We start from the raw sequence: 72,089 nt of genomic DNA on the forward strand, positions 1-72,089 counted from the left end.
AATCCATGTCACTGACTGAGATTCAATCCCTGTCACTGACTGAGGTTCAATCCCTGTCACTGACTGAGGTTCAATCACTGTCACTGACTGAGATTCAATCCCTGTCACTGACTGAGGGTCAATAACTGTTACTGACCGAGATTCAATCCCTGTCACTGACTGAGGTTCATTACCTGACACTGACTGAAACTCTATTCCTGTCACGAACTGAGATTCAATCCCTGTCACTGACTGAGGTTCAATCCCTGTCACTGACTGAGAATCAATTCCTGTCACTGACTGTGATTCAATAAATGTTTCTGATTGAGGTACAATCCCAGTCACTGACTGAGGTTCAATCCCAGACGCTGATTGAGATTCAAATCCTGTCACTGACTGAGGTTCAATCCAGGTCACTGACTGAGGTTCAATCTCTGTGAATGACTGAGATTCAATGCCTGTCACTGACTGAGATTCAATGCCTATCACTGACTGAGATTCAATCCCAGTCTCTGACTGAGATTCAATCCCTGTCACTGACAGAGGTTTAGTCCCTGAAACTGACTGTGATTCACTAACTGTCACTGTCTCAGGTTCAAACCCTGTCACTGACTGTGTTTCAATCCCTGTCAATGACTGAGATTCAATCCCTGTCACTGACTGAGGCTCAATCCCTGTCACTGACTGAGGTTCAACTCCTGTCACTGACTCAGGCTAAATCCCTGTCATTGACTGAGGTTCAATCCCAGTCACTGACTGAGGGTCAATCCCTGTCAATAGTTGTGATTAAGTCCCTTTCACTGACAGACGTTCAATCACTGTCACTGACTGAGCATCAATCATTGTCACTGACTCAGTTTCAATCCCTGTCACTGACTGAGGCTCAATCCCTGTCACTGACTGTGATTCACTCACTGTCACTGACTGAGGGTAAACAACTGTCACTGTCTGAGGTTCAAACCCTGTCACTGACTGAGGGTCAATCACTGTCACTGACTGAGGTTCAATCCCTGTCACTGACTGAGACTCAATCCCTGTCACTGACTGAGATTCAAACCCTGCCACTGACTGAGGCTTAATCCCTGTCACTATCTGAGGGTCAAACCCTGTCAGTGACTAAGATTCAATCCCTGTCGCTAACTGAGATTCAAACCCTGTCACTGACTGAGGGTCAATCCCTGTCACTGATTGAGATTCAATCACTGTCACTGACTGAGGTTCAATCCCTGTCACTGATTGAGATTCAATTCCTGTCACTGTCTGAGATTCAATCCAAGACACTGATTGAGATTCAAATCCTGTCACTGACACAGGTTCAACCCCTGTCACTGACTGAGGGTCAATCCCTGTCACTGACTAAGTTTCAAACACTGTCACTGACTGAGGTTCAATCCATGTCACTGACTGAGGGTCAATCCATTTCACTGATTGCGATTCAATCCCGGTCACTGACTAAGGTTCAATCCCTGTCGCTGACTAAGATTCAATTCCTGTCACTGATTGAGGCTCAATCCCTGTCACTGACTGAGGTTTAAACCATGTCACTGACTGAGATTCAATCTCTATCACTGACTGCGATTCAATCCCAGTCTCTGACTGTGGTTCAATCCTGTCACGAACTGAGATTCAATCCCTGTCACTATCTGAGGTTCAACTCCTGTCATTGTCGGAGGATCAACCCCTGTCACTGACAGACGTTCAATCTCTGTCTCAGACTGAGCGTCAACCATTGTCACTGACTGAGGTTCAATCCCTGTCACTGACTGAGGTTCAAACCCTGTCACTGACTGAATCTCTATCCCTGTCACTGAGTGAGATTCAATTCCTTTCACTGACTGAGATTCAATCAGTGTCACTGACTGAGGGTCAATCCCTGTCACTGACTGAGGTTCAATCCCTGTCATTGACTGAGTTTCAATCCCTGTCACTGACTGCGATTCAATTCCTGTCACTGACTGAGGTTCAATCCCTGTCACTGATTGAGATTCAATCCCTGTCACTGACTGAGGTTCAATTCCTGTCTCTGACTGAGCGTCAATCCATCTCACTGACTGAGATTCAATTCCTGTCACTGACTGAAATTTAATCCCTGTCACTGACTGAGGGTCAATCCCTGTCACTGACTGAGATTCAATCCCTGTTTCTCCTTTGGCTGAATCACTGTCACTGACTGAGGTTCAATCCCTGTCACTGACTGAGGTTCAATTCCTGTCACTGACTGAGGTTCATTCACTGTCACTGACTGAGGCTCAATCCCTGTCACTGACTGAGCCTCAATCCATGTCACTGACTGAGATTCAATCCCTGTCACTGACTGAGGGTCAACAACTGTTACTGACCGAGATTCAATCCCTGTCACTGACTGAGGTTCATTACCTGTCACTGACTGAAACTCTATTCCTGTCACGAACTGAGATTCAATCCCTGTCACTGACTGAATCTCTATCCCTGTCACTGACTGAGGTTCAATCCCTGTCACTGACTGAGAATCAATTCCTGTCACTGACTGTGATTCAATACATGTTTCTGATTGAGGTACAATCCCAGTCACTGACTGAGGTTCAAATTCAGACGCTGATTGACATTCAAATCCTGTCACTGACTGAGGTTCAATCCAGGTCACTGACTGAGGTTCAATCTCTGTGAATGACTGAGATTCAATGCCTGTCACTGACTGAGATTCAATGCCTATCACTGACTGAGATTCAATCCCAGTCTCTGACTGAGATTCAATCCCTGTCACTGACAGAGGTTTAGTCCCTGAAACTGACTGTGATTCACTCACTGTCACTGTCTCAGGTTCAAACCCTGTCACTGACTGAGTTTCAATCCCTGTCAATGGCTGAGATTCAATCCCTGTCACTGACAGACGTTGAATCCCTGCCACTGACTGAGGCTCAATCCCTATCACTGACTGAGGTTCAACTCCTGTCACTGACTCAGGCTAAATCCCTGTCATTGACTGAGGTTCAATCCCAGTCACTGACTGAGGGTCAATCCCTGTCAATAGTTGTGATTCAATCCCTTTCACTGACAGACGTTCAATCACTGTCACTAACTGAGCATCAATCATTGTCACTGACTCAGGTTCAATCCCTGTCACTGACTGAGGCTCAATCCCTGTCACTGACTGTGATTCAATCCCTGTCACTGACTGCGATTCAATCCCAGTCACTGATTGGGATTGAATCCCTGTCACTGACTGAGGTTTAAAACATGTCACTGACTGTGATTCAATCCCTGCCACTGACTGAGGCTCAATCCCTGTCACTATCTGAGGTCAAACCAGTTCACTGAATGAGGTTCAATACCTGTCACTGACTGAGGATCAATCCCTTTCAATGACAGACTTTCAATCACTGTCACTGACTGAGCGTCAATCATTGTCACTGACACAGGTTCAATCCCTGTCACTGACTGTGAATCACTCACTGTCACTGACTGAGGTTAAACAAATGTCACTGTCTGAGGTTCAAACCCTGTCACTGAATGAGGGTCAATACCTGTCACTGACTGAGGTTAAATCCCTTTCACTGACAGACGTTCAATCCCTGTCACTGACAGACGTTCAATCACTGTCACTAACTGAGGCTCAATCCCTGTCACTGACTGAGGTTCAACTCCTGTCACTGACTCAGGCTAAATCCCTGTCATTGACTGAGGTTCAATCCCAGTCACTGACTGAGGGTCAATCCCTGTCACTGACTGAGATTTAATTCCTGTCACTGACTGAGGGTCAATCCCTGTCACTGACTGAGATTTAATTCCTGTCATTTACTGAGGGTCAATCCCTGTCACTGACTGAGGTTCAATCCCTGTTCATGACTGAGATTCAATCCCTTTCACTGACAGAAGTTGAATCACTGTCACTGACAGAGGCTCAATCCCTGTCACTCATTGAGGTTCAACCCCTGTCACTGACTCAGGGTACATCCCTGTCACTGACTGAGGTTCATTCCTAGTCACTGACTGAGGGTCAATGCCTGTCACTGATTGAGATTTAATCACTGTCACTGACTGTGATTCACTCACTGTTACTGACTGAGGGTAAACAACTGTCACTGACTGAGGTTCAAACCCTGTCACTGACTGAGATTCGATCACTCTCACTGAATGTGATTCAATCCCTGTCACTGACTGCGATTCAATCCCAGTCACTGATTGGGATTGAATCCCTGTCACTGACTGAGGTTTAAAACATGTCACTGACTGTGATTCAATCCCTGCCACTGACTGAGGCTCAATCCCTGTCACTATCTGAGGTCAAATCAGTTCACTGAATGAGGTTCAATACCTGTCACTGACTGAGGTTCAATCCCTTTCAATGACAGACTTTCAATCACTGTCACTGACTGAGCGTCAATCATTGTCACTGACACAGGTTCAATCCCTGTCACTGACTGAGGCTCAATCCCTGTCACTGACTGAGATTCAATCCCAGTCACTGATTGAGATTCAATCCCAGTCACTGATTGAGATTCAATCCCTGCACTGACTGTGAATCACTGACTGTCACTGACTGAGGGTAAACAAATGTCACTGTCTGAGGTTCAAACCCTGTCACTGAATGAGGGTCAATACCTGTCACTGACTGAGGTTAAATCCCTTTCACTGACAGAAGTTCAATCCCTGTCACTGACAGACGTTCAATCACTGTCACTGACAGAGGCTCAATCCCTGTCACTCATTGAGGTTCAACCCCTGTCACTGACTCAGGGTACATCCCTGTCACTGACTGAGGTTCATTCCTAGTCACTGACTGAGGGTCAATGCCTGTCACTGATTGAGATTTAATCACTGTCACTGACTGTGATTCACTCACTGTTACTGACTGAGGGTAAACAACTGTCACTGACTGAGGTTCAAACCCTGTCACTGACTGAGATTCAATCACTCTCACTGAATGTGATTCAATCCCTGTCACTGACTGCGATTCAATCCCAGTCACTGATTGGGATTGAATCCCTGTCACTGACTGAGGTTTAAAACATGTCACTGACTGTGATTCAATCCCTGCCACTGACTGAGGCTCAATCCCTGTCACTATCTGAGGTCAAATCAGTTCACTGAATGAGGTTCAATACCTGTCACTGACTGAGGTTCAATCCCTTTCAATGACAGACTTTCAATCACTGTCACTGACTGAGCGTCAATCATTGTCACTGACACAGGTTCAATCCCTGTCACTGACTGAGGCTCAATCCCTGTCACTGACTGAGATTCAATCCCTGTCACTGACTGAGGTTCAATCCCTGTCACTGACTGAGGTTCAATCACTGTCACTGACTGAGATTCAATCCCTGTCACTGACTGAGGGTCAATAACTGTTACTGACCGAGATTCAATCCCTGTCACTGACTGAGGTTCATTACCTGACACTGACTGAAACTCTATTCCTGTCACGAACTGAGATTCAATCCCTGTCACTGACTGAGGTTCAATCCCTGTCACTGACTGAGAATCAATTCCTGTCACTGACTGTGATTCAATAAATGTTTCTGATTGAGGTACAATCCCAGTCACTGACTGAGGTTCAATCCCAGACGCTGATTGAGATTCAAATCCTGTCACTGACTGAGGTTCAATCCAGGTCACTGACTGAGGTTCAATCTCTGTGAATGACTGAGATTCAATGCCTGTCACTGACTGAGATTCAATGCCTATCACTGACTGAGATTCAATCCCAGTCTCTGACTGAGATTCAATCCCTGTCACTGACAGAGGTTTAGTCCCTGAAACTGACTGTGATTCACTAACTGTCACTGTCTCAGGTTCAAACCCTGTCACTGACTGTGTTTCAATCCCTGTCAATGACTGAGATTCAATCCCTGTCACTGACTGAGGCTCAATCCCTGTCACTGACTGAGGTTCAACTCCTGTCACTGACTCAGGCTAAATCCCTGTCATTGACTGAGGTTCAATCCCAGTCACTGACTGAGGGTCAATCCCTGTCAATAGTTGTGATTAAGTCCCTTTCACTGACAGACGTTCAATCACTGTCACTGACTGAGCATCAATCATTGTCACTGACTCAGTTTCAATCCCTGTCACTGACTGAGGCTCAATCCCTGTCACTGACTGTGATTCACTCACTGTCACTGACTGAGGGTAAACAACTGTCACTGTCTGAGGTTCAAACCCTGTCACTGACTGAGGGTCAATCACTGTCACTGACTGAGGTTCAATCCCTGTCACTGACTGAGACTCAATCCCTGTCACTGACTGAGATTCAAACCCTGCCACTGACTGAGGCTTAATCCCTGTCACTATCTGAGGGTCAAACCCTGTCAGTGACTAAGATTCAATCCCTGTCGCTAACTGAGATTCAAACCCTGTCACTGACTGAGGGTCAATCCCTGTCACTGATTGAGATTCAATCACTGTCACTGACTGAGGTTCAATCCCTGTCACTGATTGAGATTCAATTCCTGTCACTGTCTGAGATTCAATCCAAGACACTGATTGAGATTCAAATCCTGTCACTGACACAGGTTCAACCCCTGTCACTGACTGAGGGTCAATCCCTGTCACTGACTAAGTTTCAAACACTGTCACTGACTGAGGTTCAATCCATGTCACTGACTGAGGGTCAATCCATTTCACTGATTGCGATTCAATCCCGGTCACTGACTAAGGTTCAATCCCTGTCGCTGACTAAGATTCAATTCCTGTCACTGATTGAGGCTCAATCCCTGTCACTGACTGAGGTTTAAACCATGTCACTGACTGAGATTCAATCTCTATCACTGACTGCGATTCAATCCCAGTCTCTGACTGTGGTTCAATCCTGTCACGAACTGAGATTCAATCCCTGTCACTATCTGAGGTTCAACTCCTGTCATTGTCGGAGGATCAACCCCTGTCACTGACAGACGTTCAATCTCTGTCTCAGACTGAGCGTCAACCATTGTCACTGACTGAGGTTCAATCCCTGTCACTGACTGAGGTTCAAACCCTGTCACTGACTGAATCTCTATCCCTGTCACTGAGTGAGATTCAATTCCTTTCACTGACTGAGATTCAATCAGTGTCACTGACTGAGGGTCAATCCCTGTCACTGACTGAGGTTCAATCCCTGTCATTGACTGAGTTTCAATCCCTGTCACTGACTGCGATTCAATTCCTGTCACTGACTGAGGTTCAATCCCTGTCACTGATTGAGATTCAATCCCTGTCACTGACTGAGGTTCAATTCCTGTCTCTGACTGAGCGTCAATCCATCTCACTGACTGAGATTCAATTCCTGTCACTGACTGAAATTTAATCCCTGTCACTGACTGAGGGTCAATCCCTGTCACTGACTGAGATTCAATCCCTGTTTCTCCTTTGGCTGAATCACTGTCACTGACTGAGGTTCAATCCCTGTCACTGACTGAGGTTCAATTCCTGTCACTGACTGAGGTTCATTCACTGTCACTGACTGAGGCTCAATCCCTGTCACTGACTGAGCCTCAATCCATGTCACTGACTGAGATTCAATCCCTGTCACTGACTGAGGGTCAACAACTGTTACTGACCGAGATTCAATCCCTGTCACTGACTGAGGTTCATTACCTGTCACTGACTGAAACTCTATTCCTGTCACGAACTGAGATTCAATCCCTGTCACTGACTGAATCTCTATCCCTGTCACTGACTGAGGTTCAATCCCTGTCACTGACTGAGAATCAATTCCTGTCACTGACTGTGATTCAATACATGTTTCTGATTGAGGTACAATCCCAGTCACTGACTGAGGTTCAAATTCAGACGCTGATTGACATTCAAATCCTGTCACTGACTGAGGTTCAATCCAGGTCACTGACTGAGGTTCAATCTCTGTGAATGACTGAGATTCAATGCCTGTCACTGACTGAGATTCAATGCCTATCACTGACTGAGATTCAATCCCAGTCTCTGACTGAGATTCAATCCCTGTCACTGACAGAGGTTTAGTCCCTGAAACTGACTGTGATTCACTCACTGTCACTGTCTCAGGTTCAAACCCTGTCACTGACTGAGTTTCAATCCCTGTCAATGGCTGAGATTCAATCCCTGTCACTGACAGACGTTGAATCCCTGCCACTGACTGAGGCTCAATCCCTATCACTGACTGAGGTTCAACTCCTGTCACTGACTCAGGCTAAATCCCTGTCATTGACTGAGGTTCAATCCCAGTCACTGACTGAGGGTCAATCCCTGTCAATAGTTGTGATTCAATCCCTTTCACTGACAGACGTTCAATCACTGTCACTAACTGAGCATCAATCATTGTCACTGACTCAGGTTCAATCCCTGTCACTGACTGAGGCTCAATCCCTGTCACTGACTGTGATTCAATCCCTGTCACTGACTGCGATTCAATCCCAGTCACTGATTGGGATTGAATCCCTGTCACTGACTGAGGTTTAAAACATGTCACTGACTGTGATTCAATCCCTGCCACTGACTGAGGCTCAATCCCTGTCACTATCTGAGGTCAAACCAGTTCACTGAATGAGGTTCAATACCTGTCACTGACTGAGGATCAATCCCTTTCAATGACAGACTTTCAATCACTGTCACTGACTGAGCGTCAATCATTGTCACTGACACAGGTTCAATCCCTGTCACTGACTGTGAATCACTCACTGTCACTGACTGAGGGTAAACAAATGTCACTGTCTGAGGTTCAAACCCTGTCACTGAATGAGGGTCAATACCTGTCACTGACTGAGGTTAAATCCCTTTCACTGACAGACGTTCAATCCCTGTCACTGACAGACGTTCAATCACTGTCACTAACTGAGGCTCAATCCCTGTCACTGACTGAGGTTCAACTCCTGTCACTGACTCAGGCTAAATCCCTGTCATTGACTGAGGTTCAATCCCAGTCACTGACTGAGGGTCAATCCCTGTCACTGACTGAGATTTAATTCCTGTCACTGACTGAGGGTCAATCCCTGTCACTGACTGAGATTTAATTCCTGTCATTTACTGAGGGTCAATCCCTGTCACTGACTGAGGTTCAATCCCTGTTCATGACTGAGATTCAATCCCTTTCACTGACAGAAGTTGAATCACTGTCACTGACAGAGGCTCAATCCCTGTCACTCATTGAGGTTCAACCCCTGTCACTGACTCAGGGTACATCCCTGTCACTGACTGAGGTTCATTCCTAGTCACTGACTGAGGGTCAATGCCTGTCACTGATTGAGATTTAATCACTGTCACTGACTGTGATTCACTCACTGTTACTGACTGAGGGTAAACAACTGTCACTGACTGAGGTTCAAACCCTGTCACTGACTGAGATTCAATCACTCTCACTGAATGTGATTCAATCCCTGTCACTGACTGCGATTCAATCCCAGTCACTGATTGGGATTGAATCCCTGTCACTGACTGAGGTTTAAAACATGTCACTGACTGTGATTCAATCCCTGCCACTGACTGAGGCTCAATCCCTGTCACTATCTGAGGTCAAATCAGTTCACTGAATGAGGTTCAATACCTGTCACTGACTGAGGTTCAATCCCTTTCAATGACAGACTTTCAATCACTGTCACTGACTGAGCGTCAATCATTGTCACTGACACAGGTTCAATCCCTGTCACTGACTGAGGCTCAATCCCTGTCACTGACTGAGATTCAATCCCAGTCACTGATTGAGATTCAATCCCAGTCACTGATTGAGATTCAATCCCTGCACTGACTGTGAATCACTGACTGTCACTGACTGAGGGTAAACAAATGTCACTGTCTGAGGTTCAAACCCTGTCACTGAATGAGGGTCAATACCTGTCACTGACTGAGGTTAAATCCCTTTCACTGACAGAAGTTCAATCCCTGTCACTGACAGACGTTCAATCACTGTCACTGACAGAGGCTCAATCCCTGTCACTCATTGAGGTTCAACCCCTGTCACTGACTCAGGGTACATCCCTGTCACTGACTGAGGTTCATTCCTAGTCACTGACTGAGGGTCAATGCCTGTCACTGATTGAGATTTAATCACTGTCACTGACTGTGATTCACTCACTGTTACTGACTGAGGGTAAACAACTGTCACTGACTGAGGTTCAAACCCTGTCACTGACTGAGATTCAATCACTCTCACTGAATGTGATTCAATCCCTGTCACTGACTGCGATTCAATCCCAGTCACTGATTGGGATTGAATCCCTGTCACTGACTGAGGTTTAAAACATGTCACTGACTGTGATTCAATCCCTGCCACTGACTGAGGCTCAATCCCTGTCACTATCTGAGGTCAAATCAGTTCACTGAATGAGGTTCAATACCTGTCACTGACTGAGGTTCAATCCCTTTCAATGACAGACTTTCAATCACTGTCACTGACTGAGCGTCAATCATTGTCACTGACACAGGTTCAATCCCTGTCACTGACTGAGGCTCAATCCCTGTCACTGACTGAGATTCAATCCCAGTCACTGATTGAGATTCAATCCCAGTCACTGATTGAGATTCAATCCCTGCACTGACTGTGAATCACTCACTGTCACTGACTGAGGGTAAACAAATGTCACTGTCTGAGGTTCAAACCCTGTCACTGAATGAGGGTCAATACCTGTCACTGACTGAGGTTAAATCCCTTTCACTGACAGAAGTTCAATCCCTGTCACTGACAGACGTTCAATCACTGTCACTAACTGAGGCTCAATCCCTGTCACTCATTGAGGTTCAACCCCTGTCACTGACTCAGGCTACATCCCTGTCACTGACTGAGGTTCATTCCTAGTCACTGACTGAGGGTCAATGCCTGTCACTGATTGAGATTCAATCACTGTCACTGACTGTGATTCACTCACTGTCACTGACTGAGGGTAAACAACTGTCACTGACTGAGGTTCAAACCCTGTCACTGACTGAGATTCAATCACTCTCACTGACTGAGATTCAATCCCTGTCACTGACTGCGATTCAATCCCTGTCAATGATTGAGATTCAGTCCCTGACACTGACTGAGATTCAATCCCAGTCACTGATTGAGGCTCAAGACCTGTCACTGACTGAGGTTTAAAACATGTCACTGACTGAGAATCAATCCCTGTCTCTGAATGAGGCTCAATCCCTGTCACTGACTGAGGTTCAACTCCTGTCACTGACTCAGGCTAAATCCCTGTTATTGACTGAGGTTCAATCCCAGTCACTGACTGAGGGTCAATCGCTGTCACTGACTGAGATTTAATTCCTGTCACTGACTGATGGTCAATCCCTGTCACGAACTGAGAGTCAAACCCTCTCATTGACTGAGGGTCAATCCCTGTCACTGACTGAGGTTCAATGCCTGTCAATGACTGAGATTCAATCCCTTGCACTGACAGACGTTCAATCACTGTCACTGACTGAGGCTCAATCCCTGTCAGTGATTGAGATTCAATCCCTGTCACTGACTCAGGTTCAATCCCTGTCACTGATTGAGATTCAATTCCTGTCACTGTCTGAGATTCAATCCCAGACACTGATTGAGATTCAAATCCTGTCACTGACTGAGGTTCAACCCCTGTCACTGACTGAGAGTCAATCCCAGTCACTGACTAAGTTTCAAACACTGTCACTGACTGAGGTTCAATCCATGTCACTGACTGAGGGTCAATCCATTTCACTGATTGCGATTCAATCCCGGTCACTGACTAAGGTTCAATCCCTGTCGCTTGCAAAGATTCAATTCCTGTCACTGATTGAGGCTTAATCCCTGTCACTGACTGAGGTTCAATCTCTATCACTAACTGCGATTCAATCCCAGTCTCTGACTGTGGTTCAATCCTGTCACGAACTGAGATTCAATCCCTGTCACTGGCTGAGGTTCAAATCCTGTCACTGTCGGAGGAGCAACCCCTGTAACTGACAGACGTTCAATCCCTGTCTCAGACTGAGCGTCAATCATTGTCACTGACTGAGGTTCAATCCCTGTCACTGACTGAGGTTCAATCCCTGTCACTGACTGAATCTCTATCCCTGTCACTGAGTGAGATTCAATTCCTTTCACTGACTGAGATTCAATCAGTGTCACTGACTGAGGGTCAATCCCTGTCACTGACTGAGGTTCAATCCCTGTCCTTGACTGCGATTCAATTCCTGTCACTGACTTAGGGTCAATCCCTGCCACTGATTGAGATTCAATCCCTGTCACTGACTGAGGTTCAATTCCTGTGTCTGACTGAGAGTCAATCCCTGTCACTGACTGAGATTCAATCCCTGTCTCTCCTGAGGCTGAATCACTGTCACTGACTGAGGTTCAATCCCTGTCACTGACTGAGGTTCAATCCCTGTCACTGACTGAGGTTCAATCCCTGTCACTGACTGAGAGTCAATCCCTGTCACTGACTGAGATTCAATCCCTGTCACTGACTGAAATTTAATCCCTGTCAATGACTGAGGGTCAATCCCTGTCACTGACTGAGGTTCAATCCCTGTCACTGACTGAGGTTCAATCACTGTCACTGACTGAGGCTCAATCCCTGTCACTGACTGAGGCTCAATCCATGTCACTGACTGAGATTCAATCCCTGTCACTGACTGAGGGTCAATAACTGTTACTGACCGAGATTCAATCCCTGTCACTGACTGAGGTTCATTACCTGTCACTGACTGAAACTCTATTCCTGTCACGAACTGAGATTCAATCCCTGTCACTGACTGAATCTCTATCCCTGTCACTGACTGAGGTTCAATCCCTGTCACTGACTGAGAATCAATTCCTGTCACTGACTGTGATTCAATACATGTTTCTGATTGAGGTACAATCCCAGTCACTGACTGAGGTTCAAACCCAGACGCTGATTGAGATTCAAATCCTGTCACTGACTGAGGTTCAATCCAGGTCACTGACTGAGGTTCAATCTCTGTGAATGACTGAGATTCAATTCCTGTCACTGACTGAGATTCAATGCCAATCACTGACTGATATTCAATCCCAGTCTCTGACTGAGATTCAATCCCTGTCACTGACAGAGGTTTAGTCTCTGAAACTGACTGTGATTCACTCACTGTCACTGTCTGAGGTTCAAACCCTGCCACTGACTGAGTTGCAATCCCTGTTAATGACTGAGATTCAATCCCTGTCACTGACAGACGTTCAATCACTGTCACTGACTGAGGCTCAATCCCTGTCACTCACTGAGGTTCAACTCCTGTCACTGACTCAGGCTAAATCCTTGTCATTGACTGAGGTTCAATCCCTGTCACTGACTGAGGGTCAATCCCTGTCAATGATTGTGATCCAATCCCTTTCACTGACAGACTTTCAATCACTGTCACTGACTGAGCATCAATCATTGTCACTGACTCAGGTCCAATCCCTGTCACTGACTGAGGCTCAATCCCTGTCACTGACTGAGATTCACTCACTGTCACTGACTGAGGGTAAACAACTGTCACTGTCTGAGGTTCAAACCCGGTCACTGACTGAGGGTCAATCACTGTCACTGACTGAGGTTCAATCCCTGTCACTGACTGAGGCTCAATCCCTGTCACTGACTGAGATTCAATCCCTGTCACTGACTGCGATTCAATCCCAGTCACTGATTGAGATTGAATCCCTGTCACTGACTGAGGTTTAAAACATGTCACTGACTGAGATTCAATCCCTGCCACTGACTGAGGCTCAATCCCTGTCACTATCTGAGGTCAAACCAGGTCACTGAATGAGGTTCAATACCTGTCACTGACTGAGGTTCAATCCCTTTCAATGTCAGACGTTCAATCACTGTCACTGACTGAGCGTCAATCATTGTCACTGACACAGGTTCAATCCCTGTCACTGACTGAGGCTCAATCCCTGTCACTGACTGAGATTCAATCCCAGTCACTGATTGAGATTCAATCCCTGTCACTGACTGTGATTCACTCACTGTCACTGACTGAGGGTAAACAACTGTCACTGTCTGAGGTTCAAACCCTGTCTCTGAATGAGGGTCAATACCTGTCACTGACTGAGGTTTAATCCCTTTCACTGACAGACGTTCAATCCCTGTCACTGACAGAGGTTTAGTCTCTGAAACTGACTGTGATTCACTCACTGTCACTGTCTGAGGTTCAAACCCTGCCACTGACTGAGTTGCAATCCCTGTTAATGACTGAGATTCAATCCCTGTCACTGACAGACGTTCAATCACTGTCACTGACTGAGGCTCAATCCCTGTCACTCACTGAGGTTCAACTCCTGTCACTGACTCAGGCTAAATCCTTGTCATTGACTGAGGTTCAATCCCTGTCACTGACTGAGGGTCAATCCCTGTCAATGATTGTGATCCAATCCCTTTCACTGACAGACGTTCAATCACTGTCACTGACTGAGCATCAATCATTATCACTGACTCAGGTTCAATCCCTGTCACTGACTGAGGCTCAATCCCTGTCACTGACTGAGATTCACTCACTGTCACTGACTGAGGGTAAACAACTGTCACTGTCTGAGGTTCAAACCCGGTCACTGACTGAGGGTCAATCACTGTCACTGACTGAGGTTCAATCCCTGTCACTGACTGAGGCTCAATCCCTGTCACTGACTGAGATTCAATCCCTGTCACTGACTGCGATTCAATCCCAGTCACTGATTGAGATTGAATCCCTGTCACTGACTGAGGTTTAAAACATGTCACTGACTGAGATTCAATCCCTGCCACTGACTGACGCTCAATCCCTGTCACTATCTGAGGTCAAACCAGGTCACTGAATGAGGTTCAATACCTGTCACTGACTGAGGTTCAATCCCTTTCAATGACAGACGTTCAATCACTGTCACTGACTGAGCGTCAATCATTGTCACTGACACAGGTTCAATCCCTGTCACTGACTGAGGCTCAATCCCTGTCACTGACTGAGATTCAATCCCAGTCACTGATTGAGATTCACTCACTGTCACTGACTGAGGGTAAACAACTGTCACTGTCTGAGGTTCAAACCCTGTCTCTGAATGAGGGTCAATACCTGTCACTGACTGAGGTTTAATCCCTTTCACTGACAGATGTTCAATCCCTGTCACTGACAGACGTTCAATCACTATCACTGACTGAGGTTCAACTCCTGTCACTGACTCAGGCTAAATCCCTGTCATTGACTGAGGTTCAATCCCAGTCACTGACTGAGGGTCAATCCCTGTCACTGACTGAGATTTAATTCCTGTCACTGACTGATGGTCAATCCCTGTTAAGAACTGAGAGTCAAACCCTCTCATTGACTGAGGGTCAATCCCTGTCTCTGACTGAGGTTGAATCCCTGTCAATGACTGAGATTCAATCACTTTCACTGACAGACGTTCAATCACTGTCACTGACAGAGGCTCAATCCCTGTCACTCATTGAAGTTCAACCCCTGACACTGACTCAGGCTAAATCCCTGTCACTGACTGAGGTTCAATCCTAGTCACTGACTGAGGGTCAATGCCTGTCACTGATTAAGATTCAATCACTGTCACTGACTGTGATTCACTCACTGTCAATGACTGAGGGTAAACAACTGTCACTGACTGAGGTTCAAACCCTGTCACTGACTGAGGGTCAATCCCTGTCAATGACTGAGATTCAATCCCTTTCACTGACGGACGTCAATCATTGTCACTGACTGAGATTCAATCTCTCTAACTGACTGAGATTCAATCCCTGTCACTGTCTGAGATTCAATCCCAGACACTGATTGAGATTCAAATCCTGTCACTGACTGAGGTTCAACCCCTGTCACTGACTGAGAGTCAATCCCAGTCACTGACTAAGTTTCAAACACTGTCACTGACTGAGGTTCAATCCATGTCACTGACTGAGGGTCAATCCATTTCACTGATTGCGATTCAATCCCGGTCACTGACTAAGGTTCAATCCCTGTCGCTTGCAAAGATTCAATTCCTGTCACTGATTGAGGCTCAATCCCTGTCACTGACTGAGGTTTAAACCATGTCACTGACTGAGATTCAATCTCTATCACTGACTGCGATTCAATCCCAGTCTCTGACTGTGGTTCAATCCTGTCACGAACTGAGATTCAATCCCTGTCACTGGCTGAGGTTCAAATCCTTTCACTGTCGGAGGAGCAACCCCTGTAACTGACAGACGTTCAATCCCTGTCTCAGACTGAGCGTCAATCATTGTCACTGACTGAGGTTCAATTCCTGTCACTGACTGAATCTCTATCCCTGTCACTGAGTGAGATTCAATTCCTTTCACTGACTGAGATTCAATCAGTGTCACTGACTGAGGGTCAATCCCTGTCACTGACTGAGGTTCAATCCCTGTCCTTGACTGCGATTCAATTCCTGTCACTGACTAAGGGTCAATCCCTGCCACTGATTGAGATTCAATCCCTGTCACTGACTGAGGTTCAATCCCTGTCACTGACTGAGATTCAATCCCTGTCTCTCCTGAGGCTGAATCATTGTCACTGACTGAGGTTCAATCCCTGTCACTGACTGAGGTTCAATCCCTGTCACTGACTGAGAGTCAATCCCTGTCACTGACTGAGATTCAATCCCTGTCACTGACTGAAATTTAATCCCTGTCAATGACTGAGGGTCAATCCCTGTCACTGACTGAGGTTCAATCCCTGTCACTGACTGAGGTTCAATCACTGTCACTGACTGAGGCTCAATCCCTGTCACTGACTGAGGCTCAATCCATGTCACTGACTGAGATTCAATCCCTGTCACTGACTGAGGGTCAATAACTGTTACTGACCGAGATTCAATCCCTGTCACTGACTGAGGTTCATTACCTGTCACTGACTGAAACTCTATTCCTGTCACGAACTGAGATTCAATCCCTGTCACTGACTGAATCTCTATCCCTGTCACTGACTGAGGTTCAATCCCTGTCACTGACTGAGAATCAATTCCTGTCACTGACTGTGATTCAATACATGTTTCTGATTGAGGTACAATCCCAGTCACTGACTGAGGTTCAAACCCAGACGCTGATTGAGATTCAAATCCTGTCACTGACTGAGGTTCAATCCAGGTCACTGACTGAGGTTCAATCTCTGTGAATGACTGAGATTCAATTCCTGTCACTGACTGAGATTCAATGCCAATCACTGACTGATATTCAATCCCAGTCTCTGACTGAGATTCAATCCCTGTCACTGACAGAGGTTTAGTCCCTGAAACTGACTGTGATTCACTCACTGTCACTGTCTGAGGTTCAAACCCTGCCACTGACTGAGTTGCAATCCCTGTTAATGACTGAGATTCAATCCCTGTCACTGACAGACGTTCAATCACTGTCACTGACTGAGGCTCAATCCCTGTCACTCACTGAGGTTCAACTCCTGTCACTGACTCAGGCTAAATCCTTGTCATTGACTGAGGTTCAATCCCTGTCACTGACTGAGGGTCAATCCCTGTCAATGATTGTGATCCAATCCCTTTCACTGACAGACGTTCAATCACTGTCACTGACTGAGCATCAATCATTGTCACTGACTCAGGTTCAATCCCTGTCACTGACTGAGGCTCAATCCCTGTCACTGACTGAGATTCACTCACTGTCACTGACTGAGGGTAAACAACTGTCACTGTCTGAGGTTCAAACCCGGTCACTGACTGAGGGTCAATCACTGTCACTGACTGAGGTTCAATCCCTGTCACTGACTGAGGCTCAATCCCTGTCACTGACTGAGATTCAATCCCTGTCACTGACTGCGATTCAATCCCAGTCACTGATTGAGATTGAATCCCTGTCACTGACTGAGGTTTAAAACATGTCACTGACTGAGATTCAATCCCTGCCACTGACTGACGCTCAATCCCTGTCACTATCTGAGGTCAAACCAGGTCACTGAATGAGGTTCAATACCTGTCACTGACTGAGGTTCAATCCCTTTCAATGACAGACGTTCAATCACTGTCACTGACTGAGCGTCAATCATTGTCACTGACACAGGTTCAGTCCCTGTCACTGACTGAGGCTCAATCCCTGTCACTGACTGAGATTCAATCCCAGTCACTGATTGAGATTCAATCCCTGTCACTGACTGTGATTCACTCACTGTCACTGACTGAGGGTAAACAACTGTCACTGTCTGAGGTTCAAACCCTGACTCTGAATGAGGTTCAATACCTGTCACTGACTGAGGTTTAATCCCTTTCACTGACAGACGTTCAATCCCTGTCACTGACAGACGTTCAATCACTATCACTGACTGAGGTTCAACTCCTGTCACTGACTCAGGCTAAATCCCTGTCATTGACTGAGGTTCAATCCCAGTCACTGACTGAGGGTCAATCCCTGTCACTGACTGAGATTTAATTCCTGTCACTGACTGATGGTCAATCCCTGTCACGAACTGAGAGTCAAACCCTCTCATTGACTGAGGGTCAATCCCTGTCTCTGACTGAGGTTCAATCCCTGTCAATGACTGAGATTCAATCACTTTCACTGACAGACGTTCAATCACTGTCACTGACAGAGGCTCAATCCCTGTCACTCATTGAGGTTCAACCCCTGACACTGACTCAGGCTAAATCCCTGTCACTGACTGAGGTTCAATCCTAGTCACTGACTGAGGGTCAATGCCTGTCACTGATTAAGATTCAATCACTGTCACTGACTGTGATTCACTCACTGTCAATGACTGAGGGTAAACAACTGTCACTGACTGAGGTTCAATCCCTGTCACTGACTGAGGGTCAATCCCTGTCAATGACTGAGATTCAATCCCTTTCACTGACGGACGTCAATCATTGTCACTGACTGAGATTCAATCTCTCTAACTGACTGAGATTCAATCCCTGTCACTGTCTGAGATTCAATCCCAGACACTGATTGAGATTCAAATCCTGTCACTGACTGAGGTTCAACCCCTGTCACTGACTGAGAGTCAATCCCAGTCACTGACTAAGTTTCAAACACTGTCACTGACTGAGGTTCAATCCATGTCACTGACTGAGGGTCAATCCATTTCACTGATTGCGATTCAATCCCGGTCACTGACTAAGGTTCAATCCCTGTCGCTTGCAAAGATTCAATTCCTGTCACTGATTGAGGCTCAATCCCTGTCACTGACTGAGGTTTAAACCATGTCACTGACTGAGATTCAATCTCTATCACTGACTGCGATTCAATCCCAGTCTCTGACTGTGGTTCAATCCTGTCACGAACTGAGATTCAATCCCTGTCACTGGCTGAGGTTCAAATCCTTTCACTGTCGGAGGAGCAACCCCTGTAACTGACAGACGTTCAATCCCTGTCTCAGACTGAGCGTCAATCATTGTCACTGACTGAGGTTCAATTCCTGTCACTGACTGAGGTTCAATCCCTGTCATTGACTGAATCTCAATCCCTGTCACTGAGTGAGATTCAATTCCTTTCACTGACTGAGATTCAATCAGTGTCACTGACTGAGGGTCAATCCCTGTCACTGACTGAGGTTCAATCCCTGTCCTTGACTGCGATTCAATTCCTGTCACTGACTAAGGGTCAATCCCTGCCACTGATTGAGATTCAATCCCTGTCACTGACTGAGGTTCAATCCCTGTCACTGACTGAGATTCAATCCCTGTCTCTCCTGAGGCTGAATCATTGTCACTGACTGAGGTTCAATCCCTGTCACTGACTGAGGTTCAATCCCTGTCACTGACTGAGAGTCAATCCCTGTCACTGACTGAGATTCAATCCCTGTCACTGACTGAAATTTAATCCCTGTCAATGACTGAGGGTCAATCCCTGTCACTGACTGAGGTTCAATCCCTGTCACTGACTGAGGTTCAATCACTGTCACTGACTGAGGCTCAATCCCTGTCACTGACTGAGGCTCAATCCATGTCACTGACTGAGATTCAATCCCTGTCACTGACTGAGGGTCAATAACTGTTACTGACCGAGATTCAATCCCTGTCACTGACTGAGGTTCATTACCTGTCACTGACTGAAACTCTATTCCTGTCACGAACTGAGATTCAATCCCTGTCACTGACTGAATCTCTATCCCTGTCACTGACTGAGGTTCAATCCCTGTCACTGACTGAGAATCAATTCCTGTCACTGACTGTGATTCAATACATGTTTCTGATTGAGGTACAATCCCAGTCACTGACTGAGGTTCAAACCCAGACGCTGATTGAGATTCAAATCCTGTCACTGACTGAGGTTCAATCCAGGTCACTGACTGAGGTTCAATCTCTGTGAATGACTGAGATTCAATTCCTGTCACTGACTGAGATTCAATGCCAATCACTGACTGATATTCAATCCCAGTCTCTGACTGAGATTCAATCCCTGTCACTGACAGAGGTTTAGTCCCTGAAACTGACTGTGATTCACTCACTGTCACTGTCTGAGGTTCAAACCCTGCCACTGACTGAGTTGCAATCCCTGTTAATGACTGAGATTCAATCCCTGTCACTGACAGACGTTCAATCACTGTCACTGACTGAGGCTCAATCCCTGTCACTCACTGAGGTTCAACTCCTGTCACTGACTCAGGCTAAATCCTTGTCATTGACTGAGGTTCAATCCCTGTCACTGACTGAGGGTCAATCCCTGTCAATGATTGTGATCCAATCCCTTTCACTGACAGACGTTCAATCACTGTCACTGACTGAGCATCAATCATTGTCACTGACTCAGGTTCAATCCCTGTCACTGACTGAGGCTCAATCCCTGTCACTGACTGAGATTCACTCACTGTCACTGACTGAGGGTAAACAACTGTCACTGTCTGAGGTTCAAACCCGGTCACTGACTGAGGGTCAATCACTGTCACTGACTGAGGATCAATCCCTGTCACTGACTGAGGCTCAATCCCTGTCACTGACTGGGATTCAATCCCTGTCACTGACTGCGATTCAATCCCAGTCACTGATTGAGATTGAATCCCTGTCACTGACTGAGGTTTAAAACATGTCACTGACTGAGATTCAATCCCTGCCACTGACTGACGCTCAATCCCTGTCACTATCTGAGGTCAAACCAGGTCACTGAATGAGGTTCAATACCTGTCACTGACTGAGGTTCAATCCCTTTCAATGACAGACGTTCAATCACTGTCACTGACTGAGCGTCAATCATTGTCACTGACACAGGTTCAGTCCCTGTCACTGACTGAGGCTCAATCCCTGTCACTGACTGAGATTCAATCCCAGTCACTGATTGAGATTCAATCCCTGTCACTGACTGTGATTCACTCACTGTCACTGACTGAGGGTAAACAACTGTCACTGTCTGAGGTTCAAACCCTGTCTCTGAATGAGGGTCAATACCTGTCACTGACCGAGGTTTAATCCCTTTCACTAACAGACGTTCAATCCCAGTCACTGACAGACGTTCAATCACTATCACTGACTGAGGTTCAACTCCTGTCACTGACTCAGGCTAAATCCCTGTCATTGACTGAGGTTCAATCCCAGTCACTGACTGAGGGTCAATCGCTATCACTGACAAAGATTCAAACCGTGTCACTGACTGAGATTCGCTCCCTGTCACTGACTGATATTCAATCCCTGTCACTGACTGAAATTCAATCCCTTTCACTGACTGAGATTCAAAGCCTGTCACTGATTGAAATTCAATTCCTGTCACAGACTGAGATTCAATCCCTGTCACTGACTGATTGTCAATCCCTGTTACCATCTGAGATTCAATTCCTGTCACTGATTGAGATTCAATCCCTGTCACAAATTAAGATTCAATTCCTGTCACTGACTGAGGTTCAGTCCCTGTCACTGACTGAGATTCAATCCCTGTCACTGACTGAGGTTCAATCGCTATCACTGACAAAGATTCAATCCCTGTCACTGACTGAGATTCAATCCCTGTCTCCGACTGAGATTCAATCCCTGTCTCCGACTGAGATTCAATCCCTTTCACTGACTGAGATTCATTCCCTGTCACTAACTGAGGTTGAATCTCTGTCACTGACCGAGTTTAAATTGCTGTCACTGACTGAGATTCAATCCCTGTCACAAATTGAGATTCAATCCCTGTCACTGACTGAGATTCAATCCCTGTCACTGATTGAGATTCAATCCCTGTCATTGACGAAGATTCAATCCCTTTCTCTGACTGAGATTGAATCCCTTTCTCTGACTGAGATTCAATCCCTCTCACTGACTGAGATTCAATTCCTGTCACTGAATGAGATTCAATCCCTGTCACTGATTAAGATTCAATTCCTGTCACTGACTGAGGTTCAGTCCCTGTCACTGACTGAGATTCGATCCCTGTCACTGACTGATATTCAATCGCTGTCACTGACTGAGATTCAATCCCTTTCACTGACTGAGATTCAATTCCTGTCACTGATAGAGATTCAATCCCTGTCACTAACTGAGTTTCAATCCCTGTCACTGACTGAGATTCAATCCCTGTCACTGACTGAGTGTCAATCTCAGTCACTGACTGAAGTTCAAACCCTGTAAATGACTGAGATTCAATCCCTGTCACTGACTCAGATTCAATTCCTCTCACTGATTGAGATTCAAATTGCTGTCACTGAATGAGATTCAATCCCTGTCACTGAATGAGATTCAATCTCTGTCACTGACTGAGATTCAATCCCTGTCACTGACTGATTGTCAATCCCTATCACTGTCTGAGGGTTAATCCCTGTCACTGACTGAGATTCAATCACTGTCATTGACTGAGATTCAATCCCTGTCTCTGACTGAGATTGAATCCCTTTCACTGACTGAGATTCAAAGCCTGTCACTGATTGAGATTCAATCCCTGTCACTGACTGAGATTCAATCTCTGTCACTGACTGATTGTCAATCCCTGTCACCATCTGAGATACAATTCCTGTCACTGATTGAGATTCAATCCCTGTCACTGATTAAGGTTCAATCCCTGTCACTGACTGAGATTCAATCCCTGTCTCTGACTGAGATTGAATCCCTTTCACTGACTGAGATTCAAAGCCTGTCACTGATTGAGATTCAATCCCTGTCACTGACTGAGATTCAAAGCCTGTCACTGACTGAGATTCAATCACTTTCACTGATTGAGATTCAATTCCTGTCACTGACTGAGGTTCAATCCCAGTCACTGATGAGATTCATTCCCTGTCACTAACTGAGGTTGAATCTCTGTCACTGACCGAGTGTAAATTGCTGTCACTGACTGAGATTCAATCCCTGTCACAAATTGAGATTCAATCCCTGTCACTGACTGAGATTCAATCCCTGTCACTGATTGAGATTCAATCCCTGTCATTGACTAAGATTCAATCCCTGTCTCTGACTGAGATTGAATCTCTTTCTCTGACTGAGATTCAATCCCTCTCACTGACTGAGATTCAATTCCTATCACTGATTGAGATTCAATCCCTGTCACTGATTAAGATTCAATTCCTGTCACTGACTGAGGTTCAGTCCCTGTCACTGACTGAGATTCGATCCCTGTCACTGACTGATATTCCATCGCTGTCACTGACTGAGATTCAATCCCTTTCACTGACTGAGATTCAATTCCTGTCTCTGATTGAGATTCAATCCCTGTCACTAACTGAGTTTCAATCCCTGTCACTGACTGAGATTCAATCCCTGTCACTGACTGAGTGTCAATCTCAGTCACTGACTGAAGTTCAAACCCTGTCACTGATTGAGATTCAATCCCTGTCACTGACTGAGATTCAATCCCTGTCACTGACTCAGATTCAATTCCTCTCACTGATTGAGATTCAAAAAGCTCTCACTGAATGAGATTCAATCCCTGTTACTGACGAAAATTAAATTCCTGTCACTGACTGAGATTCAATCCCTCTCACTGACTGAGATTCAATTCCTGTCACTGATTGAGATTCAATCCCTGTCACTGATTAAGATTCAATCCCTTTCACTGACTGAGGTTCAGTCCCTGTCACTGACTGAGATTCGATCCCTGTCACTGACTGATATTCCATCGCTGTCACTGACTGAGATTCAATCCCTGTCACTGACTGAGTGTCAATCTCAGTCACTGACTGAAGTTCAAACCCTGTCACTGATTGAGATTCAATCCCTGTCACTGACTGAGATTCAATCCCTGTCATTGACTCAGATTCAATTCCTCTCACTGATTGAGATTCAAATTGCTCTCACTGAATGAGATTCAATCCCTGTTACTGACGAAAATTAAATTCCTGTCACTGACTGAGATTCAATCCCTGTCTCTGACTGCGATTCAATCCCTTTCACTGACTGAGATTCAATCCCTTTCACTGATTGAGATTCAATCCCTGTCACTGAATGAGATTCAATCTCTGTCACTGACTGAGATTCAATCCCTGTCACTGACTGATTGTCAATCCCTGTCACTGTCTGAGGGTTAATCCCTGTCACTGACTGAGATTCAAACCCTGTCACTGATTGAGATTCAATCCCTGTCACTGACTGAGATTCAATCACTGTCACTGACTGAGATTCAATCCCTGTCTCTGACTGAGATTAAATCCCTTTCACTGAATGAGATTCAAAGCCTGTCACTGATTGAGATTCAATCCCTGTCACTGACTGAGATTCAATCTCTGTCACTGACTGATTGTCAGTCCCTGTCACCATCTGAGATACAATTCCTGTCACTGATTGAGATTCAATCCCTGTCACTGACTGAGATTCAATCCCTGTCACTGACTCAGATTCAATTCCTCTCACTGATTGAGATTCAAAAAGCTCTCACTGAATGAGATTCAATCCCTGTTACTGACGAAAATTAAATTCCTGTCACTGACTGAGATTCAATCCCTCTCACTGACTGAGATTCAATTCCTGTCACTGATTGAGATTCAATCCCTGTCACTGATTAAGATTCAATCCCTTTCACTGACTGAGGTTCAGTCCCTGTCACTGACTGAGATTCGATCCCTGTCACTGACTGATATTCCATCGCTGTCACTGACTGAGATTCAATCCCTGTCACTGACTGAGTGTCAATCTCAGTCACTGACTGAAGTTCAAACCCTGTCACTGATTGAGATTCAATCCCTGTCACTGACTGAGATTCAATCCCTGTCATTGACTCAGATTCAATTCCTCTCACTGATTGAGATTCAAATTGCTCTCACTGAATGAGATTCAATCCCTGTTACTGACGAAAATTAAATTCCTGTCACTGACTGAGATTCAATCCCTGTCTCTGACTGCGATTCAATCCCTTTCACTGACTGAGATTCAATCCCTTTCACTGATTGAGATTCAATCCCTGTCACTGAATGAGATTCAATCTCTGTCACTGACTGAGATTCAATCCCTGTCACTGACTGATTGTCAATCCCTGTCACTGTCTGAGGGTTAATCCCTGTCACTGACTGAGATTCAAACCCTGTCACTGATTGAGATTCAATCCCTGTCACTGACTGAGATTCAATCACTGTCACTGACTGAGATTCAATCCCTGTCTCTGACTGAGATTGAATCCCTTTCACTGAATGAGATTCAAAGCCTGTCACTGATTGAGATTCAATCCCTGTCACTGACTGAGATTCAATCTCTGTCACTGACTGATTGTCAGTCCCTGTCACCATCTGAGATACAATTCCTGTCACTGATTGAGATTCAATCCCTGTCACTGATTGAGATTCAATCCCTGTCACTGACTGAGATTCAATCCCTGTCTCTGACTGAGATTGAATCCCTTTCACTGACTGAGATTCAAAGACTGTCACTGATTGAGATTCAATCCATGTCACTGACTGAGATTCAAAGCCTGTCACTGACTGAGATTCAATCACTTTCACTGATTGAGTTTCAATTCCTGTCACTGACTGAGGTTCAATCCCAGTCACTGACTGAGATTCATTCCCGGTCACTAACTGAGGTTGAATCTCTGTCACTGACCGAGTTTAAATTGCTGTCACTGACTGAGATTCAATCCCTGTCACAAATTGAGATTCAATCCCTGTTACTGACGAAAATTAAATTCCTGTCACTGACTGAGATTCAATCCCTGTCTCTGACTGCGATTCAATCCCTTTCACTGACTGAGATTCAATCCCTTTCACTGATTGAGATTCAATCCCTGTCACTGAATGAGATTCAATCTCTGTCACTGACTGAGATTCAATCCCTGTCACTGACTGATTGTCAATCCCTGTCACTGTCTGAGGGTTAATCCCTGTCACTGACTGAGATTCAAACCCTGTCACTGATTGAGATTCAATCCCTGTCACTGACTGAGATTCAATCACTGTCACTGACTGAGATTCAATCCCTGTCTCTGACTGAGATTGAATCCCTTTCACTGAATGAGATTCAAAGCCTGTCACTGATTGAGATTCAATCCCTGTCACTGACTGAGATTCAATCTCTGTCACTGACTGATTGTCAGTCCCTGTCACCGTGTGAGATACAATTCCTGTCACTGATTGAGATTCAATCCCTGTCACTGATTGAGATTCAATCCCTGTCACTGACTGAGATTCAATCCCTGTCTCTGACTGAGATTGAATCCCTTTCACTGACTGAGATTCAAAGCCTGTCACTGATTGAGATTCAATCCATGTCACTGACTGAGATTCAAAGCCTGTCACTGACTGAGATTCAATCACTTTCACTGATTGAGTTTCAATTCCTGTCACTGACTGAGGTTCAATCCCAGTCACTGACTGAGATTCATTCCCGGTCACTAACTGAGGTTGAATCTCTGTCACTGACCGAGTTTAAATTGCTGTCACTGACTGAGATTCAATCCCTGTCACAAATTGAGATTCAATCCCTGTCACTGACTGAGATTCAATCCCTGTCACTGATTGAGATTCAATCCCTGTCATTGTCTAAGATTCAATCCCTGTCTCTGACTGCGATTCAATCCCTTTCACTGATTGAGATTCAATCCCTGTCACTGAATGAGATTCAATCTCTGTCACTGACTGAGATTCAATCCCTGTCACTGACTGATTGTCAATCCCTGTCACTGTCTGCGGGTTAATCCCTGTCACTGACTGAGTGTCAATCTCAGTCACTGACTGAAGTTCAAACCCTGTCACTGATTGAGATTCAATCCCTGTCACTGACTGAGATTCAATCCCTGTCATTGACTCAGATTCAATTCCTCTCACTGATTGAGATTCAAATTGCTCTCACTGAATGAGATTCAATCCCTGTTACTGACGAAAATTAAATTCCTGTCACTGACTGAGATTCAATCCCTGTCTCTGACTGCGATTCAATCCCTTTCACTGACTGAGATTCAATCCCTTTCACTGATTGAGATTCAATCCCTGTCACTGAATGAGATTCAATCTCTGTCACTGACTGAGATTCAATCCCTGTCACTGACTGATTGTCAATCCCTGTCACTGTCTGAGGGTTAATCCCTGTCACTGACTGAGATTCAAACCCTGTCACTGATTGAGATTCAATCCCTGTCACTGACTGAGATTCAATCACTGTCACTGACTGAGATTCAATCCCTGTCTCTGACTGAGATTGAATCCCTTTCACTGAATGAGATTCAAAGCCTGTCACTGATTGAGATTCAATCCCTGTCACTGACTGAGATTCAATCTCTGTCACTGACTGATTGTCAGTCCCTGTCACCATCTGAGATACAATTCCTGTCACTGATTGAGATTCAATCCCTGTCACTGATTGAGATTCAATCCCTGTCACTGACTGAGATTCAATCCCTGTCTCTGACTGAGATTGAATCCCTTTCACTGACTGAGATTCAAAGACTGTCACTGATTGAGATTCAATCCATGTCACTGACTGAGATTCAAAGCCTGTCACTGACTGAGATTCAATCACTTTCACTGATTGAGTTTCAATTCCTGTCACTGACTGAGGTTCAATCCCAGTCACTGACTGAGATTCATTCCCGGTCACTAACTGAGGTTGAATCTCTGTCACTGACCGAGTTTAAATTGCTGTCACTGACTGAGATTCAATCCCTGTCACAAATTGAGATTCAATCCCTGTTACTGACGAAAATTAAATTCCTGTCACTGACTGAGATTCAATCCCTGTCTCTGACTGCGATTCAATCCCTTTCACTGACTGAGATTCAATCCCTTTCACTGATTGAGATTCAATCCCTGTCACTGAATGAGATTCAATCTCTGTCACTGACTGAGATTCAATCCCTGTCACTGACTGATTGTCAATCCCTGTCACTGTCTGAGGGTTAATCCCTGTCACTGACTGAGATTCAAACCCTGTCACTGATTGAGATTCAATCCCTGTCACTGACTGAGATTCAATCACTGTCACTGACTGAGATTCAATCCCTGTCTCTGACTGAGATTGAATCCCTTTCACTGAATGAGATTCAAAGCCTGTCACTGATTGAGATTCAATCCCTGTCACTGACTGAGATTCAATCTCTGTCACTGACTGATTGTCAGTCCCTGTCACCGTCTGAGATACAATTCCTGTCACTGATTGAGATTCAATCCCTGTCACTGATTGAGATTCAATCCCTGTCACTGACTGAGATTCAATCCCTGTCTCTGACTGAGATTGAATCCCTTTCACTGACTGAGATTCAAAGCCTGTCACTGATTGAGATTCAATCCATGTCACTGACTGAGATTCAAAGCCTGTCACTGACTGAGATTCAATCACTTTCACTGATTGAGTTTCAATTCCTGTCACTGACTGAGGTTCAATCCCAGTCACTGACTGAGATTCATTCCCGGTCACTAACTGAGGTTGAATCTCTGTCACTGACCGAGTTTAAATTGCTGTCACTGACTGAGATTCAATCCCTGTCACAAATTGAGATTCAATCCCTGTCACTGACTGAGATTCAATCCCTGTCACTGATTGAGATTCAATCCCTGTCATTGTCTAAGATTTAATCCCTGTCTCTGACTGCGATTCAATCCCTTTCACTGATTGAGATTCAATCCCTGTCACTGAATGAGATTCAATCTCTGTCACTGACTGAGATTCAATCCCTGTCACTGACTGATTGTCAATCCCTGTCACTGTCTGAGGGTTAATCCCTGTCACTGACTGAGATTCAAACCCTGTCACTGATTGAGATTCAATCCCTGTCACTGACTGAGATTCAATCACTGTCACTGACTGAGATTCAATCCCTGTCTCTGACTGAGATTGAATCCCTTTCACTGACTGAGATTCAAAGCCTGTCACTGATTGAGATTCAATCCCTGTCACTGACTGAGATTCAATCTCTGTCACTGACTGATTGTCAATCCCTGTCACCATCTGAGATACAATTCCTGTCACTGATTGAGATTCAATCCCTGTCACTGATTAAGATTCAATCCCTGTCACTGACTGAGATTGAATCCCTGTCTCTGACTGAGATTGAATCCATTTCACTGACTGAGATTCAAAGCCTGTCACTGATTGAGATTCAATCCCTGTCACTGACTGAGATTCAAAGCCTGTCACTGACTGAGATTCAATCACTTTCACTGATTGAGATTCAATTCCTGTCACTGACTGAGGTTCAATCCCAGTCACTGATGAGATTCATTCCCTGTCACTAACTGAGTTTGAATCTCTGTCACTGACCGAGTTTAAATCACTGTCACTGACTGAGATTCAATCCCTGTCTCTGACTGAGATTGAATCCCTTTCACTGAATGAGATTCAAAGCCTGTCACTGATTGAGATTCAATCCCTGTCACTGACTGAGATTCAATCTCTGTCACTGACTGATTGTCAATCCCTGTCACCATCTGAGATACAATTCCTGTCACTGATTGAGATTCAATCCCTGTCACTGATTAAGATACAATCACTGTCACTGACTGAGATTCAATTCCTGTCACTGACTGAGATTCAATCCCTGTCTCTGACTGCGATTCAATCCCTTTCACTGACTGAGATTCAATCCCTTTCACTGATTGAGATTCAATCCCTGTCACTGAATGAGATTCAATCTCTGTCACTGACTGAGATTCAATCCCTGTCACTGACTGATTGTCAATCCCTGTCACTGTCTGAGGGTTAATCCCTGTCACTGACTGAGATTCAAACCCTGTCACTGATTGAGATTCAATCCCTGTCACTGACTGAGATTCAATCACTGTCACTGACTGAGATTCAATCCCTGTCTCTGACTGAGATTGAATCCCTTTCACTGAATGAGATTCAAAGCCTGTCACTGATTGAGATTCAATCCATGTCACTGACTGAGATTCAAAGCCTGTCACTGACTGAGATTCAATCACTTTCACTGATTGAGTTTCAATTCCTGTCACTGACTGAGGTTCAATCCCAGTCACTGACTGAGATTCATTCCCGGTCACTAACTGAGGTTGAATCTCTGTCACTGACCGAGTTTAAATTGCTGTCACTGACTGAGATTCAATCCCTGTCACAAATTGAGATTCAATCCCTGTCACTGACTGAGATTCAATCCCTGTCACAAATTGAGATTCAATCCCTGTCACTGTCTAAGATTCAATCCCTGTCTCTGACTGAGATTCAATCCCTTTCACTGATTGAGATTCAATCCCTGTCACTGAATGAGATTCAATCTCTGTCACTGACTGAGATTCAATCCCTGTCACTGTCTGAGGGTTAATCCCTGTCACTGACTGAGATTCAAACCCTGTCACTGATTGAGATTCAATCCCTGTCACTGACTGAGATTCAATCACTGTCACTGACTGAGATTCAATCCCTGTCTCTGACTGAGATTGAATCCCTTTCACTGACTGAGATTCAAAGCCTGTCACTGATTGAGATTCAATCCCTGTCACTGACTGAGATTCAATCTCTGTCACTGACTGATTGTCAATCCCTGTCACCATCTGAGATACAATTCCTGTCACTGATTGAGATTCAATCCCTGTCACTAATGAAGATTCAATCACTGTCCCTGACTGAGATTCAATTCCTGTCACTGACTGAGATTCAATCCCTGTCTCTGACTGAGATTCAATCACTGTCACTGACTGAGATTCAATCCCTGTCTCTGACTGAGATTGAATCCCTTTCACTGACTGAGATTCAAAGCCTGTCACTGATTGAGATTCAATCCCTGTCACTGACTGAGATTCAATCTCTGTCACTGACTGATTGTCAATCCCTGTCACCATCTGAGATACAATTCCTGTCACTGATTGAGATTCAATCCCTGTCACTGATTAAGATTCAATCACTGTCACTGACTGAGATTCAATTCCTGTCACTGACTGAGATTCAATCCCTGTCTCTGACTGCGATTCAATCCCTTTCACTGACTGAGATTCAATCCCTTTCACTGATTGAGATTCAATTCCTGTCACTGACTGAGATTCAATCCCTGTCACTGACTGATTGTCAATCCCTGTCACTGTCTGAGGGTTAATCCCTGTCACTGACTGAGATTCAAACCCTGTCACTGATTGAGATTCAATCCCTGTCACTGACTGAGATTCAATCACTGTCACTGACTGAGATTCAATCCCTGTCTCTGACTGAGATTGAATCCCTTTCACTGAATGAGATTCAAAGCCTGTCACTGATTGAGATTCAATCCCTGTCACTGACTGATTGTCAATCCCTGTCACCATCTGAGATACAATTTCTGTCACTGATTGAGATTCAATCCCTGTCACTGATTGAGATTCAATCCCTGTCACTGACTGAGATTCAATCCCTGTCTCTGACTGAGATTGAATCCCTTTCACTGACTGAGATTGAAAGCCTGTCACTGATTGAGATTCAATCCATGTCACTGACTGAGATTCAAAGCCTGTCACTGACTGAGATTCAATCACTTTCACTGATTGAGTTTCAATTCCTGTCGCTGACTGAGGTTCAATCCCAGTCACTGACTGAGATTTATTGCCTGTCACTGACTGAGATTCAATGTCTCTCACTGACTGAGTTTAAATTGCTGTCACTGACTGAGATTCAATCCCTGTCACAAATTGAGATTGAATCCCTGTCACTGACTGAGATTCAATCCCTGTCACTGATTGAGATTCAATCCCTGTCATTGTCTAAGATTCAATCCCTGTCTCTGACTGCGATTCAATCCCTTTCACTGATTGAGATTCAATCCCTGTCACTGACTGAGATTCAATCTCTGTCACTGACTGATTGTCAATCCCTGTCACCATCTGAGATACAATTCCTGTCACTGATTGAGATTCAATCCCTGTCACTGATTAAGATTCAATCCCTGTCACTGACTGAGATTGAATCCCTGTCTCTGACTGAGATTGAATCCCTTTCACTGACTGAGATTCAAAGCCTGTCACTGATTGAGATTCAATCCCTGTCACTGACTGAGATTCAAAGCCTGTCACTGACTGAGATTCAATCACTTTCACTGATTGAGATTCAATTCCTGTCACTGACTGAGGTTCAATCCCAGTCACTGATGAGATTCTTTCCCTGTCACTAACTGAGGTTGAATCTCTGTCACTGACCGAGTTTAAATCACTGTCACTGACTGAGATTCAATCCCTGTCTCTGACTGAGATTGAATCCCTTTCACTGAATGAGATTCAAAGCCTGCCACTGATTGAGATTCAATCCCTGTCACTGACTGAGATTCAATCTCTGTCACTGACTGATTGTCAATCCCTGTCACCATCTGAGATACAATTCCTGTCACTGATTGAGATTCAATCCCTGTCACTGATGAAGATTCAATCCCTGTCACTGACTGAGATTCAATCCCTGTCTCTGACTGAGATTGAATCCCTTTCACTGACTGAGATTCAAAGCCTGTCACTGATTGAGATTCAATCCATGTCACTGACTGAGATTCAAAGCCTGTCACTGACTGAGATTCAATCACTTTCACTGATTGAGTTTCAATTCCTGTCACTGACTGAGGTTCAATCCCAGTCACTGACTGAGATTCATTCCCGGTCACTAACTGAGGTTGAATCTCTGTCACTGACCGAGTTTAAATTGCTGTCACTGACTGAGATTCAATCCCTGTCACAAATTGAGATTCAATCCCTGTCACTGACTGAGATTCAATCCCTGTCACTGATTGAGATTCAATCCCTGTCATTGTCTAAGATTCAATCCCTGTCTCTGACTGAGATTCAATCCCTTTCACTGATTGAGATTCAATCCCTGTCACTGAATGAGATTCAATCTCTGTCACTGACTGAGATTCAATCCCTGTCACTGTCTGAGGGTTAATCCCTGTCACTGACTGAGATTCAAACCCTGTCACTGATTGAGATTCAATCCCTGTCACTGACTGAGATTCAATCACTGTCACTGACTGAGATTCAATCCCTGTCTCTGACTGAGATTGAATCCCTTTCACTGACTGAGATTCAAAGCCTGTCACTGATTGAGATTCAATCCCTGTCACTGACTGAGATTCAATCTCTGTCACTGACTGATTGTCAATCCCTGTCACCATCTGACATACAATTCCTGTCACTGATTGAGATTCAATCCCTGTCACTGATTAAGATTCAATCACTGTCACTGACTGAGATTCAATTCCTGTCACTGACTGAGATTCAATCCCTGTCTCTGACTGCGATTCAATCCCTTTCACTGACTGAGATTCAATCCCTTTCACTGATTGAGATTCAATCCCTGTCACTGAATGAGATTCAATCTCTGTCACTGACTGAGATTCAATCCCTGTCACTGACTGATTGTCAATCCCTGTCACTGTCTGAGGGTTAATCCCTGTCACTGACTGAGATTCAAACCCTGTCACTGATTGAGATTCAATCCCTGTCACTGACTGAGATTCAATCCCTGTCACTGACTGAGATTCAATTCCTGTCATGAACTGAGATTCAATCCCTGTCACTGACTGAGATTCAATTCCTGTCACTATCTGAGATTCAATTCCTGCCACTGACTGAGATTCAATCCATGTCACTGACTGAGATTCACTTCCTGTCACTGATGGAGATTCAATCCCTGTCCCTGTTTGAGGCTCAATCCCTGTCACTTAAAGAGATTCAATCTCTGCCACTGACTGAGGATCATTCACTGTCACTGACTGAGATTCAATCCCTGTCACTGACTGAGATTCAATCCCAGTCACTGACTGAGATTCAATCACTGTCACTGTCTGAGATTCAATGCCTGTCACTGACTGAGATTCAATCCCTGTCACTGATTGATTGTCAATCCCTGTCACTGTCTGAGGGACCTTACCTATCACTGACTGATGTTCAATCCCTGTCCCTGACTGAATCTCCATCCCAGTCACTGACTGAGATTCAATGCCTGTCACGGACTGAGATTCAATCCCTGTCACTGACAGAGTTTAAATTGCCGTCACTGACTGAGATTCAATCCCTGTTATTGAATGAGATTTATTGCCTGTCACTGACTGAGATTCAATGTCTCTCACTGACTGAGGTTCAATGCCTCTCACTGACTGAGATTCAATGCCTGTCACTGACTGAGATACAATTCCAGTCACTGACTGAGATTCAATGCCTCTCACTGACTGAGGTTTAATGCCTCTCACTGACTGAGATTCAATCCCTGTCATGGACTGAGATTCAATTCCTGTCACTGACTGATATTCAATTCCTGTCACTGACTGAGGTTCAATGCCTCTCACTGACTGAGGTTCAATCCCTGTCACTGACTGAGATTCAATCCCTGTCACTGAATGAGATTCAATTCCTGTCACTGACTGAGATTCAATGCCTCTCACTGACTGAGATTCAATTCCTGTCACTGAATGAGATTCAATCCCTGTTACTGACTGAGGTTCAATCCCTGTCCCTGACTGAATCTCCATCCCAGTCACTGACTGAGATTCAATGCCTGTCACTGACAGAGATTCATTTCCTGTCACTGACAGAGTTTGAATTCCAGTCACTGACTGAGATTCAATCCCTGTCACTGACTGAGATTCAATGCCTGTCACTGACTGAGATTCAATTCCTGTCACTGAATGAGATTCAATCTCTGTCACTGACTGAGATGCAATTCCTGTCACTGAATAATGTTCAATCACTGTCTCTGACTGAGGTTCAATCCCTGTCACTGGCTGAGATTCAATTCCTGTCACTGACAAATGTTCAATCCCTATCACTGATTTTGATTCAATTCCAGTCACTGACTTAGATTCAATTCCTATCCCTGTAACTGACTGTAGTTCAATCCCTATCACTGACTGAGATTCAATTCCTTTCACTGACTGAGATTCAATCCCTGTCACTGACAGAGGTTCAATCCCTGGCACTGAATGAGATTCAATTCCTGCCACTGACTGAGATTCAATCCCTGGCACTGACTGAGATTCAATCCCTGTCATTGATTGGGGCTCAATGCCTGTCACTGACAGACGTTCAATCCCTGACACTGACTGAGGCTCATTCCCTGACACTGACTGTGGCTCAATCTCTGTCACTGACTAATGTTCAATCTCTTTCAATGACTGAGAAGCAATCCCTGTCACTGACTGAGTTTCAATCCCTGTCACTGACTGAGGTTCAATCCCTGTCACAGACTGAGGTTCAATCCCAGTCACTGAATGAAATTCAATCCCTGTCACTGACTGAGGTTCACACCTAATCACTGACTGAGATTCTATTCCTGTCACTGACTGAGATTCAATCCCTGTCACTGACTGAGATTCAATCCCTGTCACTGACTGATTGTCAATCCATGACATTGTGTTAGGGTCAATCCCTGTCACTGACTGAGATTCAATTCCTGTCACTGACTGATTGTCAATCCCTGTCACTGTCTGAGGGACAATTCCAGTCACTGACTGAGATTCAATTCCTGTCACTGACTGAGGTTCAATCCCTGTAACTGACTGAGGTTCAATCCCTGTCATGGACTGAGGTTCAATTCCTGTCACTGACGAGGTTCAATCCCTGTCACTGGCTGAGATTCAATTACTGTCACTGACAGAGTTTCAAATCCAGTCACTGTCTGAGATTCAATTCCTGTCACTGACTGAGATTCAATGCCTGTCACTGACTGAGATTCAATTCCTGTCACTGACTGAGAATTAATTGCTGTCACTGACTGAGATTCAATATCAGTCACTGACTGAGATTCAATCACTGTAACTGACTGTGGTTCAATCCCTATCACTGACTGAGATTCAATTCCTTTCACTGACTGAGATTCAATCCCTGTCACTGACAGAGGTTCAATCCCTGGCACTGAATGAGATTCAATTCCTGCCACTGACTGAGATTCAATCCCTGGCACTGACTGAGATTCAATCCCTGTCATTGATTGGGGCTCAATGCCTGTCACTGACAGACGTTCAATCCCTGACACTGACTGAGGCTCATTCCCTGACACTGACTGTGGCTCAATCTCTGTCACTGACTAATGTTCAATCTCTTTCAATGACTGAGAAGCAATCCCTGTCACTGACTGAGTTTCAATCCCTGTCACTGACTGAGTTTCAATCCCTGTCACAGACTGAGGTTCAATCCCAGTCACTGAATGAAATTCAATCCCTGTCACTGACTGAGGTTCACTCCTAATCACTGACTGAGATTCTATTCCTGTCACTGACTGAGATTCAATCCCTGTCACTGACTGAGATTCAATCCCTGTCACTGACTGATTGTCAATCCATGACATTGTGTTAGGGTCAATCCCTGTCACTGACTGAGATTCAATTCCTGTCACTGACAGAGATTCAATGCCTGTCACTGACTCAGATCCAATCCCTGTCACTGACTGATTGTCAATCCCTGTCACTGTCTGAGGGACAATTCCAGTCACTGACTGAGATTCAATTCCTGTCACTGACTGAGGTTCAATCCCTGTAACTGACTGAGGTTCAATCCCTGTCATGGACTGAGGTTCAATTCCTGTCACTGACGAGGTTCAATCCCTGTCACTGGCTGAGATTCAATTACTGTCACTGACAGAGTTTCAAATCTTGTCACTGTCTGAGATTCAATTCCTGTCACTGACTGAGATTCAATGCCTGTCAATGACTGAGATTCAATTCCTGTCACTGACTGAGAATTAATTGCTGTCACTGACTGAGATTCAATATCAGTCACTGACTGAGATTCAATCACTGTAACTGACTGTGGTTCAATCCCTATCACTGACTGAGATTCATTCCCTGTCATTGACTGATTGTCATTCCCTGTCACTGTCTGAGGGTCAATCCTTGTCACTGACGGAGATTCAATTCCTGTCACGGACTGAGATTCAATCCATGTCACTGACTGATTGTCAATCCCTGACACTGTGTGAGGGTCAATCCCTGTCACTGACTGAGATTCAATTCCTGTCACTGACTGAATCTCCATCCCGGTCACTGACTGAGATTCAATGCCTGTCACTGACTGAGATTCAATCCCGGTCACTGACTGAGGGTCAATCTCTGTCTCTGACAGAGTTTAAATTGCTGTCACTGTCTGAGATTCAATCCCTGTCACTGACTGAGATTCAATCCCTGACACTGAATGAGATTCTATCCCTGTCACTGTCTGAGGGTCAATCACTGTCCCTGACATTATCTCCATCCCGGTCCCTGACTGCGATTCAATGCCTGTCACTGACTGACGTTCAATCCCTGACACTGACTGAGGTTCAATCCTAGTCACTGACTGAGATTCAATGCCTGTCACTGACTGAGATTCAATGCCTGTCACTGACTGATATTCAATGCCTGTCACTGACTGAGATTCAGTTCCTGTCACTGACTCAGATTCAATTCCAGTCACTGACTGAGATTGAGTTCCTGTCACTGACTAAGGTTCAATCTCTGTAACTGACTGAGGTTCAATCCCTGTCACTGACTGAGATTCAATTCCTGTCACTGACTGAGATTCAATCACTGTCCCTGACTGTGGTTCAATCCCTGTCACTGACTGAGATTCAATTCCTGTCATTGACTGAGATTCATTCCCTGTCGCTGACTGAGATTCAATTCCTGTCACTGACTGAGATTCAAACCCTGTCACTGATTGAGATTCAATCCCTGTCACTGACTGAGATTCAATCCCTGTCACTGACTGAGATTCAATTCCTGTCATGAACTGAGATTCAATCCCTGTCACTGACTGAGATTCAATTCCTGTCACTATCTGAGATTCAATTCCTGCCACTGACTGAGATTCAATCCATGTCACTGACTGAGATTCACTTCCTGTCACTGATGGAGATTCAATCCCTGTCCCTGTTTGAGGCTCAATCCCTGTCACTTAAAGAGATTCAATCTCTGCCACTGACTGAGGTTCATTCACTGTCACTGACTGAGATTCAATCCCTGTCACTGACTGAGATTCAATCCCAGTCACTGACTGAGATTCAATTCCTGTCATGAACTGAGATTCAATCCCTGTCACTGACTGAGATTCAATTCCTGTCACTATCTGAGATTCAATTCCTGCCACTGACTGAGATTCAATCCATGTCACTGACTGAGATTCACTTCCTGTCACTGATGGAGATTCAATCCCTGTCCCTGTTTGAGGCTCAATCCCTGTCACTTAAAGAGATTCAATCTCTGCCACTGACTGAGGATCATTCACTGTCACTGACTGAGATTCAATCCCTGTCACTGACTGAGATTCAATCCCAGTCACTGACTGAGATTCAATCACTGTCACTGTCTGAGATTCAATGCCTGTCACTGACTGAGATTCAATCCCTGTCACTGATTGATTGTCAATCCCTGTCACTGTCTGAGGGACCTTACCTATCACTGACTGATGTTCAATCCCTGTCCCTGACTGAATCTCCATCCCAGTCACTGACTGAGATTCAATGCCTGTCACGGACTGAGATTCAATCCCTGTCACTGACAGAGTTTAAATTGCCGTCACTGACTGAGATTCAATCCCTGTTATTGAATGAGATTTATTGCCTGTCACTGACTGAGATTCAATGTCTCTCACTGACTGAGGTTCAATGCCTCTCACTGACTGAGATTCAATGCCTGTCACTGACTGAGATACAATTCCAGTCACTGACTGAGATTCAATGCCTCTCACTGACTGAGGTTTAATGCCTCTCACTGACTGAGATTCAATCCCTGTCATGGACTGAGATTCAATTCCTGTCACTGACTGATATTCAATTCCTGTCACTGACTGAGGTTCAATGCCTCTCACTGACTGAGGTTCAATCCCTGTCACTGACTGAGATTCAATCCCTGTCACTGAATGAGATTCAATTCCTGTCACTGACTGAGATTCAATGCCTCTCACTGACTGAGATTCAATTCCTGTCACTGAATGAGATTCAATCCCTGTTACTGACTGAGGTTCAATCCCTGTCCCTGACTGAATCTCCATCCCAGTCACTGACTGAGATTCAATGCCTGTCACTGACAGAGATTCATTTCCTGTCACTGACAGAGTTTGAATTCCAGTCACTGACTGAGATTCAATCCCTGTCACTGACTGAGATTCAATGCCTGTCACTGACTGAGATTCAATTCCTGTCACTGAATGAGATTCAATCTCTGTCACTGACTGAGATGCAATTCCTGTCACTGAATAATGTTCAATCACTGTCTCTGACTGAGGTTCAATCCCTGTCACTGGCTGAGATTCAATTCCTGTCACTGACAAATGTTCAATCCCTATCACTGATTTTGATTCAATTCCAGTCACTGACTTAGATTCAATTCCTATCCCTGTAACTGACTGTAGTTCAATCCCTATCACTGACTGAGATTCAATTCCTTTCACTGACTGAGATTCAATCCCTGTCACTGACAGAGGTTCAATCCCTGGCACTGAATGAGATTCAATTCCTGCCACTGACTGAGATTCAATCCCTGGCACTGACTGAGATTCAATCCCTGTCATTGATTGGGGCTCAATGCCTGTCACTGACAGACGTTCAATCCCTGACACTGACTGAGGCTCATTCCCTGACACTGACTGTGGCTCAATCTCTGTCACTGACTAATGTTCAATCTCTTTCAATGACTGAGAAGCAATCCCTGTCACTGACTGAGTTTCAATCCCTGTCACTGACTGAGGTTCAATCCCTGTCACAGACTGAGGTTCAATCCCAGTCACTGAATGAAATTCAATCCCTGTCACTGACTGAGGTTCACACCTAATCACTGACTGAGATTCTATTCCTGTCACTGACTGAGATTCAATCCCTGTCACTGACTGAGATTCAATCCCTGTCACTGACTGATTGTCAATCCATGACATTGTGTTAGGGTCAATCCCTGTCACTGACTGAGATTCAATTCCTGTCACTGACTGATTGTCAATCCCTGTCACTGTCTGAGGGACAATTCCAGTCACTGACTGAGATTCAATTCCTGTCACTGACTGAGGTTCAATCCCTGTAACTGACTGAGGTTCAATCCCTGTCATGGACTGAGGTTCAATTCCTGTCACTGACGAGGTTCAATCCCTGTCACTGGCTGAGATTCAATTACTGTCACTGACAGAGTTTCAAATCCAGTCACTGTCTGAGATTCAATTCCTGTCACTGACTGAGATTCAATGCCTGTCACTGACTGAGATTCAATTCCTGTCACTGACTGAGAATTAATTGCTGTCACTGACTGAGATTCAATATCAGTCACTGACTGAGATTCAATCACTGTAACTGACTGTGGTTCAATCCCTATCACTGACTGAGATTCAATTCCTTTCACTGACTGAGATTCAATCCCTGTCACTGACAGAGGTTCAATCCCTGGCACTGAATGAGATTCAATTCCTGCCACTGACTGAGATTCAATCCCTGGCACTGACTGAGATTCAATCCCTGTCATTGATTGGGGCTCAATGCCTGTCACTGACAGACGTTCAATCCCTGACACTGACTGAGGCTCATTCCCTGACACTGACTGTGGCTCAATCTCTGTCACTGACTAATGTTCAATCTCTTTCAATGACTGAGAAGCAATCCCTGTCACTGACTGAGTTTCAATCCCTGTCACTGACTGAGTTTCAATCCCTGTCACAGACTGAGGTTCAATCCCAGTCACTGAATGAAATTCAATCCCTGTCACTGACTGAGGTTCACTCCTAATCACTGACTGAGATTCTATTCCTGTCACTGACTGAGATTCAATCCCTGTCACTGACTGAGATTCAATCCCTGTCACTGACTGATTGTCAATCCATGACATTGTGTTAGGGTCAATCCCTGTCACTGACTGAGATTCAATTCCTGTCACTGACAGAGATTCAATGCCTGTCACTGACTCAGATCCAATCCCTGTCACTGACTGATTGTCAATCCCTGTCACTGTCTGAGGGACAATTCCAGTCACTGACTGAGATTCAATTCCTGTCACTGACTGAGGTTCAATCCCTGTAACTGACTGAGGTTCAATCCCTGTCATGGACTGAGGTTCAATTCCTGTCACTGACGAGGTTCAATCCCTGTCACTGGCTGAGATTCAATTACTGTCACTGACAGAGTTTCAAATCTTGTCACTGTCTGAGATTCAATTCCTGTCACTGACTGAGATTCAATGCCTGTCAATGACTGAGATTCAATTCCTGTCACTGACTGAGAATTAATTGCTGTCACTGACTGAGATTCAATATCAGTCACTGACTGAGATTCAATCACTGTAACTGACTGTGGTTCAATCCCTATCACTGACTGAGATTCATTCCCTGTCATTGACTGATTGTCATTCCCTGTCACTGTCTGAGGGTCAATCCTTGTCACTGACGGAGATTCAATTCCTGTCACGGACTGAGATTCAATCCATGTCACTGACTGATTGTCAATCCCTGACACTGTGTGAGGGTCAATCCCTGTCACTGACTGAGATTCAATTCCTGTCACTGACTGAATCTCCATCCCGGTCACTGACTGAGATTCAATGCCTGTCACTGACTGAGATTCAATCCCGGTCACTGACTGAGGGTCAATCTCTGTCTCTGACAGAGTTTAAATTGCTGTCACTGTCTGAGATTCAATCCCTGTCACTGACTGAGATTCAATCCCTGACACTGAATGAGATTCTATCCCTGTCACTGTCTGAGGGTCAATCACTGTCCCTGACATTATCTCCATCCCGGTCCCTGACTGCGATTCAATGCCTGTCACTGACTGACGTTCAATCCCTGACACTGACTGAGGTTCAATCCTAGTCACTGACTGAGATTCAATGCCTGTCACTGACTGAGATTCAATGCCTGTCACTGACTGATATTCAATGCCTGTCACTGACTGAGATTCAGTTCCTGTCACTGACTCAGATTCAATTCCAGTCACTGACTGAGATTGAGTTCCTGTCACTGACTAAGGTTCAATCTCTGTAACTGACTGAGGTTCAATCCCTGTCACTGACTGAGATTCAATTCCTGTCACTGACTGAGATTCAATCACTGTCCCTGACTGTGGTTCAATCCCTGTCACTGACTGAGATTCAATTCCTGTCATTGACTGAGATTCATTCCCTGTCGCTGACTGAGATTCAATTCCTGTCACTGACTGAGATTCAATCCCTGTCACTGAATGAGATTCAATCCCTGTTACTGAATGAGGTTCAATCCCTGTCCCTGACTGAATCTCCATCCCAGTCACTGACTAAGATTCAATGCCTGTCACTGACTGAGATTGAATTTCTTTCAGTGACAGAGGTTGAATTCCTGTCACTGACTGAGATTCCATCCCTGTCACTGACTGATATTCAATCCCGGTCACTGACTGAGACTCAATGCCTGTCACTGACTAAGGGTCAATCTCTGTCACTGACAGAGTTTAAATTGCTGTCACTGACTCAGATTCAATCCCTGACACTGAATGAGATTCAATCTCTGTCACTGACTGATTTTCAATCCCTGTCACTGGATGAGATTCAATTGCTGTCACTGACTGAGATTCAATCGCTGTCCCTGACTGATATTCAATCCCGGTCACTGACTGAGACTCAATGCCTGTCACTGACTAAGGGTCAATCACTGTCACTGACAGAGTTTAAATTGCTGTCACTGACTCAGATCAATCCCTGACACTGAATGAGATTTAATCTCTGTCACTGACTGATTTTCAATCCCTGTCACTGGATGAGATTCAATTCCTGTCACTGATTGAGATTCAATTCCTGTCACTGACTGATTGTCAATCCCTGTCACTGTCTGAGGGTCAATCCTTGTCACTGACGGAGATTCAATTCCTGTTACTGACTGAGGTTCAATCCCTGTCACTGACAGAGATTAAATTCCTGTCGCTGACGGAGATTCAAGTCCTGTCGCTGACTGTGATTCATTCGTTGTCACGGAATGAGATTCAATCCCTGTCACTTACTGAGGTTCAATCCCTGTCACTGACTGTGATTCAATTCCTGTCACTGAATGAGATTCAATCCCTGTCGCTGACGGAGATTCAATTCCTGTCACTGACTGAGATTCAATCCATGTTACTGACTGAGGTTCAATCCCTGTCACTAACTGAGGTTCAATTCCTGTCACTGACTGTAATTCAATTCCTGTCACTGACTGAGACACAATCCCTGTAACTGACTGAGATTCAATCCCTGTCACTGACTGAGATACAATTCCTGTCACTGACTGAGATTCAATCACTGACACTGACTGAGGTTCAATCCCTGTCACTGACCGAGACTCAATCCCTGTCACTGATTGAGGTTCATCCCTGTCACTGACTGAGGCTCAATCCCTTTCACTGATTGAGGCTCAATCCGTGTCACTGACTGAGCTTCAATCACTGTCACTGACTGAGATTCAATTCCTGTCACTGACTGAGGGTCAATACCTGTCAATGACTGAGACTCAATCCCTATCACTGTTTGAGGCTCAATGCCTGTCACTGACTGAGATTCAATCACTGTCACTGTTTGAGGCTCAATCCCTGTCACTATCTGTGGTTCAATCCCTGTTACTGACTGAGGCTCAATCCCTTTACCTGATTGTGGCTCAATCCGTGTCACTGACTGAGGTTCAATCCCTGTCACGGACTGAGATTCAATCCCTGGCACTGGCTGAGATTCACTTCCTGTCACTGATTGAGATTCAATCCCTGTAACTGACTGAGATTCAATGTCTGTCACTGACTGAGATTAAATTCCTGTCACTGACTGAGGTTCAATCCTTGTCACTGACTGAGGTGCACTCCCTATCACTGACTGAGATTCAACTCCTGTCACTGACTGAGATTCAATCCCTGTCACTGACTGATTCTCAATCCCTGACACTGGGTGAGGGTCAATCCCTGTCACTGACTGAGATTCAATATCTGTCATTGACTGAGATTCAATCCCTGTCACTGACTGAGATTCAATCCCTGTCACTGACTGAGGGACAATTCCTATCACTGACTGAGATTCAATCCCTGTCACTGAATTGGATTCAATTCCTGTCACGGACTGAGGGTCAATCCCTTTCACTAACTGAGATTCAATCCCTGTCACTGTCTGAGGGTCAATCTCTGTCACTGACTGAGATTTAATTCCAGTCACTAACTAAGATTCAATCCCTGTGTCTGTCTGAGATTCAATCCCTGTCACTGACTGAAGTTCAATCCCTCTTACAGACTGAGGTTCATTCCCAGTCATTGACTGAGAGTCAATCCCTGTCACTGACTGAGATTCAATCCCTGTCACTGACTGAGGTTGAATCCCTGTCACTGACTGAGAATCTATTGCTGTCACTGACTGAGGGTCAATCCCTGTCACGTACTGAGATTCAATACCTGTCACTGACTGAGGTTGATTCCTTTCACTGACTGAGGGTCAATCCCTGTCACTGACTGATGGTCAATCCCTGTCACTGTCTGAGGGTCAATCCTTGGCACTGACTGTGATTCAATTCCTGTCACTGACTGAGGTTAAATCCCTGTCACTGACTGAGATTCAATACCTGTCACTGACTGAGACTCAATCCCTGTCACAGTCTGAGGGTCAATCCCTGTCACTGACTGAGGGTCAATTCATGTCACTGACTGAGATTCAATTCCTGTTACTGACTGAGGTTCAATCCCTGTCACTGACAGAGATTAAATTCCTGTCGCTGACGGAGATTCAAGTCCTGTCGCTGACTGTGATTCATTCGTTGTCACGGAATGAGATTCAATCCCTGTCACTTACTGAGGTTCAATCCCTGTCACTGACTGTGATTCAATTCCTGTCACTGAATGAGATTCAATCCCTGTCGCTGACGGAGATTCAATTCCTGTCACTGACTGAGATTCAATCCATGTTACTGACTGAGGTTCAATCCCTGTCACTAACTGAGGTTCAATTCCTGTTACTGACTGTAATTCAATTCCTGTCACTGACTGAGACACAATCCCTGTAACTGACTGAGATTCAATCCCTGTCACTGACTGAGATACAATTCCTGTCACTGACTGAGATTCAATCACTGACACTGACTGAGGTTCAATCCCTGTCACTGACCGAGACTCAATCCCTGTCACTGATTGAGGTTCAATCCCTGTCACTGACTGAGGTTCAAACCAGGTCACAGACTGAGTTTCAATCCCTGTCACTGACTGCGATTCAATCCCTGTCACTGCCTGAGGTTCAATCCGTGTCACTGATTGAGATCCAATCCCAGTCACTGACTGAGGGTCAATCCCTGTCACTGACTGAGGTTCAATCCCTGTCACTGACTGGGGTTCAATCCCTTTCAATGACTGAGATTCAATCCCTTTCACTGACTGACGTTCAATCCCTGTCACTGACTGAGATTCAACCCCTGTCACTGATTGACGTTCAATCTCTGTCACTGACTCTGATTCAATACCTGTTACTGACAGAGATTCAATTCCTGTCACTGACTGAGATTCAACACATGTTACTGACTGAGGTTCAATCCCTATCGCTGACTGAACCTCTATCCCTGTCACTGACTGAGATTCAATTCCTGTTACTGACTGAGGTTCAATCCCGGTCTCTAATGAGATTCAATTCCAGCCTCTGACTGAGATTCAATCATTGTTACTAACTGAGGTTCAATTCCTGTCACTGACTGTAATTCAAATCCTGTCACTGACTAAGGTTCAATCCCAGTCACTGACTGAGATTCACTCCCTGCCACTGACTGAGTTTCAATCGCTGTCACTGACTGAGACTCAATCCCTGTCACTGACTCAGATTCATTCCCTGTCATTGACTGAGCTTTGAACCATGTCACTGACTGAGATTCAAGCCCTGTCACTGACTGCGATTCACTCCCAGTCTCTGACTGAGATCCAATCCCTGTCACTTTCTGAGGGTCAATCCCTGTCACTGTCTGAGGTCAATCCCTGTCTCTGACTGAATCTCCATCCCGGTCACTGACTAAGATTCAATCCCTGTCACTGACTGCGATTCAATTCCTGTCACTGACTGAGGTTCAATCACTGTCACTGAATGAGATTCAATCCCGGTCACTGACTGAGGTTCAATCCCGGTCACTGACTGAGATTCAGTTCCTGTCACTGACTGAGATTCAATTCCTGTCACTGACTGAGATTCAATACCTGTCACTGATTGAGATTCAATTCCTGTCACTGACTGTGCGTCAATCTCTATAACTGACTGAGGCTGAATCCTGTCACTGATTGAGATTGAATCCCTGTCACTGACTGAGGTCAATCCCTATCACTGAATAAGGTTCAATCCCTGTCACTGACTGATGCTCAGTCCCTGGCACTGACTGAGGTTCAAACACAGTCACTGACAGAGATTCAATCACTGTCACTGACTGAGGTTCAATCCCAGTTACTGATTGATGCTCAATTCCTGTCACTGACTGAGGGTCAATCCCTGTCACTGACTGAGACTCAATCCCTGACACTATTTGAGGCTCAATGCCTGTCACTGACTGAAATTCAATCACTGTCACTGACTGAGATTCAATACCTGTCACTGACTGCGACTCAATCCCTGTCACTGTTTGAGGCTCAATCCCTGTCACTGACTGTGGTTCATTCCCTGTCACTGACTGACGCTCAATTCCTTTCCCTGATTGAGGCTCAATCCGTGTCACTAACTGAGATTCAATCCCTGTCACTGACTGAGATTCGAACCCTGAAACTTGACTGAGGTTCAATCCCTGTCACTGGCTGAGATTCACTTCCTGTCACTGATTGAGATTCAATCCCTGTAACTGATTGAGATTAAATTATTGTCACCGACTGAGGTTCAATCCCTGTCACTGACTGAGACTTAATCCCTGTCACTGATTGAGGCTCAATCCAGGTCACTGACTGAGGTTCAATCCCTGTCACAGACTGATATTTAATCCCTGTTCCTGACTGAGGTACAATCCCTGGCACTGATTGAGATTCACTTCCTGTCACTGATTGAGATTCAATCCCTGTAACTGACTGAGATTGAATGCCTGTCACTGATTGACATTCAATTAATCTCTCTGACTGAGATTCAATCCCTGTCACTGACTGAGGCTCAATCCCTATCACTGAATGAGGTTCAATCCCTGTCACAGACTGATATTCAATCCCTGTCACTGTCTGATGGTCAATTCCTGTCACTGACTGAGATTCAATCCCTGTTACTGACTGAGGTTCAATCCCTGTCACTGACAGAGATTAAATTCCTGTCACTGACTGAGATTCAATCCCTGTCACTGACTGAGGTTCAATACCTGTCACTGACTGAGATTCAATTCCTGTCACTGACTGAGGTTCAATCCCTATCACTGACTGAATCTCTATCCCTGTCACTGACAGAGATTCAATTCCTGTCACTGACTGAGATTCAATCCCGGTCTCTAATGAGATTCAATTCCTGCCCCTGACTGAGATCCAATCCCTGTCACGAACTGAGGTTCAATTCCTGTCACTGACTGAGATTCAATCCCTGTCACAGACTGAGATTCAATCCCTGTCACAGACTGAGATTCAATTCCTGTCACTGACTGAGATTTAATCCCTGTCACTGATTGAGATTCAATCCCTGTCACTGATTGAGATTCAATCCCTGTCACTGATTGAGGCTCAATCCCTTTCACTGATAGAGGCTCAATCCCTGTCATTGACTGAGGTTCAATCCCTGTCCCTGACTCAGGTTCAATCCCTGTCACAGATAGACATTCAAAACCTGTCACTGACTGAGATTCAATCCCTGTCACTGACTGATGCTCAATCCATATCAGTGATTGAGATTCAATTCCTGTCACTGACTGTGGGTCAATATCTATCACTGACTGAGGCTCAATCCTGTCACTGATTGAGATTGAATCCCTGACACTGACTATGGGTCAATCCCAGACACTGACTAAGATTCAATCCCTGTCACTGATTGAGGGTCAATCCCTGTCACTGTTTGAGGCTCAGATAGACATTCAAAACCAGTCACTGACTGAGATTCAATTCCTGTCACTGACTGAGATTCAGTTCCTGTGATTGACTGAGATGCAATCCCTATCACTGACTAAGGTTCAATCCCAGTTACTGAATGAGACTCAATCCCTGTCACTGACTGAGTTTCAAACCTGTCACTGAGTGAGTCTCAAACCCTGTCTCTGACTGAGGCTCAATCCCTGTCACTGACTGCGATTCAATCCCTGTCACAGACTGAGATTCAATCCCTGTCACTGACTGAGGGTCAATCCCTGTCACTGTTTGAGGCTCAATCCCTGTCACTGACTGAGATTCAATCACTGTCACTGACTGAGACTCAATCCCTGTCACTGATTGATGCTCAATCCCTGTCACTGACTGAGATTCAACTCCTGTCACTGACTGAGGGTCAATCCCTGTCACTGACTGAGACTCAATCCCTGTCACTGTTTCAGGCTCAAAGCCTGTCACTGACTGAGTTTCAATCACTGTCACTGACTGAGATTCAATACCTGTCACTGACTGAGACTCAATCCCTGTTACTGTTTGAGGCTCAATCCCTGTCACTGACTGTGGTTCAATCCGTGTCACTGACTGAGGCTCAATCCCTTTCCCTGATTGAGGCTCAATCCGTGACACTGACTGAGGTTCAATCCCTGTCACAGACTGATATTCAATCCCTGTCACTGTCTGAGGGTCAATTCCTGTCACTGACTGAGATTCAATCCCTGTTACTGACTGAGGTTCAATCCCTGTCACGGACAGAGTTTAAATTCCTGTCGCTGACGGAGATTAAATTCCTGTCACTGACTGTGATTCATTCGTTGTCACGGACTGAGATTCAATCCCTGTCTCTAACTGAGGTTCAATCCCTGTCACTGATTGTGATTCAATTCCTGTCAATGACTTAGATTCAATCCCTGTTACTGACAGAGATTCAATTCCTGTCACTGACTGAGATTCAACACATGTTACTGACTGAGGTTCAATCCCTATCGCTGACTGAATCTCTATCCCTGTCACTGACTGAGATTCAATTCCTGTTACTGACTGAGGTTCAATCCCGGTCTCTAATGAGATTCAATTCCAGCCACTGACTGAGATTCAATCCTTGTCACTAACTGAGGTTCAATTCCTGTCACTGACTGTAATTCAAATCCTGTCACTGACTGAGACACAATCCCTGTAACTGACTGGGATTCAATCCCTGTCACAGTCTGAGATTCAATTCCTGTCACTGACTGAGGTTCAATTCCTGTCACTGACTGTAATTCAAATCCTGTCACTGACTGAGACTCAATCCCTGTCACTGATTGATGCTCAATCCCTGTCACTGACTGAGATTCAACTCCTGTCACTGACTGAGGGTCAATCCCTGTCACTGACTGATTGTCAATCCATGACATTGTGTTAGGGTCAATCCCTGTCACTGACTGAGGTTCACACCTAATCACTGACTGAGATTCTATTCCTGTCACTGACTGAGATTCAATCCCTGTCACTGACTGAGATTCAATCCCTGTCACTGACTGATTGTCAATCCATGACATTGTGTTAGGGTCAATCCCTGTCACTGACTGAGATTCAATTCCTGTCACTGACAGAGATTCAATGCCTGTCACTGACTCAGATCCAATCCCTGTCACTGACTGATTGTCAATCCCTGTCACTGTCTGAGGGACAATTCCAGTCACTGACTGAGATTCAATTCCTGTCACTGACTGAGGTTCAATCCCTGTAACTGACTGAGGTTCAATCCCTGTCATGGACTGAGGTTCAATTCCTGTCACTGACGAGGTTCAATCCCTGTCACTGGCTGAGATTCAATTACTGTCACTGACAGAGTTTCAAATCCAGTCACTGTCTGAGATTCAATTCCTGTCACTGACTGAGATTCAATGCCTGTCACTGACTGAGATTCAATTCCTGTCACTGACTGAGAATTAATTGCTGTCACTGACTGAGATTCAATATCAGTCACTGACTGAGATTCAATCACTGTAACTGACTGTGGTTCAATCCCTATCACTGACTGAGATTCAATTCCTTTCACTGACTGAGATTCAATCCCTGTCACTGACAGAGGTTCAATCCCTGTCACTGACTGAGATTCAATCCCTGTCACTGAATGAGATTCAATTCCTGTCACTGACTGAGATTCAATCCCTGTCACTGATTAAGATTCAATCACTGTCACTGACTGAGATTCAATTCCTGTCACTGACTGAGATTCAATCCCTGTCTCTGACTGCGATTCAATCCCTTTCACTGACTGAGATTCAATCCCTTTCACTGATTGAGATTCAATCCCTGTCACTGAATGAGATTCAATCTCTGTCACTGACTGAGATTCAATCCCTGTCACTGACTGATTGTCAATCCCTGTCACTGTCTGAGGGTTAATCCCTGTCACTGACTGAGATTCAAACCCTGTCACTGACTGAGATTCAATTCCTGTCATGAACTGAGATTCAATCCCTGTCACTGACTGAGATTCAATTCCTGTCACTATCTGAGATTCAATTCCTGCCACTGACTGAGATTCAATCCATGTCACTGACTGAGATTCACTTCCTGTCACTGATGGAGATTCAATCCCTGTCCCTGTTTGAGGCTCAATCCCTGTCACTTAAAGAGATTCAATCTCTGCCACTGACTGAGGTTCATTCACTGTCACTGACTGAGATTCAATCCCTGTCACTGACTGAGATTCAATCCCAGTCACTGACTGAGATTCAATCACTGTCACTGTCTGAGATTCAATGCCTGTCACTGACTGAGATTCAATCCCTGTCCCTGACTGAGATTCAATCCATGACACTGACTGAGATTCAATCCCTGTCACTGATTGATTGTCAATCCCTGTCACTGTCTGAGGGACCTTACCTATCACTGACTGATGTTCAATCCCTGTCCCTGACTGAATCTCCATCCCAGTCACTGACTGAGATTCAATGCCTGTCACGGACTGAGATTCAATCCCTGTCACTGACAGAGTTTAAATTGCCGTCACTGACTGAGATTCAATCCCTGTTATTGAATGAGATTTATTGCCTGTCACTGACTGAGATTCAATGTCTCTCACTGACTGAGGTTCAATGCCTCTCACTGACTGAGATTCAATGCCTGTCACTGACTGAGATACAATTCCAGTCACTGACTGAGATTCAATGCCTCTCACTGACTGAGGTTTAATGCCTCTCACTGACTGAGATTCAATCCCTGTCATGGACTGAGATTCAATTCCTGTCACTGACTGATATTCAATTCCTGTCACTGACTGAGGTTCAATGCCTCTCACTGACTGAGGTTCAATCCCTGTCACTGACTGAGATTCAATCCCTGTCACTGAATGAGATTCAATTCCTGTCACTGACTGAGATTCAATGCCTCTCACTGACTGAGATTCAATTCCTGTCACTGAATGAGATTCAATCCCTGTTACTGACTGAGGTTCAATCCCTGTCCCTGACTGAATCTCCATCCCAGTCACTGACTGAGATTCAATGCCTGTCACTGACAGAGATTCATTTCCTGTCACTGACAGAGTTTGAATTCCAGTCACTGACTGAGATTCAATCCCTGTCACTGACTGAGATTCAATGCCTGTCACTGACTGAGATTCAATTCCTGTCACTGAATGAGATTCAATCTCTGTCACTGACTGAGATGCAATTCCTGTCACTGAATAATGTTCAATCACTGTCTCTGACTGAGGTTCAATCCCTGTCACTGGCTGAGATTCAATTCCTGTCACTGACAAATGTTCAATCCCTATCACTGATTTTGATTCAATTCCAGTCACTGACTTAGATTCAATTCCTATCCCTGTAACTGACTGTAGTTCAATCCCTATCACTGACTGAGATTCAATTCCTTTCACTGACTGAGATTCAATCCCTGTCACTGACAGAGGTTCAATCCCTGGCACTGAATGAGATTCAATTCCTGCCACTGACTGAGATTCAATCCCTGGCACTGACTGAGATTCAATCCCTGTCATTGATTGGGGCTCAATGCCTGTCAGTGACAGACGTTCAATCCCTGACACTGACTGAGGCTCATTCCCTGACACTGACTGTGGCTCAATCTCTGTCACTGACTAATGTTCAATCTCTTTCAATGACTGAGAAGCAATCCCTGTCACTGACTGAGTTTCAATCCCTGTCACTGACTGAGGTTCAATCCCTGTCACAGACTGAGGTTCAATCCCAGTCACTGAATGAAATTCAATCCCTGTCACTGACTGAGGTTCACACCTAATCACTGACTGAGATTCTATTCCTGTCACTGACTGAGATTCAATCCCTGTCACTGACTGAGATTCAATCCCTGTCACTGACTGATTGTCAATCCATGACATTGTGTTAGGGTCAATCCCTGTCACTGACTGAGATTCAATTCCTGTCACTGACAGAGATTCAATGCCTGTCACTGACTCAGATCCAATCCCTGTCACTGACTGATTGTCAATCCCTGTCACTGTCTGAGGGACAATTCCAGTCACTGACTGAGATTCAATTCCTGTCACTGACTGAGGTTCAATCCCTGTAACTGACTGAGGTTCAATCCCTGTCATGGACTGAGGTTCAATTCCTGTCACTGACGAGGTTCAATCCCTGTCACTGGCTGAGATTCAATTACTGTCACTGACAGAGTTTCAAATCCAGTCACTGTCTGAGATTCAATTCCTGTCACTGACTGAGATTCAATGCCTGTCACTGACTGAGATTCAATTCCTGTCACTGACTGAGAATTAATTGCTGTCACTGACTGAGATTCAATATCAGTCACTGACTGAGATTCAATCACTGTAACTGACTGTGGTTCAATCCCTATCACTGACTGAGATTCAATTCCTTTCACTGACTGAGATTCAATCCCTGTCACTGACAGAGGTTCAATCCCTGTCACTGACTGAGATTCAATCCCTGTCACTGAATGAGATTCAATTCCTGTCACTGACTGAGATTCAATGCCTCTCACTGACTGAGATTCAATTCCTGTCACTGAATGAGATTCAATCCCTGTTACTGACTGAGGTTCAATCCCTGTCCCTGACTGAATCTCCATCCCAGTCACTGACTGAGATTCAATGCCTGTCACTGACAGAGATTCATTTCCTGTCACTGACAGAGTTTGAATTCCAGTCACTGACTGAGATTCAATCCCTGTCACTGACTGAGATTCAATGCCTGTCACTGACTGAGATTCAATTCCTGTCACTGAATGAGATTCAATCTCTGTCACTGACTGAGATGCAATTCCTGTCACTGAATAATGTTCAATCACTGTCTCTGACTGAGGTTCAATCCCTGTCACTGGCTGAGATTCAATTCCTGTCACTGACAAATGTTCAATCCCTATCACTGATTTTGATTCAATTCCAGTCACTGACTTAGATTCAATTCCTATCCCTGTAACTGACTGTAGTTCAATCCCTATCACTGACTGAGATTCAATTCCTTTCACTGACTGAGATTCAATCCCTGTCACTGACAGAGGTTCAATCCCTGGCACTGAATGAGATTCAATTCCTGCCACTGACTGAGATTCAATCCCTGGCACTGACTGAGATTCAATCCCTGTCATTGATTGGGGCTCAATGCCTGTCACTGACAGACGTTCAATCCCTGACACTGACTGAGGCTCATTCCCTGACACTGACTGTGGCTCAATCTCTGTCACTGACTAATGTTCAATCTCTTTCAATGACTGAGAAGCAATCCCTGTCACTGACTGAGTTTCAATCCCTGTCACTGACTGAGGTTCAATCCCTGTCACAGACTGAGGTTCAATCCCAGTCACTGAATGAAATTCAATCCCTGTCACTGACTGAGGTTCACACCTAATCACTGACTGAGATTCTATTCCTGTCACTGACTGAGATTCAATCCCTGTCACTGACTGAGATTCAATCCCTGTCACTGACTGATTGTCAATCCATGACATTGTGTTAGGGTCAATCCCTGTCACTGACTGAGATTCAATTCCTGTCACTGACTGATTGTCAATCCCTGTCACTGTCTGAGGGACAATTCCAGTCACTGACTGAGATTCAATTCCTGTCACTGACTGAGGTTCAATCCCTGTAACTGACTGAGGTTCAATCCCTGTCATGGACTGAGGTTCAATTCCTGTCACTGACGAGGTTCAATCCCTGTCACTGGCTGAGATTCAATTACTGTCACTGACAGAGTTTCAAATCCAGTCACTGTCTGAGATTCAATTCCTGTCACTGACTGAGATTCAATGCCTGTCACTGACTGAGATTCAATTCCTGTCACTGACTGAGAATTAATTGCTGTCACTGACTGAGATTCAATATCAGTCACTGACTGAGATTCAATCACTGTAACTGACTGTGGTTCAATCCCTATCACTGACTGAGATTCAATTCCTTTCACTGACTGAGATTCAATCCCTGTCACTGACAGAGGTTCAATCCCTGGCACTGAATGAGATTCAATTCCTGCCACTGACTGAGATTCAATCCCTGGCACTGACTGAGATTCAATCCCTGTCATTGATTGGGGCTCAATGCCTGTCACTGACAGACGTTCAATCCCTGACACTGACTGAGGCTCATTCCCTGACACTGACTGTGGCTCAATCTCTGTCACTGACTAATGTTCAATCTCTTTCAATGACTGAGAAGCAATCCCTGTCACTGACTGAGTTTCAATCCCTGTCACTGACTGAGTTTCAATCCCTGTCACAGACTGAGGTTCAATCCCAGTCACTGAATGAAATTCAATCCCTGTCACTGACTGAGGTTCACTCCTAATCACTGACTGAGATTCTATTCCTGTCACTGACTGAGATTCAATCCCTGTCACTGACTGAGATTCAATCCCTGTCACTGACTGATTGTCAATCCATGACATTGTGTTAGGGTCAATCCCTGTCACTGACTGAGATTCAATTCCTGTCACTGACAGAGATTCAATGCCTGTCACTGACTCAGATCCAATCCCTGTCACTGACTGATTGTCAATCCCTGTCACTGTCTGAGGGACAATTCCAGTCACTGACTGAGATTCAATTCCTGTCACTGACTGAGGTTCAATCCCTGTAACTGACTGAGGTTCAATCCCTGTCATGGACTGAGGTTCAATTCCTGTCACTGACGAGGTTCAATCCCTGTCACTGGCTGAGATTCAATTACTGTCACTGACAGAGTTTCAAATCTTGTCACTGTCTGAGATTCAATTCCTGTCACTGACTGAGATTCAATGCCTGTCAATGACTGAGATTCAATTCCTGTCACTGACTGAGAATTAATTGCTGTCACTGACTGAGATTCAATATCAGTCACTGACTGAGATTCAATCACTGTAACTGACTGTGGTTCAATCCCTATCACTGACTGAGATTCATTCCCTGTCATTGACTGATTGTCATTCCCTGTCACTGTCTGAGGGTCAATCCTTGTCACTGACGGAGATTCAATTCCTGTCACGGACTGAGATTCAATCCATGTCACTGACTGATTGTCAATCCCTGACACTGTGTGAGGGTCAATCCCTGTCACTGACTGAGATTCAATTCCTGTCACTGACTGAATCTCCATCCCGGTCACTGACTGAGATTCAATGCCTGTCACTGACTGAGATTCAATCCCGGTCACTGACTGAGGGTCAATCTCTGTCTCTGACAGAGTTTAAATTGCTGTCACTGTCTGAGATTCAATCCCTGTCACTGACTGAGATTCAATCCCTGACACTGAATGAGATTCTATCCCTGTCACTGTCTGAGGGTCAATCACTGTCCCTGACATTATCTCCATCCCGGTCCCTGACTGCGATTCAATGCCTGTCACTGACTGACGTTCAATCCCTGACACTGACTGAGGTTCAATCCTAGTCACTGACTGAGATTCAATGCCTGTCACTGACTGAGATTCAATGCCTGTCACTGACTGATATTCAATGCCTGTCACTGACTGAGATTCAGTTCCTGTCACTGACTCAGATTCAATTCCAGTCACTGACTGAGATTGAGTTCCTGTCACTGACTAAGGTTCAATCTCTGTAACTGACTGAGGTTCAATCCCTGTCACTGACTGAGATTCAATTCCTGTCACTGACTGAGATTCAATCACTGTCCCTGACTGTGGTTCAATCCCTGTCACTGACTGAGATTCAATTCCTGTCATTGACTGAGATTCATTCCCTGTCGCTGACTGAGATTCAATTCCTGTCACTGACTGAGATTCAATCCCTGTCACTGAATGAGATTCAATCCCTGTTACTGAATGAGGTTCAATCCCTGTCCCTGACTGAATCTCCATCCCAGTCACTGACTAAGATTCAATGCCTGTCACTGACTGAGATTGAATTTCTTTCAGTGACAGAGGTTGAATTCCTGTCACTGACTGAGATTCCATCCCTGTCACTGACTGATATTCAATCCCGGTCACTGACTGAGACTCAATGCCTGTCACTGACTAAGGGTCAATCTCTGTCACTGACAGAGTTTAAATTGCTGTCACTGACTCAGATTCAATCCCTGACACTGAATGAGATTCAATCTCTGTCACTGACTGATTTTCAATCCCTGTCACTGGATGAGATTCAATTGCTGTCACTGACTGAGATTCAATCGCTGTCCCTGACTGATATTCAATCCCGGTCACTGACTGAGACTCAATGCCTGTCACTGACTAAGGGTCAATCACTGTCACTGACAGAGTTTAAATTGCTGTCACTGACTCAGATCAATCCCTGACACTGAATGAGATTTAATCTCTGTCACTGACTGATTTTCAATCCCTGTCACTGGATGAGATTCAATTCCTGTCACTGATTGAGATTCAATTCCTGTCACTGACTGATTGTCAATCCCTGTCACTGTCTGAGGGTCAATCCTTGTCACTGACGGAGATTCAATTCCTGTTACTGACTGAGGTTCAATCCCTGTCACTGACAGAGATTAAATTCCTGTCGCTGACGGAGATTCAAGTCCTGTCGCTGACTGTGATTCATTCGTTGTCACGGAATGAGATTCAATCCCTGTCACTTACTGAGGTTCAATCCCTGTCACTGACTGTGATTCAATTCCTGTCACTGAATGAGATTCAATCCCTGTCGCTGACGGAGATTCAATTCCTGTCACTGACTGAGATTCAATCCATGTTACTGACTGAGGTTCAATCCCTGTCACTAACTGAGGTTCAATTCCTGTCACTGACTGTAATTCAATTCCTGTCACTGACTGAGACACAATCCCTGTAACTGACTGAGATTCAATCCCTGTCACTGACTGAGATACAATTCCTGTCACTGACTGAGATTCAATCACTGACACTGACTGAGGTTCAATCCCTGTCACTGACCGAGACTCAATCCCTGTCACTGATTGAGGTTCATCCCTGTCACTGACTGAGGCTCAATCCCTTTCACTGATTGAGGCTCAATCCGTGTCACTGACTGAGCTTCAATCACTGTCACTGACTGAGATTCAATTCCTGTCACTGACTGAGGGTCAATACCTGTCAATGACTGAGACTCAATCCCTATCACTGTTTGAGGCTCAATGCCTGTCACTGACTGAGATTCAATCACTGTCACTGTTTGAGGCTCAATCCCTGTCACTATCTGTGGTTCAATCCCTGTTACTGACTGAGGCTCAATCCCTTTACCTGATTGTGGCTCAATCCGTGTCACTGACTGAGGTTCAATCCCTGTCACGGACTGAGATTCAATCCCTGGCACTGGCTGAGATTCACTTCCTGTCACTGATTGAGATTCAATCCCTGTAACTGACTGAGATTCAATGTCTGTCACTGACTGAGATTAAATTCCTGTCACTGACTGAGGTTCAATCCTTGTCACTGACTGAGGTGCACTCCCTATCACTGACTGAGATTCAACTCCTGTCACTGACTGAGATTCAATCCCTGTCACTGACTGATTCTCAATCCCTGACACTGGGTGAGGGTCAATCCCTGTCACTGACTGAGATTCAATATCTGTCATTGACTGAGATTCAATCCCTGTCACTGACTGAGATTCAATCCCTGTCACTGACTGAGGGACAATTCCTATCACTGACTGAGATTCAATCCCTGTCACTGAATTGGATTCAATTCCTGTCACGGACTGAGGGTCAATCCCTTTCACTAACTGAGATTCAATCCCTGTCACTGTCTGAGGGTCAATCTCTGTCACTGACTGAGATTTAATTCCAGTCACTAACTAAGATTCAATCCCTGTGTCTGTCTGAGATTCAATCCCTGTCACTGACTGAAGTTCAATCCCTCTTACAGACTGAGGTTCATTCCCAGTCATTGACTGAGAGTCAATCCCTGTCACTGACTGAGATTCAATCCCTGTCACTGACTGAGGTTGAATCCCTGTCACTGACTGAGAATCTATTGCTGTCACTGACTGAGGGTCAATCCCTGTCACGTACTGAGATTCAATACCTGTCACTGACTGAGGTTGATTCCTTTCACTGACTGAGGGTCAATCCCTGTCACTGACTGATGGTCAATCCCTGTCACTGTCTGAGGGTCAATCCTTGGCACTGACTGTGATTCAATTCCTGTCACTGACTGAGGTTAAATCCCTGTCACTGACTGAGATTCAATACCTGTCACTGACTGAGACTCAATCCCTGTCACAGTCTGAGGGTCAATCCCTGTCACTGACTGAGGGTCAATTCATGTCACTGACTGAGATTCAATTCCTGTTACTGACTGAGGTTCAATCCCTGTCACTGACAGAGATTAAATTCCTGTCGCTGACGGAGATTCAAGTCCTGTCGCTGACTGTGATTCATTCGTTGTCACGGAATGAGATTCAATCCCTGTCACTTACTGAGGTTCAATCCCTGTCACTGACTGTGATTCAATTCCTGTCACTGAATGAGATTCAATCCCTGTCGCTGACGGAGATTCAATTCCTGTCACTGACTGAGATTCAATCCATGTTACTGACTGAGGTTCAATCCCTGTCACTAACTGAGGTTCAATTCCTGTTACTGACTGTAATTCAATTCCTGTCACTGACTGAGACACAATCCCTGTAACTGACTGAGATTCAATCCCTGTCACTGACTGAGATACAATTCCTGTCACTGACTGAGATTCAATCACTGACACTGACTGAGGTTCAATCCCTGTCACTGACCGAGACTCAATCCCTGTCACTGATTGAGGTTCAATCCCTGTCACTGACTGAGGTTCAAACCAGGTCACAGACTGAGTTTCAATCCCTGTCACTGACTGCGATTCAATCCCTGTCACTGCCTGAGGTTCAATCCGTGTCACTGATTGAGATCCAATCCCAGTCACTGACTGAGGGTCAATCCCTGTCACTGACTGAGGTTCAATCCCTGTCACTGACTGGGGTTCAATCCCTTTCAATGACTGAGATTCAATCCCTTTCACTGACTGACGTTCAATCCCTGTCACTGACTGAGATTCAACCCCTGTCACTGATTGACGTTCAATCTCTGTCACTGACTCTGATTCAATACCTGTTACTGACAGAGATTCAATTCCTGTCACTGACTGAGATTCAACACATGTTACTGACTGAGGTTCAATCCCTATCGCTGACTGAACCTCTATCCCTGTCACTGACTGAGATTCAATTCCTGTTACTGACTGAGGTTCAATCCCGGTCTCTAATGAGATTCAATTCCAGCCTCTGACTGAGATTCAATCATTGTTACTAACTGAGGTTCAATTCCTGTCACTGACTGTAATTCAAATCCTGTCACTGACTAAGGTTCAATCCCAGTCACTGACTGAGATTCACTCCCTGCCACTGACTGAGTTTCAATCGCTGTCACTGACTGAGACTCAATCCCTGTCACTGACTCAGATTCATTCCCTGTCATTGACTGAGCTTTGAACCATGTCACTGACTGAGATTCAAGCCCTGTCACTGACTGCGATTCACTCCCAGTCTCTGACTGAGATCCAATCCCTGTCACTTTCTGAGGGTCAATCCCTGTCACTGTCTGAGGTCAATCCCTGTCTCTGACTGAATCTCCATCCCGGTCACTGACTAAGATTCAATCCCTGTCACTGACTGCGATTCAATTCCTGTCACTGACTGAGGTTCAATCACTGTCACTGAATGAGATTCAATCCCGGTCACTGACTGAGGTTCAATCCCGGTCACTGACTGAGATTCAGTTCCTGTCACTGACTGAGATTCAATTCCTGTCACTGACTGAGATTCAATACCTGTCACTGATTGAGATTCAATTCCTGTCACTGACTGTGCGTCAATCTCTATAACTGACTGAGGCTGAATCCTGTCACTGATTGAGATTGAATCCCTGTCACTGACTGAGGTCAATCCCTATCACTGAATAAGGTTCAATCCCTGTCACTGACTGATGCTCAGTCCCTGGCACTGACTGAGGTTCAAACACAGTCACTGACAGAGATTCAATCACTGTCACTGACTGAGGTTCAATCCCAGTTACTGATTGATGCTCAATTCCTGTCACTGACTGAGGGTCAATCCCTGTCACTGACTGAGACTCAATCCCTGACACTATTTGAGGCTCAATGCCTGTCACTGACTGAAATTCAATCACTGTCACTGACTGAGATTCAATACCTGTCACTGACTGCGACTCAATCCCTGTCACTGTTTGAGGCTCAATCCCTGTCACTGACTGTGGTTCATTCCCTGTCACTGACTGACGCTCAATTCCTTTCCCTGATTGAGGCTCAATCCGTGTCACTAACTGAGATTCAATCCCTGTCACTGACTGAGATTCGAACCCTGAAACTTGACTGAGGTTCAATCCCTGTCACTGGCTGAGATTCACTTCCTGTCACTGATTGAGATTCAATCCCTGTAACTGATTGAGATTAAATTATTGTCACCGACTGAGGTTCAATCCCTGTCACTGACTGAGACTTAATCCCTGTCACTGATTGAGGCTCAATCCAGGTCACTGACTGAGGTTCAATCCCTGTCACAGACTGATATTTAATCCCTGTTCCTGACTGAGGTACAATCCCTGGCACTGATTGAGATTCACTTCCTGTCACTGATTGAGATTCAATCCCTGTAACTGACTGAGATTGAATGCCTGTCACTGATTGACATTCAATTAATCTCTCTGACTGAGATTCAATCCCTGTCACTGACTGAGGCTCAATCCCTATCACTGAATGAGGTTCAATCCCTGTCACAGACTGATATTCAATCCCTGTCACTGTCTGATGGTCAATTCCTGTCACTGACTGAGATTCAATCCCTGTTACTGACTGAGGTTCAATCCCTGTCACTGACAGAGATTAAATTCCTGTCACTGACTGAGATTCAATCCCTGTCACTGACTGAGGTTCAATACCTGTCACTGACTGAGATTCAATTCCTGTCACTGACTGAGGTTCAATCCCTATCACTGACTGAGGTTCAATACCTGTCACTGACAGAGATTCAATTCCTGTCACTGACTGAGATTCAATCCCGGTCTCTAATGAGATTCAATTCCTGCCCCTGACTGAGATCCAATCCCTGTCACGAACTGAGGTTCAATTCCTGTCACTGACTGAGATTCAATCCCTGTCACAGACTGAGATTCAATCCCTGTCACAGACTGAGATTCAATTCCTGTCACTGACTGAGATTTAATCCCTGTCACTGATTGAGATTCAATCCCTGTCACTGATTGAGATTCAATCCCTGTCACTGATTGAGGCTCAATCCCTTTCACTGATAGAGGCTCAATCCCTGTCATTGACTGAGGTTCAATCCCTGTCCCTGACTCAGGTTCAATCCCTGTCACAGATAGACATTCAAAACCTGTCACTGACTGAGATTCAATCCCTGTCACTGACTGATGCTCAATCCATATCAGTGATTGAGATTCAATTCCTGTCACTGACTGTGGGTCAATATCTATCACTGACTGAGGCTCAATCCTGTCACTGATTGAGATTGAATCCCTGACACTGACTATGGGTCAATCCCAGACACTGACTAAGATTCAATCCCTGTCACTGATTGAGGGTCAATCCCTGTCACTGTTTGAGGCTCAGATAGACATTCAAAACCAGTCACTGACTGAGATTCAATTCCTGTCACTGACTGAGATTCAGTTCCTGTGATTGACTGAGATGCAATCCCTATCACTGACTAAGGTTCAATCCCAGTTACTGAATGAGACTCAATCCCTGTCACTGACTGAGTTTCAAACCTGTCACTGAGTGAGTCTCAAACCCTGTCTCTGACTGAGGCTCAATCCCTGTCACTGACTGCGATTCAATCCCTGTCACAGACTGAGATTCAATCCCTGTCACTGACTGAGGGTCAATCCCTGTCACTGTTTGAGGCTCAATCCCTGTCACTGACTGAGATTCAATCACTGTCACTGACTGAGACTCAATCCCTGTCACTGATTGATGCTCAATCCCTGTCACTGACTGAGATTCAACTCCTGTCACTGACTGAGGGTCAATCCCTGTCACTGACTGAGACTCAATCCCTGTCACTGTTTCAGGCTCAAAGCCTGTCACTGACTGAGTTTCAATCACTGTCACTGACTGAGATTCAATACCTGTCACTGACTGAGACTCAATCCCTGTTACTGTTTGAGGCTCAATCCCTGTCACTGACTGTGGTTCAATCCGTGTCACTGACTGAGGCTCAATCCCTTTCCCTGATTGAGGCTCAATCCGTGACACTGACTGAGGTTCAATCCCTGTCACAGACTGATATTCAATCCCTGTCACTGTCTGAGGGTCAATTCCTGTCACTGACTGAGATTCAATCCCTGTTACTGACTGAGGTTCAATCCCTGTCACGGACAGAGTTTAAATTCCTGTCGCTGACGGAGATTAAATTCCTGTCACTGACTGTGATTCATTCGTTGTCACGGACTGAGATTCAATCCGTGTCTCTAACTGAGGTTCAATCCCTGTCACTGATTGTGATTCAATTCCTGTCAATGACTTAGATTCAATCCCTGTTACTGACAGAGATTCAATTCCTGTCACTGACTGAGATTCAACACATGTTACTGACTGAGGTTCAATCCCTATCGCTGACTGAATCTCTATCCCTGTCACTGACTGAGATTCAATTCCTGTTACTGACTGAGGTTCAATCCCGGTCTCTAATGAGATTCAATTCCAGCCACTGACTGAGATTCAATCCTTGTCACTAACTGAGGTTCAATTCCTGTCACTGACTGTAATTCAAATCCTGTCACTGACTGAGACACAATCCCTGTAACTGACTGGGATTCAATCCCTGTCACAGTCTGAGATTCAATTCCTGTCACTGACTGAGGTTCAATTCCTGTCACTGACTGTAATTCAAATCCTGTCACTGACTGAGACTCAATCCCTGTCACTGATTGATGCTCAATCCCTGTCACTGACTGAGATTCAACTCCTGTCACTGACTGAGGGTCAATCCCTGTCACTGACTGAGACTCAATCCCTGTCACTGTTTCAGGCTCAAAACCTGTCACTGACTGAGATTCAATCACTGTCACTGACTGAGATTCAATACCTGTCACTGACTGAGACTCAATCCCTGTTACTGTTTGAGGCTCAATCCCTGTCACTGACTGTGGTTCAATCCGTGTCACTGACTGAGGCTCAATCCCTTTCCCTGATTGAGGCTCAATCCGTGACACTGACTGAGGTTCAATCCCTGTCACAGACTGATATTCAATCCCTGTCACTGTCTGAGGGTCAATTCCTGTCACTGACTGAGATTCAATCCCTGTTACTGACTGAGGTTCAATCCCTGTCACGGACAGAGTTTAAATTCCTGTCGCTGACGGAGATTAAATTCCTGTCACTGACTGTGATTCATTCGTTGTCACGGACTGAGATTCAATCCCTGTCTCTAACTGAGGTTCAATCCCTGTCACTGATTGTGATTCAATTCCTGTCAATGACTTAGATTCAATCCCTGTTACTGACAGAGATTCAATTCCTGTCACTGACTGAGATTCAACACATGTTACTGACTGAGGTTCAATCCCTATCGCTGACTGAATCTCTATCCCTGTCACTGACTGAGATTCAATTCCTGTTACTGACTGAGGTTCAATCCCGGTCTCTAATGAGATTCAATTCCAGCCCCTGACTGAGATTCAATCCTTGTCACTAACTGAGGTTCAATTCTTGTCACTGACTGTAATTCAAATCCTGTCACTGACTGAGACACAATCCCTGTAACTGACTGGGATTCAATCCCTGTCACAGTCTGAGATTCAATTCCTGTCACTGACTGAGGTTCAATTCCTGTCACTGACTGTAATTCAAATCCTGTCACTGACTGAGACACAATCCCTGTAACTGACTGGGTTTCAATCCCTGTCACAGACTGAGTTTCAATCCCTGTCACTGACTGAGACTCAATCCCTGTCACTGATTGAGGTTCAATCCCTGTCACTGACTGTGGCTCAATCCCTTTCACTGATTGAGGCTCAATCCCTGTCACTGACTGAGGTTCAATCACTGTCCCTGACTCAGGTTCAATCCCTGACACTGACTAAGATTCAATCCCTGTCACAGACAGACATTCAGAACCTGTCACTGACTGAGATTCAATCCTTGTCACTGATTGAAATTCAATTCCTGTCACTGACTGTGGGTCAGTCTCTATCACTGACTGAGGCTCAATTCTGTCACTGATTGAGATTGAATGCCTGACACTGACTGTGGGTCAAACCATGTCACTGACTGAGGTCAATCCCTGTCACACATTGAGATTCAACCCCTGTCACTGACAGAGTTTCAATTTCTGTCACTGATTGAGATGCAATCCCTATCACTGACTAAGGTTCAATCCCTGTCACTGACTGATGCTCAATCCCTGTCACTGACTGAGGTTCAATCACAGTCACTGACAGAGATTCAATCCCTGTCTCTGATTGAGGCTCAATGCCTGTCACTGACTGCAATTCAATCCCTGTCACAGGCTGAGATTCAATACCTGTCACTGACTGAGGGTCAATCCCTGTCACTGTTTGAGGCTCAATGCCTGTCACTGACTGAGGGTCAATCCCTGTCACTGATTGAGGCTCAATGCCTGTCACTGACTGAGCTTCAATCACTGTCACTGACTGAGATTAAATTCCTGTCACTGACTGAGGTTCAATCCTTGTCACTGACTGAGGTGCACTCCCTATCACTGACTGAGATTCAACTCCTGTCACTGACTGAGATTCAATCCCTGTCACTGACTGATTCTCAATCCCTGACACTGGGTGAGGGTCAATCCCTGTCACTGACTGAGATTCAATATCTGTCATTGACTGAGATTCAATCCCTGTCACTGACTGAGATTCAATCCCTGTCACTGACTGAGGGACAATTCCTATCACTGACTGAGATTCAATCCCTGTCACTGAATTAGATTCAATTCCTGTCACGGACTGAGGGTCAATCCCTTTCACTAACTGAGATTCAATCCCTGTCACTGTCTGAGGGTCAATCTCTGTCACTGACTGAGATTTAATTCCAGTCACTGACTAAGATTCAATCCCTGTGTCTGTCTGAGATTCAATCCCTGTCACTGACTGAAGTTCAATCCCTCTTACAGACTGAGGTTCATTCCCAGTCATTGACTGAGAGTCAATCCCTGTCACTGACTGAGATTCAATCCCTGTCACTGACTGAGGTTGAATCCCTGTCACTGACTGAGAATCTATTGCTGTCACTGACTGAGGGTCAATCCCTGTCACGTACTGAGATTCAATACCTGTCACTGACTGAGATTGATTCCTTTCACTGACTGAGGGTCAATCCCTGTCACTGACTGATGGTCAATCCCTGTCACTGTCTGAGGGTCAATCCTTGGCACTGACTGTGATTCAATTCCTGTCACTGACTGAGGTTAAATCCCTGTCACTGACTGAGATTCAATACCTGTCACTGACTGAGACTCAATCCCTGTCACAGTCTGAGGGTCAATCCCTGTCACTGACTGAGGGTCAATCCCTGTCACGTACTGAGATTCAATACCTGTCACTGACTGAGATTGATTCCTTTCACTGACTGAAGGTCAATCCCTGTCACTGACTGATGGTCAATCCCTGTCACTGTCTGAGGGTCAATCCTTGGCACTGACTGTGATTCAATTCCTGTCACTGACTGAGGTTAAATCCCTGTCACGTACTGAGATTCAATACCTGTCACTGACTGAGATTGATTCCTTTCACTGACTGAGGGTCAATCCCTGTCACTGACTGATGGTCAATCCCTGTCACTGACTGAGGGTCAATTCATGTCACTGACTGAGATTCAATTCCTGTTACTGACTGTGATTCAATTCCTGTCACTGAATGAGATTCAATCCCTGTCGCTGACGGAGATTCAATTCCTGTCACTGACTGAGATTCAATCCATGTTACTGACTGAGGTTCAATCCCTGTCACTAACTGAGGTTCAATTCCTGTTACTGACTGTAATTCAATTCCTGTCACTGACTGAGACACAATCCCTGTAACTGACTGAGATTCAATCCCTGTCACTGACTGAGATACAATTCCTGTCACTGACTGAGATTCAATCACTGACACTGACTGAGGTTCAATCCCTGTCACTGACCGAGACTCAATCCCTGTCACTGATTGAGGTTCAATCCCTGTCACTGACTGAGGTTCAAACCAGGTCACAGACTGAGTTTCAATCCCTGTCACTGACTGCGATTCAATCCCTGTCACTGCCTGAGGTTCAATCCGTGTCACTGATTGAGATCCAATCCCAGTCACTGACTGAGGGTCAATCCCTGTCACTGACTGAGGTTCAATCCCTGTCACTGACTGGGGTTCAATCCCTTTCAATGACTGAGATTCAATCCCTTTCACTGACTGACGTTCAATCCCTGTCACTGACTGAGATTCAACCCCTGTCACTGATTGACGTTCAATCTCTGTCACTGACTCTGATTCAATACCTGTTACTGACAGAGATTCAATTCCTGTCACTGACTGAGATTCAACACATGTTACTGACTGAGGTTCAATCCCTATCGCTGACTGAACCTCTATCCCTGTCACTGACTGAGATTCAATTCCTGTTACTGACTGAGGTTCAATCCCGGTCTCTAATGAGATTCAATTCCAGCCTCTGACTGAGATTCAATCATTGTTACTAACTGAGGTTCAATTCCTGTCACTGACTGAGATTCACTCCCTGCCACTGACTGAGTTTCAATCGCTGTCACTGACTGAGACTCAATCCCTGTCACTGACTCAGATTCATTCCCTGTCATTGACTGAGCTTTGAACCATGTCACTGACTGAGATTCAAGCCCTGTCACTGACTGCGATTCACTCCCAGTCTCTGACTGAGATCCAATCCCTGTCACTTTCTGAGGGTCAATCCCTGTCACTGTCTGAGGTCAATCCCTGTCTCTGACTGAATCTCCATCCCGGTCACTGACTAAGATTCAATCCCTGTCACTGACTGCGATTCAATTCCTGTCACTGACTGAGGTTCAATCACTGTCACTGAATGAGATTCAATCCCGGTCACTGACTGAGGTTCAATCCCGGTCACTGACTGAGATTCAGTTCCTGTCACTGACTGAGATTCAATTCCTGTCACTGACTGAGATTCAATACCTGTCACTGATTGAGATTCAATTCCTGTCACTGACTGTGCGTCAATCTCTATAACTGACTGAGGCTGAATCCTGTCACTGATTGAGATTGAATCCCTGTCACTGACTGAGGTCAATCCCTATCACTGAATAAGGTTCAATCCCTGTCACTGACTGATGCTCAGTCCCTGGCACTGACTGAGGTTCAAACACAGTCACTGACAGAGATTCAATCACTGTCACTGACTGAGGTTCAATCCCAGTTACTGATTGATGCTCAATTCCTGTCACTGACTGAGGGTCAATCCCTGTCACTGACTGAGACTCAATCCCTGACACTATTTGAGGCTCAATGCCTGTCACTGACTGAAATTCAATCACTGTCACTGACTGAGATTCAATACCTGTCACTGACTGCGACTCAATCCCTGTCACTGTTTGAGGCTCAATCCCTGTCACTGACTGTGGTTCATTCCCTGTCACTGACTGACGCTCAATTCCTTTCCCTGATTGAGGCTCAATCCGTGTCACTAACTGAGATTCAATCCCTGTCACTGACTGAGATTCGAACCCTGAAACTTGACTGAGGTTCAATCCCTGTCACTGGCTGAGATTCACTTCCTGTCACTGATTGAGATTCAATCCCTGTAACTGATTGAGATTAAATTATTGTCACCGACTGAGGTTCAATCCCTGTCACTGACTGAGACTTAATCCCTGTCACTGATTGAGGCTCAATCCAGGTCACTGACTGAGGTTCAATCCCTGTCACAGACTGATATTTAATCCCTGTTCCTGACTGAGGTACAATCCCTGGCACTGATTGAGATTCACTTCCTGTCACTGATTGAGATTCAATCCCTGTAACTGACTGAGATTGAATGCCTGTCACTGATTGACATTCAATTAATCTCTCTGACTGAGATTCAATCCCTGTCACTGACTGAGGCTCAATCCCTATCACTGAATGAGGTTCAATCCCTGTCACAGACTGATATTCAATCCCTGTCACTGTCTGATGGTCAATTCCTGTCACTGACTGAGATTCAATCCCTGTTACTGACTGAGGTTCAATCCCTGTCACTGACAGAGATTAAATTCCTGTCACTGACTGAGATTCAATCCCTGTCACTGACTGAGGTTCAATACCTGTCACTGACTGAGATTCAATTCCTGTCACTGACTGAGGTTCAATCCCTATCACTGACTGAGGTTCAATACCTGTCACTGACAGAGATTCAATTCCTGTCACTGACTGAGATTCAATCCCGGTCTCTAATGAGATTCAATTCCTGCCCCTGACTGAGATCCAATCCCTGTCACGAACTGAGGTTCAATTCCTGTCACTGACTGAGATTCAATCCCTGTCACAGACTGAGATTCAATCCCTGTCACAGACTGAGATTCAATTCCTGTCACTGACTGAGATTTAATCCCTGTCACTGATTGAGATTCAATCCCTGTCACTGATTGAGATTCAATCCCTGTCACTGATTGAGGCTCAATCCCTTTCACTGATAGAGGCTCAATCCCTGTCACTGACTGAGGTTCAATCCCTGTCCCTGACTCAGATTCAATCCCTGTCACAGATAGACATTCAAAACCTGTCACTGACTGAGATTCAATCCCTGTCACTGACTGATGCTCAATCCATATCAGTGATTGAGATTCAATTCCTGTCACTGACTGTGGGTCAATATCTATCACTGACTGAGGCTCAATCCTGTCACTGATTGAGATTGAATCCCTGACACTGACTATGGGTCAATCCCTGACACTGACTAAGATTCAATCCCTGTCACTGATTGAGGGTCAATCCCTGTCACTGTTTGAGGCTCAGATAGACATTCAAAACCAGTCACTGACTGAGATTCAATTCCTGTCACTGACTGAGATTCAGTTCCTGTGATTGACTGAGATGCAATCCCTATCACTGACTAAGGTTCAATCCCAGTTACTGAATGAGACTCAATCCCTGTCACTGACTGAGTTTCAAACCTGTCACTGAGTGAGTCTCAAACCCTGTCTCTGACTGAGGCTCAATCCCTGTCACTGACTGCGATTCAATCCCTGTCACAGACTGAGATTCAATCCCTGTCACTGACTGAGGGTCAATCCCTGTCACTGTTTGAGGCTCAATCCCTGTCACTGACTGAGATTCAATCACTGTCACTGACTGAGACTCAATCCCTGTCACTGATTGATGCTCAATCCCTGTCACTGACTGAGATTCAACTCCTGTCACTGACTGAGGGTCAATCCCTGTCACTGACTGAGACTCAATCCCTGTCACTGTTTCAGGCTCAAAGCCTGTCACTGACTGAGTTTCAATCACTGTCACTGACTGAGATTCAATACCTGTCACTGACTGAGACTCAATCCCTGTTACTGTTTGAGGCTCAATCCCTGTCACTGACTGTGGTTCAATCCGTGTCACTGACTGAGGCTCAATCCCTTTCCCTGATTGAGGCTCAATCCGTGACACTGACTGAGGTTCAATCCCTGTCACAGACTGATATTCAATCCCTGTCACTGTCTGAGGGTCAATTCCTGTCACTGACTGAGATTCAATCCCTGTTACTGACTGAGGTTCAATCCCTGTCACGGACAGAGTTTAAATTCCTGTCGCTGACGGAGATTAAATTCCTGTCACTGACTGTGATTCATTCGTTGTCACGGACTGAGATTCAATCCCTGTCTCTAACTGAGGTTCAATCCCTGTCACTGATTGTGATTCAATTCCTGTCAATGACTTAGATTCAATCCCTGTTACTGACAGAGATTCAATTCCTGTCACTGACTGAGATTCAACACATGTTACTGACTGAGGTTCAATCCCTATCGCTGACTGAATCTCTATCCCTGTCACTGACTGAGATTCAATTCCTGTTACTGACTGAGGTTCAATCCCGGTCTCTAATGAGATTCAATTCCAGCCCCTGACTGAGATTCAATCCTTGTCACTAACTGAGGTTCAATTCCTGTCACTGACTGTAATTCAAATCCTGTCACTGACTGAGACACAATCCCTGTAACTGACTGGGATTCAATCCCTGTCACAGTCTGAGATTCAATTCCTGTCACTGACTGAGGTTCAATTCCTGTCACTGACTGTAATTCAAATCCTGTCACTGACTGAGACACAATCCCTGTAACTGACTGGGTTTCAATCCCTGTCACAGACTGAGTTTCAATCCCTGTCACTGACTGAGACTCAATCCCTGTCACTGATTGAGGTTCAATCCCTGTCACTGACTGTGGCTCAATCCCTTTCACTGATTGAGGCTCAATCCCTGTCACTGACTGAGGTTCAATCACTGTCCCTGACTCAGGTTCAATCCCTGACACTGACTAAGATTCAATCCCTGTCACAGACAGACATTCAGAACCTGTCACTGACTGAGATTCAATCCTTGTCACTGATTGAAATTCAATTCCTGTCACTGACTGTGGGTCAGTCTCTATCACTGACTGAGGCTCAATTCTGTCACTGATTGAGATTGAATGCCTGACACTGACTGTGGGTCAAACCATGTCACTGACTGAGGTCAATCCCTGTCACATATTGAGATTCAATCCCTGTCACTGACAGAGTTTCAATTTCTGTCACTGATTGAGATGCAATCCCTATCACTGACTAAGGTTCAATCCCTGTCACTGACTGATGCTCAATCCCTGTCACTGACTGAGGTTCAATCACAGTCACTGACAGAGATTCAATCCCTGTCTCTGATTGAGGCTCAATGCCTGTCACTGACTGCAATTCAATCCCTGTCACAGGCTGAGATTCAATACCTGTCACTGACTGAGGGTCAATCCCTGTCACTGTTTGAGGCTCAATGCCTGTCACTGACTGAGGGTCAATCCCTGTCACTGATTGAGGCTCAATGCCTGTCACTGACTGAGCTTCAATCACTGTCACTGACTGAGATTCAATTCCTGTCACTGACTGAGGGTCAATCCCTGTCAATGACTGAGACTCAATCCCTATCACTGTTTGAGGCTCAATGCCTGTCACTGACTGCAATTCAATCCCTGTCACAGGCTGAGATTCAATACCTGTCACTGACTGAGGGTCAATCCCTGTCACTGTTTGAGGCTCAATGCCTGTCACTGACTGAGGGTCAATCCGTGTCACTGACTGAGGTTCAATCCCTGTCACGGACTGAGATTCAATCCCTGGCACTGGCTGAGATTCACTTCCTGTCACTGATTGAGATTCAATCCCTGTAACTGACTGAGATTCAATGCCTGTCACTGACTGAGATTAAATTCCTGTCACTGACTGAGGTTCAATCCTTGTCACTGACTGAGGTGCACTCCCTATCACTGACTGAGATTCAACTCCTGTCACTGACTGAGATTCAATCCCTGTCACTGACTGATTCTCAATCCCTGACACTGGGTGAGGGTCAATCCCTGTCACTGACTGAGATTCAATATCTGTCATTGACTGAGATTCAATCCCTGTCACTGACTGAGATTCAATCCCTGTCACTGACTGAGGGACAATTCCTATCACTGACTGAGATTCAATCCCTGTCACTGAATTAGATTCAATTCCTGTCACGGACTGAGGG

The sequence above is a fragment of the Chiloscyllium plagiosum genome, unplaced genomic scaffold, assembly GCF_037043375.1.
Source record: "Chiloscyllium plagiosum isolate Xiang-an unplaced genomic scaffold, Cpla_swu_hap1 HiC_scaffold_33, whole genome shotgun sequence".
NCBI lineage: Eukaryota > Metazoa > Chordata > Chondrichthyes > Orectolobiformes > Hemiscylliidae > Chiloscyllium > Chiloscyllium plagiosum.